This window comes from Notamacropus eugenii, chromosome 3 (genome assembly GCF_028372415.1).
Source record: "Notamacropus eugenii isolate mMacEug1 chromosome 3, mMacEug1.pri_v2, whole genome shotgun sequence".
NCBI classification, from domain to species: Eukaryota; Metazoa; Chordata; class Mammalia; order Diprotodontia; family Macropodidae; genus Notamacropus; species Notamacropus eugenii.
In genome coordinates, this window is record NC_092874.1 from 220,310,120 (window position 1) to 220,382,208 (window position 72,089).

The 72,089-nt window shown below is 38.2% G+C and overlaps 2 protein-coding genes and 1 long non-coding RNA gene across 3 annotated transcripts; 2 read left to right on the plus strand and 1 right to left on the minus strand.

The window, feature by feature from the left end:
• Window positions 1-9,614: 9,614 nt before the first annotated feature.
• Window positions 9,615-33,457, minus strand: LOC140531371 (uncharacterized). The gene is made up of 4 exons (XR_011976334.1): window positions 33,028-33,457; window positions 30,202-30,319; window positions 28,918-28,994; window positions 9,615-9,778 (listed from the first exon to the last, which is right to left on the minus strand). It is a non-coding gene; the product is annotated as an uncharacterized lncRNA (long non-coding RNA).
• On the plus strand, window positions 33,455-34,045 carry LOC140531968 (olfactory receptor 5BS1-like). The gene has a single exon (XM_072650571.1). The coding sequence runs from the start codon at window positions 33,455-33,457 to the stop codon at window positions 34,043-34,045; it is 591 nt and encodes a 196-aa protein (XP_072506672.1).
• Window positions 34,046-53,863: 19,818 nt separating this feature from the next.
• LOC140531969 (olfactory receptor 5BS1-like) lies at window positions 53,864-54,799 on the plus strand. The gene has a single exon (XM_072650572.1). The coding sequence runs from the start codon at window positions 53,864-53,866 to the stop codon at window positions 54,797-54,799; it is 936 nt and encodes a 311-aa protein (XP_072506673.1).
• The last annotated feature ends 17,290 nt before the right edge of the window (window positions 54,800-72,089 follow it).

Consider the following 72,089-nt stretch of genomic DNA (forward strand, 5'->3'; position numbering starts at 1 on the left):
TCATGTTTTCTTATGCTTGAATTATCTCTGCCATCCTGAAGATCAGCTCAGCTTCAGGCAGGAGCAAAGCCTTCTCTACCTGCTCCTCCCATGTGATTGTAGTGACCTTGTTCTTCCTGACAGGAGTGGGCTGATATCTAAGCCCTGCTACAGGCTCTATCCTGGAGCAAGTCATCTCCATGCAGTACAGCATTGTGACCCCACTGCTGAACCCCATCATCTACATTCTGAAGAATGTGGAAGTCAAAGTAGCCATAAAGAAAGTGTGGGAAAACAAAAGTGTCCTCTCTGGAACCTTCTGATTAAGAACTCCATCAGCAATGATGCTTATGAGCAGAATCTGGGAAGTCCATCAGAGTTGGGACTTTTGTGAAAGATTCCAGGAATACCTTTAACTGTCTAATAGCCTCAGAAATGGAAAAGTTCAAAGAGATCATGGTAATGATAATATAAACCACCTGACCTTAGACTTGGATCTATTCTTGATATTCCATTAACAAATTTATGACTAAAAATCCCTAAAAGATAAGGCCAGTATTTGAGTTTTTATTTTATCCTCATCATTATACTATTCTTGCCATTTTATAGATTCTGAAACTGAGACATGAAGAGATAAAGTGGTTTATCCCAATTCACACAACTAGTAAGGGGTAAAGTTGGGATTGTAATCCAGGTCTTCCTACTCAGAATCCAGTTTTCTTTTCACTACACAAGGAAGGTCAGCATTCCTTGCACCCTGGAATACTCTGATGATGTTACCATACATAAGCTATTTGTCTGTCTGTTCAGTGGGCATTTATGTTTCGATTCTGTGAAAGGCACAGATTGATTTTGTAAACCCATGTATTTGTCTTTTATTTTTGTTTGTTCCTTTTTTCCTACTAAACTTTGTGTGGAAAAATTCCAAATTGATATTTTTGTGGGAACTTCCAAGAGGAAGGATGAACAGAGTCTTAACTTTCAATACATGTATATGTGGAGGTTCTCTGACTCTATCACTGAAAAAATCTCCTATCCTACTCTCTTCCTGCCTGCCAATCCCAGGGTACTCAGATTTATAAATCTTAAAAAGATAAATTTGATTTGCTCTTGCTAGCATCACTGTCACTGCTATCATTCCACGTTTCAATTCTGGATACCAACATAATAAGACCAACAGTCCTGGGTTCTATCATGTTTCTACAGCTCCTCCAACTGACCTAAAATCCTTATGAATCTTCTAAGGACTCTTACTACTAAGAACCATAGGAGAACAGATGGGATACAGGACAACGGAGCAAATCCAAAGATTTGAAGACACACTTTCTAATGTTACCAGGTATAATTGTAAATAAAACCATTCCCTCCTCCAATACAAAGGAAATCTACCTATAGCTTAATAAATTGGACCTGGACTAAAGGTAGGGGAAGAAGGTAACTAAGGTTGATTGAAATTATAATTTTTCAGGGTATAGGCTACACAGAGTCAGAGGTAAGTTTTGAACCCAGATTCTTCTAACTATATACCTAGCAGTCTATCCATTTCCTAAGCTGAATCTATATGTTCCTCAACATCATCCTCAAAAGGGAAACAAAACTAACTGAAAGCATTAATGGAAAAATGTGGTATTTTTAAAGGGAATAGAAATCCCTCAAACAAATAAATACAGAGCTATAGACAGAAATGATGGAAGAAAAATATTCCAGAATTATACCATCAAAAGAAATCAAGCTCTTGGGACATCACAAAATAGTCAACTCAAAAAAGGAATTGATAGAGAAAATGAAATTGGCAAAAATATCAAGAAAAGAAATCAACAAAAACTAAGAAAGTTCAGGTCAAGATGATGGTCAAATTCAAAAGTTAGGAAACATTCGTGGAAAATGTGGTCTGTTTCTCTAATAGATAGGCAGGCCAACCTGAGTCACCATTATAAAGAGAAAGGACAGAGAGGATCACAACGAACACTTCTCTCACAAAAGGAGCTATACTCCAAGGCCAGCAAGGACAAAGATGTTATCCTTCAAGAAATGGAACATGGTGATCATGTGGAACTGGTATGTGGAGTGTACTACATGGTGCTAGCTGCCTGGTCCAGGTAATGCAGAGACCTGTCTCAGATGTTAAGTTGAAAACAATTGAGAATAATTGTGCATGTACCTGGGGGTGAAACAGAGTGATCCAAAGCATAACTGAAGAAAATAATTGTCAGTATTTCATACATCATAATATTACATTATATCCATTTGCCCAAATGTGTTTAACCATTACTCAATCAATAGATACATTTAACAAACCTGAAGGCATTATACAAAATGCAAAACCAATAAGATCCCAGAGGACAAGATGCATCATCTCTACATGAGGAACAAAATTATAAGATCCTTATATCTAGTGATTAACGCACTAATGCGTTTCTCAAGGCTATTAACCTGGAGATCGGAGATAAATATTAATAAGTAATAAACAGTGTTGGCTTAATTGAATGACGCAAATGAACTGAGGAAGGAAAGAAAAGAATAAAATGATTATGATATCCAATGATCAAGAATAAGAGAAAAAAAGAACAAGACAAAGAGGAAAGAATGAGGAGAGAAGGACCTCCCAGAGTAATACTCCTATCTCAAAGGCCTAGAAGGGCAGAGAAGTCAATTTTTTCTGAATTCAGTAAAATACATGAATTTTCTTTAGTGTTAGTGTTGTGTGTATGGGGGGAGTGGGTAAGAAGAGGTGCAGGGAGAAGAAGAAGAGGGAGAAGGAGAGAGCATTAAAAATGACACAGGAAAAAGACTAGTAAAATAAAGATTATATTCCACCCAGACAAAATAAATAATTCAACAATGCATGGTTGTTGAATAAAATATTTCTAAACTAGAATATAAATGTAGTATGAATTATTGAATATGAATTATTTTTTAAAACACCCATCAAAAATTATGAAGAACCAATACCAATTTATAAGAATAAAAGCTATTCCCCAATATAGAAGTGACCAAGGGATATCAACTTCCTGTTCTCAATGTTGTATCATATGTTCTTCACAACATGTCCATGAAGCATGTTCTGCTAAGATCTATTTTGTGTATGAAGAAACTGAGATCAGGTGTCATGGTAGGAATCTAATGTAGGATTTGGCCAGAAGTCCTATCTGTACGTTGTCAATACAAACTAGAAAAATCATTCATTCTATTGTAATTTGACCTACTCCTTTACAGCCATTAAAACAGCAAAGGTAATTGAGGTTTGAAATATGGAGGTCTGAATAAAAATCTCAGTGGAGTCAACATGTAGCATATGCAGTTCATGCATACAACTCCAGAAGAAATTACAACATAGGTTTTATAACGTGACAGTGTTTAGGCAAGAGTCAAAACCATCTATTGACTTGGGCTTTGGTCTCAGACAATGAAGAGGATGCAATTACTGACAACTAGTGCAGTTCTCAGCTGAGAAGTTGAAAAAAGCTTACCATCTGACTGTGACTTCAGGTCAGAAGAGTTTTGACAGAAATAAATATGGTGTCCAAATACATTAGCAAGGATTACAGCAAAGGGACATAGTTTGCTGAAATCTCCTCCAAATCAAATTGTTGAGAGACAACAGAATTTGCCAGTTTACAGAAAAACTCTAAAGGATGTCAGAAGTTCAATAAAGACAATTCATTAAAATCACCTATTTCTCCCTGAGGAGAAGGAAGAAATTGAATGAGAAGAGTCAGATGAAAAATGCCTGTTTACCACTTTTAACAAGACTTCCTGAGTCAAAGAAGATTTCAGAAATTGTCCCAAGTGGGGAGCCAAGATGGCAGAGTAGAAAGACACATATGTGCTAGCTCTCTCCCCACAGCCCACAAAATACCTATAAAGAAAGACTCTCAACAAATTCTAGAGCAGCAGAAGTGGAGAACAACAGAGTGGAGGAGATTTCCAGCCCCATGTGACCTGAAAGGGAGATGGGAAATGTCTGTTGCACGAGACATGGAGTGGAGCCCAGCCCAGACTTGGCCATGCTGCGTGGCTCTGGGAGAAGGGCAAAGCAGGCCTTGGGGCTGAATCTTCAGTCGTGGAATCCCTAGTGTCAGTAGCAGCGATTTGCAGATTCCTCAACCACAAGTGCCAAAGGTAAGTGACAGGATTTTTTCAGCTGGCCAGGAAGGGAGAAGAGCCTTCCCATAGCTCCAGCCTCAGGCAGCAGCCCCAGAGGCCACATCAGGCAGGTGGCAGTGGTTCCCACAGCAGCCCCTACTGCAGCCTGCATCCATTGTTTCATCGTAAAACCTCTAGGGACACTGAGCAGCTGACTCTTACCTCAGCCCTGTTTAGAGGCCCTGCCCCCACCTAATTCCTGAGGGATTTGAGCAGCTGATCTTTATCTCACACTGAATGGTGGCCCTGGCCCTGCAGTTTATCTGAATCTCAGCCCCCAGTGCTGGTTTAGTGGGACTGGAGGCAAGGTGGTTGTGAAGAGAAATCTCTGCTAAGATTCTGGGCACAAAAATCTCTTCCTGCTCCCAGACCAGTATACACGCTTGATTGTGCCACCTTGAAGGAACTGAGATCTTACAAATCCCCAGAGTATACCCTACTCTTGACAAAGGACCCAAAAGTCAAGTAACTGCTTGGCAAAATGCTGAAAAAGGGAAAAAAAATAAGACTATAGAAGGTCACTTGCTTGGTGAACAAATATCTTCTCCCATCCTTTCAGATGAGAAAGAACAATGCTGATCATCAGGGAAAAACATAAAAGTCAAGGCTTCTGTATCCCAAACATCCAAAATAAATATTCAGTGGTCTCATGCCATGGAAGAGCTCAAAAAGGATATTGAAAATCAAGTAAGAGAGGTGGAGGAAAAACTGGGAAGAGAAATGAGAGAGATGCAAGAAAATCATGAAAAGCAGGTCAACACCTTGCTAAAGGAGACCCCAAAAAATGCTGATGAAAATAACACCTTGAAAAATAGGCTAACTCAATTGGCAACAGAGATTCAAAAAGTCAATGAGGAGAAGAATGCTTTAAAAAGCAGAATTAGCCAAATGGAAAAGGAGATTCAAAAGCTCACTGAAGAAAATAGTTATTTAAAAATTAGAATGGAACAGATGGAGGCTAATGACTTTATGAGAAACCAAGAAATCACAAAACAAAACCAAAAGAATGAAAAAATGGAAGATAATGTGAAATATCTCATTGGAAAAACAGCTGACCTGGAAAATAGATCCAGGAGAGACAGTTTAACAATTATGGGACTATCTGAAAGCCATGATCAAAAAAAGAGCCTAGACATCATTTTTCATGAAATTATCAAGGAAAACTGCCCTGATATTCTAGAACCAGAGGGCAAAATAAATATTGAAAGAATTCACTGATGACCTCCTGAAAAAAATCTGAAAAGAAAAGCTCCTATGAATATTTTAGTCAAATTCCAGAGTTCCCAGGTCAAGTAGAAAATATTGCAGTCAACCAGAAAGAAACAATTTGAGAACTGTGGAAATAAAATCAGTATAACACAGGATCTGGAAGCTTCTACATTAAGGGATCGAAGGGCTTAGAATATGATATTCCAGAAGTCAAAGGAACTGGGATTAAAACCAAGAACCATCTACCCAGCAAAACTGAGTATAATTCTTCAAGAGAAAAAATGGTTATTCAATGAAATAGAGGACTTTCAAGCATTCTTGATGAAAAGACCAGAGCTGAAAAGAAAATTTGACTTTCAAACAGAAGAATCAAGAGAAGCATGAAAAGATAAACTGCAAAGAGAAATCATAAGGGACTTACTAAAGTTGAACTCTTTACATTCCTACATGGAATGATAATATTTGAAACTCTTGAACCTTTTCTCAGTATTTGTGTAGTTGGAGGGATTACACACACACACACACACACACACACACATGCACACACACACGCACACACACACATGCACATGTGCACACACATGCATAGAAACACACACATATAGACAGAAGGCACAGAGTAGGAAGGAATGATATGCAAAAAATAAAATTAAGGGGTGAGAGAGCAGTATATTGGGAGGAGAAAGGGAGAAATGGAATGGGACAAATTATCTCTCATAAAAGAGACAAGAAAAAGCTTTTTCAATGGAGGGGAGAAAGGGGGGGTGAGATGGAAAAAGTGAGGCTTGCTCTCATCACATTTGGCTTAAGGAGGGAATATCATGCACACTCAATTTGGTATGAAAATCTATCCAACACTACAGGAAAGTAGAGGAGAAGGGGATATGTGGGGTGTGGCAGAATGATAGAAGGGAAGGCAAATGAGAGGAGGTGGGTAATTAGAAGTAAACATTTTTGGGGAGGGACAAGGTCAAAAGAGAGAATAGAATAAATGAGGGGGCAGAATAGGATGGAGGGAAATACAGTTAGTCTTCATAACATGATTATTCTGGAAGTCTTTAGCAAAACTATACATGTGTAGCCTACATTGAATTGCTTGCTTTCTCAGTGGGGATGAGTGGGGAGGGAGGAAGGGAGAGAAGTTGGAACTCAAAGTTTTAGGAACAAATATTGAGAATTGTTTTTGCATGTAACTGGGAAATAAGAAATACAGGTAATGGGGTACAGAAATCTATTTTGCCCTACAAGAAAAGAGAGAAGATGGGGATAAGGGAAGGGAAGGGTGTGATAGAAGGGAGGGTAGATTGGGGGAAGGGGTAATCACAATGCAAGGTGTTGAGGGAAAGGGGAGGGGAGAGATGGGGAGAAAATTTGAAACTCAAAACCTTGTGGAAATGAATGTTGAAAACTAAAAATAAATAAATAAATTAAAAAAAGGAAAAATATCTATATGTACAGAAACTCTTATAGAAACTCTATTTGTGTTGAGAAAGAATTGAAAATTGAGAGGATGACCATCAATTGGGGAATGGCTGAACAAGTTGTAGTATATGATTGTGATGGATTACTATTGTGTTATAGGAAATGAGAAACAGGGTGCTTCTGGAAAAACCTGGAAAAACTTCTACAAACTGCTGCAAAGTAAAGTAAGAAGAATCAGGAGACCCTAACACACAGCAAGAACAATATTATATGATGATCAACTGTGAATGACTTATCTATTCTCAACAAATGCCATCCACCTTTAGAGAAAGGCTGATGGAATTTAAATACAAATAAAAGCATAATATTTTTTTTTTGGTTTCTTCATTTTTCATTTTTCTTTCTTGATGAGGGAATGGTCTGTGTTTTCTTTTGCACCATGGCTAATATGCAAATATGTTTGCATCATTACACATGTATAGCCTATATCAAATTGCTTACTTTCTCAGAGAAAGGAGAAGAAAGTAAGGGAGGGTCACAATTTGGAACTCAAAATTTTTTGAGTTCCAAATTCTCTCCCCATCTTCCTCCCCATGCATGTCTATAGTACACCAAGAAAGAGAATGTACACCCTTCCCAGAGGACTGCTTCTTGCCATAAAACTGAAATAATATTTACCATAACAGAAGTTTTAACGTGTTAAAAAAAGATTCTACAGGGACAAGATCCCCAAAGTAAGAGTCTAGAATAAAAAACAATATTCTGGGATTGAATCCAATCCCGTATGTTAATATACTCTCTAGAATGATAATGATGAAACCTGCTCCCAGGGGCAGCTGGGCAGGCAAAGAGTCTGACATTCAGACTACCAGCTCATCTAGTTGAAGAAGCCTGGGACTACTTAAAGGACACACATATGGAGAAGTATGTTTTGGTTGCTCTAAGTGCTTGGGACTTTCAGATGAATGGGCAGGTTATTGTATAGGAAGAGGAAGAAAAGAAAGAGGACTCAGACTGACCATGGTCTGCCTACAGTAGGTGCTCAATCAATGCTTGTGGGTAGTCATGATGGTGGACACTGCCAATGTTATGGCTCAGAGTCAAGGTAAGTTGATGTTTTCTTTCCTAAATCCATCTAAATTCCCTGTAAAAACCACCTGAGGAAAAGCTGGAAAGAGTCACCGCTGTAAATAAGGAAAACCTGAGGGTGGAAGGAAGCTCAGTCTCTCAGAGCATCATAGAATGGAAAGGTGGAAGGGACTTTCAAGATCATTTCCTCCAGCTCCCTCATTTGATGGATGAGCAACCTGAGACCCATTGAAGGAAATTTTAAAAAACACTTGTCCAAGGTCCTGAAACCAGATTCTAGCAGAGCTGGGACATCAGATCCTTTAACCCCTTTGTCATTGAAGATAACAACTAAAGGGAAAATAAAACCACTGAATTTGACTATTCAGTGATGACCTGTAAGAGAGAAGTTTCAGTAGGGGAGGGAAGCCAGGACTCAGGCTTCAAGGGATTGAGAAGAATAGGTGAAAAGAAAATAGAGGAATTCATGCCAAGCCCAGGCTGCTCTGGGCCTTCCTGCCTGCCCACAGATGCTCCACAAGCCTGGAATTTTTATCTAGACTTGTGCTGGAGCCACCTCTAGCAACTGGTAAGAGAAAATTGTTCAGTTTTCAATATGAGCACTTACACTTCTGAAAAGGTGGCTACAAAATCAAGGCTTGATTCATTGTTTTGTTGATTCTCTAAACTTAAGAAAGGTTAAGAAATACAAATTAAACTTAAAAGTGTCTGAGCACACATTTTTCCCCCAGGGAGCCTGGTTGTTAAATATTTACCAGCACATCTCTGTATTACTCTATAAATGTTCCTTGAGTTAAGCAGGAGCACAGTAGAAGGTTCAGAGAATAAAGTCATCACCCTCACCTTGTGACTGTAGGCTAAACATAAGAATAATAACTTGTATTTATGCAATGGTTTTATGTTTTGAAAAGTGCTTTACATCCATTATCTCACTTGAACCTAAGATCTTTACTTTTATCAGAATGTAAGCTTCTCTTTTACCCCAGAAACTGTTCCTTGTCTCATTTTCCTGACCCCTAGTGCTCAGGAATGGGGCCTTTTCAACTGCCCAGACAACTGGACTACCATTCACAATTGACTCCTTCTACCCACTGCCACTAGTTCTGAACTCTGGGATCAATCATGTTTAATCCTTCCAGCACATCATAGTCCTTCAAATATCTGAAGATAACTGTCATATCCATCCCAAATCTTTTCTCATATGGGCTAAATATCCCCATTTCTTTCAATTGACACTTGGTTGGCATTCTCTCATATCCCAGACCTAAATATTATCATCTGGCTGTATCGAGGGACTATCATCAACCTTGTACTGTACTCAAGGCTTCCATCAATGCAGCCTAAAATTTAGTTAGTATTTTTGCCTGCCATGTCACAGAGTGACATCATGTTGGGCTTACAATCCTCTGAAACGCCCCTCCCTCATCTTTTTTTCAAAGGAACTATTGTCTGACCATACTCTATTTTTCTCACGAAGTTTAGAATTTGTCACTATTAAATGTCAACTTTATACATTTCCTTCATCATTCTAACCTGACAGGAACTTTTTGGACCCCAGTTCTTTCATCCAATATATTAACTGTCATGCTGTTTTGATAATCTACCAGTGAGTGAATTTGCCAAACAAACCTTCATCAGACAGTGATAAAAAGTGCGATTAAAACAAAGATCTGGGTAACATCACTAGAAATCTCCCTCCAGATATTAATCTGGATATTAATAGATAGTAATTAGTTCATTAATAGATATTAATCTATTCTTTACTCCTCTTTGAAGTCAGTCAACCAGACCTAAATGTCCTATTGTCACTCTCTTCTAATCTATATCTTTCCATCTTATCTATAAGGACAAGATGAAGCTTTGTTGAATGTCCTGCTGAAATTCTGATATGTCATTATCTGTGGTTGTCTTCTGATCTTCTAGTCTAGTGGTCCTGAGGAAAAAAAAGGAAATAACTTTTCTCTAATATGGCGAGGTAATCCTGATGAACTTATACTGGTTCTTATTGATGGTCTGTCTTTCTACTAAACTTCCTATTTTGTCTCTCAAAATCTTTAGCCTATAATTTGAATAACCCACTTCCCTTTCTTTGAAAATTCAATCAGCATTTACCTATCTCCATTTATCTATCCCCACTCCTATGAAATTTCCTGTGTTTTATAAAATTTTTCAAAGATCATAAATTACCACTTCTATTAGATGGTGTTAAAACAGTCAGGGAACCAAGAGAGTTGAGAATTGGGAGCAAGAATGCAGCAGCTGTTTTCCTTAAGCCTTTATGAGAAAATTAGCTTTTCTCTGACAGAGGTTTCCAGACAACTAGAGATAAAAGAAGGGAAATCTAGCACCTCTGTGCTGCTCTTCCTAAATTGACCCTTATGTTGTATCTGCAGAGATGGTTCTGCATCCAACAGATGCAATTAACTTTAAGCCAAAGAACTAGTTAAGATCCATTCAGTTCAGGGCAATGTGAATCCAGGGGATTGATGTTGCCTGAGTGACCTTCCCTGGGGTCTTATATGTGTGTTCCTATGTATTATATTTGTCCCTAATGAAGTCTTAGGCACTAAGAACTCCAAGAAGCTGACAAATCTTGTCATGGCACCATCAGCTTCTACTTTCTGTAAGGCCTAATGGTTGGTGTCCAGAGGACCACCATCATAGTTCATTTCTCCCTAAGCAGTAATTCTCTCTTTCTGATCTTAAAGTTACTCTCTCAGTAAGACAGTTCAACTCTATGCTTGGTTCAACCCTCCAATCCCTTGCTACTCTATCTTATAATCACTGACACCTTGCCAAACCCTAAATGTGGATTAGCCCTCACCCACACTATCTGTCGTCTCTGATCCTATTCAGGTGTTGTTGAACAGAACTGTATGATGGATGAAAGATGGAATGATGGAGGAAAACAAAGGGCCAATATACTGAGCATATCCATTTATTAAGCAGTACAATCCAATTATTCAACAAAGCTGGACCATACCTCCTCAGTTTAGTCCTGCATCCTGAATGCAAGCTGAGAAAGATTGTACATGAAAAACAATCAAAAAAGATCAATTAATTAAAAGGAAACTATACATTAGGTAATCTGATTTCTAGTTCAAGAGTCTTCAAGCCAGAGAATCCACTCTTAGAAGGAGAAAGGGAGTGAATTACTCCTGGAGAGGTGAGAGAAAGCAAAAAGGACTTGTTTTCTACCATGCCATTTTGAAGGGTAGCTATTAGACCAATAAACCTCATTACATCAAACAAGGAGCAGAGACATAGACTCCAAACATGGATACAGAGAGACAGTTGAGGAAACAACTTCTAAGAAGGATCTGTGGTAACAGAGAAGGGATGTAGATATAAACTCAAAGGAGAGGTAACCCTACCAATCAAGAGTTGAATATGGAGAAAAAAAACCCAGAAGAACAACTTAAAGGGATACTACATCAAAGGGACAACTAGATGAAGTCTCTACAGAAACAAGACATTGAGACCAATCAGTACCAGACTTGAGAGTGCCTTGATCACATATGTTGCCTACATGTGTACTTCCCTACCTTGGTACTTAGGTTTCTACCAACTCTTTCCAGACAGACTGTTAATTTTAGGGAGAGTGTGCTGTAGGTTTATAGGGATAATGTTTTGTAGTTATTGTTATTACTACGTCATGCTATTAAATACCTTTGCTAAAAGTTAATTGTGTCTGTTGGATGGTTTCTGTTGGGGGTTTCTAAGCTATAGTATTAGGAATACAACTCACAGTTATCCCTAGTTATTCCTATTAGCAGCCATCTTCTAGGAAATAAACCCACAAGTGTGAATGGTATATGAGAGAGTAATCAAGAGGAGGTGCCATGTAATATTCAAATTCTTTTACTTCTCTAAATTTTAGGGAATCCAACTTAATTGCTTATTAATATTGTTATCATTCAGTTGTTTAGATAATTCCATAATTTTTGAAACTTTGATTCTAGTACCTCTACGTTGTGCATGTTTTTGTTTTCTACTGTAGCTTTTTGTTTGTTGGATCTATGGATTTTGTAAAATGTTCCACTATAGACCTGGATATTGGCAATACTCTTCATTGTTTCTCCTAATTTTTTTAAAGCTCTTTTCATTATAGCTTCAGTTCCTCCTATGGTCCTTTACTTTCTGCAGAAATCATTTTAAATATGATCATGTGATTTTCTTATCATTTTCCCAAGTAATATTCTCTAATTATGCCATTTATCCATCTGAAGACACCTCTTAAGACATCTTGCATTGTTTCCTTTTTTAATGTGCTTAGCCTCTGATACTTTAGTATTTTTTTTTCTTTTCTGGCATTCTATTTCTTCATTATACAAATATTTTCTTTACTTTGCTCATTTTCTACTTTGACTTGTTTTATTTGTAACCATTTTTCTTCTTTGAGTTGTTTCTATTTGATATTTTTCAATAGTGATGGGAAGAAAGTTAGCTTTCTTCAAACTCATTACTTCGTCATCTTGACTAAAAAGCCTCATCCTTAATTTTTAAAAATAATATTTACGTAGTATTATGACTAAGGAATATATGTATTCAAACATTTCTTTACATTTAATTTTTATTTAATTTTTCTCAATTATATGTAAACAAAATTTTTAACATTCATTTAAAAATTGTTTCTATCACAGAAATCCACCTTTTTAAAGTACGTTGTTTATTTTTATTTTTATCAATTACATGTAAATGAAAATGTTAATGCTCATTTTTTTAAGATTTTGAATTACAAATTCTTTCCTCTTCCTCCATTTATCCCTCACTGAGAAGGCAAAAAATTTAACATAGATTATATGTGTGCAGTCATACAAAACATTTCCATATCAGCCATGATGCAGACACAAAAGCCAAGAATAATTAAGAAAGTTAAAAAACACATTTCAGTCTATTTGGACAGCATCAGTTCATTCTTGGAAGTAGGTAGCTTTTTTCATCATAATTCCTTCAGAACTGTCTTAGATCATTATGTTGTTGAGAATAGCTGTCATTCACAGTGCATTATCATATAATATTACTATTACTCTGTACTATGTTTTCCTGATTTTCCTCCTTTCATTTTGCATCAGTTTATGTAAGTCTTTCCAGGTTTTTCTGAAAGCATCCTACATGTCATTTCTTATAGCATAATACTGTTCTATCACAATCACATATCACAACTTGTTCAGGCATTCCCCAATTGATGAGCAACTCCTCAATTTCCAGTTCTTTGCCAACATAACTAGAGATGCTACAAATATTTTTGTACATAGAGATCCTTTCTCTTTCCTTTTCCTGTGTACAGTTTTATAACCCTTTGGTCACAGTTCCAAATTCCTCTTCAGAATGATTGGATTAGTTCACAAGTCCAACAATAGTGCTTACTTTTCCACATCCCCTCCAATATTTGTCATTTTCTTTTTCTGTCACATTAGACAATCTGATAGGTATGAAGTAGTACCCCAAAATGATTTAATTTGCATTTCTTTAATCAATAGTGATTAGAAAATACATTCAGACTCTTACTGATGAAGGTAGCTCAAGTATGACCAATAATTCAGCTACTGCCAGTGGTCCTTCAATGTTTATTGAACATGTATGTACAAGATACTGTACCAGATACTTTGGAGATACAAAAATGAAAAATGTGAGCAAGACGTGGTCATTCTCCTCAAGGAGATTGTGCTTTAGTAGTAGATTAGTCAGATTAACAAATAATGATAATAAAATTGTTCTGAGTATTATAGCAAATTATGAGCAAAATACAGTGCAAGATGAGGAGAGAGACCATTTGTTCTTCAAGGAATGGAAGAACATGACATGGAGGACTTGACTGTTTAGGATTTGGACAGGGTGAGATGAAGAAGGAAAAAGCAATTCTAGGAGAAGAGAACAATGGGAACAAAGGGAACATGGCAGGGGAAAAATTCTGGATTAGAAGTCACTTTTGGGGGAAAGATAATAAATTTTATTGTTTGTTAACTTGTCCCTTTTTTTTAACCAGGTAGACCAATACAGAACTCATGCTGAGGAACTTCCTCTACCAATGCAGAATGGGAATACAGCTCAGGATTCTATTTATATTCATAGCTGAAAGGGAGAGATATAATAATGATAATTCCATGTTGCAGCACTGAATTGAAGTCATCTCACTTCTTGCATGTAAATAGTCCATGACCATTCCAGCCATCATGGTTCTCTATTCATTTGCACTCCTCTAGTGCACAGAGATATGAACGCAAAACTTACAACTTAATTTCCATTTTGTATTCCTTTTTGTTCCATAAGCTTTTCCTGGGTGTGCATCTTACCTCCTCACAAAGATTATGCCGACAAGATGTCAGGAAACATATCTTTGAGTTGTTCGACTTTACTCCATAATGTTTGGCAGAATGTTGAACATCTACTAGTTGGTCAATAAAGACTTGTTAGGTGGTGAGTTGATGTCCCTATTACTCATTCGAGGAATTTTCTGAACAAATGATGCCAGATAATGAGACGACAGACACAGAATTCATTCTTCTACCATTTTCCAGCAGCCTCCATGTACATTATGTCCTGGTCTTCATCTTCTTATTGATTTATGTCCTCACCTTGACTGAGAACCTTTTGATAATGGCAATCATCAAGATGGATTCTCACCTGCACACACCCATGTACTTCTTCCTAGGGAACTTATCCTTTCTGGATATTTTTTATTCCTCAGTTATGATACCAAAATTGATTCAGCTACTCCTGGCAAAGAACAAAACCATCTCCTTCAGTGGGTGCCTGGTCCAGATTGAACTAGCATATTTTATTGGTACAACTGAATTATTAGTCCTCTCCGCCACGGCCTATGACCGCTACTCAGCCATCTGCAACCCTCTGGTTTATGTGATGGTCATGAGCAAACAATTCTGTATCTTTCTGACCTGTGGCTCCTGTCTACTTGGAGTTACCACCTCCCTGTTCAACACCCTGCCTTTGCTGAGGCTGCACTTCTGCGGCCCCCGCCTCATTCACCACTATAGCTGTGAGATGCCTGAGATCTTACCTCTCTCCTGCACTGACATCTTCCTTAACAAGATGATCTTGTTCACTACCTTGGTCATATTTGGCGTTGGAAGCTTCTTCCCCATCATGTTTTCTTATACTCATATTATCTCTGCCATCCTGAAAATTAGCTCAGCTTCAGGCAGGAGCAAAGCCTTCTCTACCTGCTCCTCCCATGTGATTGTAGTGACCTTGTTCTTGCTGACAGGTGTGGGCAGATATCTAAGTCCTGCTACAGGCTCCATCCTGCAGCAAGTCATCTCCATGCAGTACAGCATTGTGACACCACTACTGAACCCTGTCATCTACAGTCTGAAGAATGTGGAAATCAAACTAGCCATAAAGAAAATGTGGAAAAACAAAAGTATCCTCTCTGGCACCTAGTGATTAAGAACTCCATCAGTAATGATGCTTATGAGCAGAATCTGAGAAGTCCATCAGAGTTGGGATTTTTCTAAAGTTTCTAGGAACACTTTTAACTTTCTAACAGCCACAGAAAAGGAAAAGTCCAAAGAGATCATAGTAATGATAATATAAGAACCCTACCCTTAGGCCTAGATCTATTCTTAACATTCCATTAGCTCATTTATACCTAACAATCCTTGAAAGATAAGGCCAGTACTCGGATTTTATTTTATCCTCATCATTATGTTATTGTTGCCATTTTAGAGATTCAAAAACTGAGGCACCAAGATATTAAGTGATTTAGACAAATTCACACAACTAATTTGAGGGGAAATTTGGGATTGCACAATGGGTCTTCCTACTCATAATCCAGTTTTCTTTTCACTACATGAGAAAGATCAGCACGCATTGCTCCCTGGATTATTCTGATGACCTTGACATACATGAGTTATTTGTCTATTCTTTTAGTGGACACTGATTGCAAGGCATAGATTGATTTTGTAAACCCATGCTTTTGTCATTTGTTTTTATTTGTGCCTTTTTTTATAGTAAAATTTGTTTGGAAAAATTCCAACTTTATATTTTCATAGGAAATTCTAAGAGGAAAGATGAAGAGGTACCAAGAGATTCCAGTCCTTCAATGTATGTATGTGAAGCCTTTGTGAGTCCATCACTGTAAAATGTCCTAAACTACTCTTTTCCTGATTGCCAATCCCAGCATACTCAGATTTATAAATCTGAAATAGATAAATTTGAGTTGCTGCTGCTAGCATCACTAGAGTTATTATTATTCCTCCTTTCAATTATGGAAACCAACATAGTTGGTACCAACAGTCCCGGGTTCTACTATGTTTCTATAGCTCCTCACACTGGATCAAAGTCCTTTTACATTTTCCAAGAACTCTTACTACTAACCACGAGAGGAGAACAGATGGGTCACAGGACAAGGGACCAAATACAAAGATATGAAGCCACACTTCTGAATCTTACCAGGTTCAATTGTAATTATAATCATTCCCTCACCCAGCACAAATAAAAACTACCTATAGCTTTAAAATTTGGGCCTAGGCTAAAGGTAGAGAAAGGGGGTACCTGAGTTTAATTGAAATTATAATTGTTCAGGGTGCATGGAGGCAGAGGCAAAATTTGAACCCAGATCTTTCAAACTATGCACCTAGTAGTATATTCACTTTCTAAAATGCCTCTACATATTCCTCAATATAATCCTCAAAAAGGAAATAAAACTAACAGAAAGCCTTAATGGAAAAATGTGGTGGGTTTCTTTTTTTTGAGGGGGGGAAGGGTAATCACCGAAACAAACAAAGAATTACATGGAAAAAAATATCATGGCTCAAGATGTATCTGAGACAGATATGGCAGATGAAAAATATTCTCAAACACCAGCAAAAGAAATAAAACTAGAAACTCTTGGGACATCACAAAATGGTCAACTCACAAAAGGAATAAATACAAGAAATGATATTGGCAAAAACATCAAGAGAAGAAATCAATAACAACTTATAAGGCTCAGGTCAAGATAGTGATCACATTCAAAAGTTAGGAAACATTCATTGAAAATGTGGTGCTTTGGGGCAGAGACAGGTTGGCAGAGTACAAAGATACACATACTCTAGCTCTTTCCCCACAGCCCATAAAATACCTGTAAAGAATGACTCTCAACAAATTCTAGAGCAGAAGATGACAGAGTGAAGATTTCCAGCCCAGGGTGACCTGAAAGGCCAACAGGAAAGGACTGTCACACCAGACATGGAGCAGAGCATAGGCCAGTCTGGGCCACATGGCACTGGGAGGAGCAGAACTGGAGCAGGCTTCGGGGGGCAGAATCCCCAGCAGCAGTGGAGGCTCACAGGTGCCTCAACCCACATGTGCCAAAGACACTTCAAAGGCCAGTGAGAGAGCTTTCTCACTTCTGTGTCAAGGGAACAGGGCCTTCCCTAGCCCTGGCCCCAGACAGTGGCAGAGGCAGCAGCAACAGCAGGTAGCAGGCAGCAGCAAGCATCCATTGTTGGAACCTCAGCTTAAAGCCCCTGGGGGAATTGAGCAGCTGATTTGAATCTCAGCCAGGAGCCAGGCCTGGGAGTAAATTCCTCTCCCTTGATTGTGCCACCTTGGAGGAAAGGTCCCCAGAGTATACCCTACCCTTGACAAAGGACCCAAAAGTCAAGTAACTAGTTGGGAAAATACCCAAAAAAGGGGGGAAAAATAAGACTATAGAAGGTGACTTTCTTACTAAACAGGTATTTTCTCGCATTCTTTTGGATGAGGAAGAATAATGCTTACCATCAGGGGAAGACATAAAAGTCAAGGCTTCTGCAACCAAAACCTCCAAAATAAATATGCAATGGTCTCAGGCCATGGAAGAGCTCAAAAAGGATTTTGAAAATCAAGTAAGGGAGATGGAGGAAAAATTGGAAAGAGAAATGAGAGAGGTGCAAGAAAATCATGAAAAGTGAGTCAACAGCTTACTAAAGGAGACCCAAAAAAATGCTGAAGAAAATAACAGCTTTAAAAATAGGATAACTCAATTGGCAAAAGAGGTCCAAAAAGTCAGTGAGGAGAAGAATGCTTTAAAAAGTAGAATTAGCCAAATGGAAAAAGAGGTTCAAAAGCTCATTGAACAAAATAGTTCTTTAAAAATTAGAATGGAACAGATGGAAGCTAATGACTTTATGAGAAACCAAGAAATTACAAAACAAAACCAAAAGAATGAAAAAGTGGAAGATAATGTGAAATATCTCATTGGAAAAACAACTGACCTGGAAAATAGATCCAGGAGAGACAATTTAAAAATTATGGGACTACCTGAAAGCCATGATCAAAAAAAGAGCCTAGACATCATCTTTCAGGAAATTATCAAGGAAAACTGCCCTGAGATTCTAGAACCAGAGGGCAAAATAAATATTGAAAGAATCCACTGATCACCTCCTGAAAGAGATCCAATAAGAGAAACTCCTAAGAATATTGTACCAAAATTCCAGGGTTCACAGGTCAAGGAGAAAATATTGCAAGTAGCTAGAAAGAAACAATTCAAGTATTGTGGAAATACAATCAGGATAACACAAGATCTAACAGCTTCTACATTAAGGGATCGAAGGGTGTGGAATATGATATTCCAGAAGTCAAAGGAACTAGGATTAAAACCAAGAATCACCTACCCAGCAAAACTGAATATAATACTTCTGGGGGGAAAATGGTCATTCAGTGAAATAGAGGACTTTCAAGCATTCTTGATGAAAAGACCAGAGTTGAAAAGAATATTTGACTTTCCAACACAATAATCAAAAGAAGCATGAAAAACATATTCCTAGTCCCTCAATATCACTGTAATGCAGAGAAAAAGAACACTGTATTTGAGTCAAAGGGTGTCTCTGCCCTGCTAATTATGTGACCTTGGATAAGTCACTTAGTTTCTGTGGGCTTCAGTATCCTTATCTCTAAGATGAGGGGGTTGGACCAGGTGACCTCAAAGAACTCTTCCAGCTTTATCATCCTATGATACAAGATATTTTATGTTAAAGTATTAAAAATGAACCATACACAGCTACCCTGTTCTGTCCCCAGCAAACCCCTAAATATTAGGTTTGTATTATGCCATTAACTCACTTTTGATTCTCTAAAGTTTTTTTCTTTCTGATTCTGTGATTAGCCAAAGTACTTAACACATTAGCAGAAATAAAAAAAATTGCATAACTGCTAAATGGTAGTGGGGAGGGGTGGCTAAAAAGTTCTCTTTTGTCAATGAAGAACGATGAAGGCTGGTGACATGTTTACCACATCTTAGAATACTAGAATTAAGAGACAACCCTTCAACCTTGGGAAAGGTAAATTTAGAACAAGTACATGAAAATAATACAGTATGAAATGAATTTATGAAATCTATCCCCAAAAGTTATATAGATAGAAGAAACACCTTCCAAAAAAGTTGACAAAAATCATATATGATAGATCCTTAGTGCGATAATTAAAGTATTTGGGGACAAAGTTGTAACTTTTGAGGTCGATGTTAAGAAGGATAATCATTCCCTCTCACTAACTGTGCCTTACCACTGTTAAAGACAGAATTTTAGACTCAATGAAATGGAAATCTGACCCTGTGTGGGAATCACATTCTTCCATTACCTAGTTAATATATGAACAGCTAATTTCAAAAGGAATGGCACTGCTACTATGCTACTACAAATCTAAATTTCATTTGTTTAATTCTAGATCACTTACCTTCTCATTCTGCTCTTTCATTTGTTCAATCAGCATTTATCAAATGCCTCTGTGGACAAGGCACCTAGCTGCAATCTGACTTCTTACCTGCAGTATATATATGAGCCTGTCTTTTACGGTCTGAAGCTAAGTGACATCATATCAGTTAGCAGCATAATTAACTTTGACTTCTCATTGACTTACTGGAGCTGTCTATCATGACAGACTTGGAATAGATTGAAGTGATAGTGTATGACACATGTTTGTGCAAGATGAAATAGAGATAATCAGCAGAGGTAAGGCACTAGCTGCATTAGTAGAGATCTGGAACATCTTCTGGCATAGAGTGGGATTTTAGCTGGAATCTGAAGGAAGTCAGGGTGGCTTATTTGCATGTTGTCTCTCCCATTAAACTATGGACTCCTCAAGAACAGACACTTATTCAATGATTTCTGTGTTGAAAGAGACTGGAAACAAGAAGGCAAGTGAGTAGACTTTTGCTATAATCTAGGCATGAGATGATAAGGGCCTGGCTGAGGGTAATAACAGGGCAGCTAGGTGGCACAGTGAATACAGTGCTGAGTCAGGGAGACTCTTTTTCCTAAGCTCAAATCTGGCTTCAGACACTTACTAAGTATGTGAGCCTGGGCAAGGCACTTAACCCTGTTTGACTCAGTTTCCTCATCTATAAAAAGAGCTGGAAAAGGAAATGGCAAACCACTCCTGTATCTTTGCTAAGAAAACCCCAAAAATGGAGTCAAAAAGAGTTGGGCGTGACTGAACAAGAACAGGATGATAACAATAGAAATGGAAGGGAAGGCATAGAACAAAATGACCTTGTAAAGAAGGCTACATAGTACTTGATGGTTAGAAATAAGACCTGAATTGAGTAGACACAGTGGTGAGAAAGGGAGAAATTAAAGATGACAAAGGATCAAACCTGGATGACTTGGGAAATTCAATTCAATTCAGCACTGACCACTTGGTCTCTCCAAGATAGTTGGGGTTGATGATAGGGGTGGGGAGGACAGTTTGGAGGGAGGGAATTCATCAGCAACTCCTGGAAAGTTGCCAGAGAAACTTGCTGGAAGCTCCAGGGACTGCTGGGCCTTTCTGCAGAGGGGCTGTATGATCACTGAATGCCCCTTGACCTCCACCCCAAGACAGATGTGTGTATTTTCTCAGATTGGAAATAGGACAAGATGCTTCAGTTCAGATTATCACTGCCATTTCCTGTCCCCTTCTCCCTTGTTTTGAAGGGAAAAACTCATGTACTTCTCCAACTCAAGCATTTTGTCCTTCACAAAAATTTCTTACTTAGCTTCCTACATTATAAATAGCCTTATCATCATAGATTCAGCCTTTGCATTTACAGATAATGATGAACATTTTATCACTAGACAACCTCTTATCACTGGGAAGAAACCAATTACAGCATGCAAAAGAGCTGGAAGAAAGACAAACATCATTTTACTTCCAGTCACTCCCATTTTTCTGCTTTGGACTATTCAATACATATAAAACAAACCAATAATGGGGGAAACCCAGACAACGTTGTGATGCCTTTCTGACTTCTCCCCTCTCTTCTTACCTGGGTCTGATTTTCATTTGGCAAATAACCAAATATTCTTAAAGGCTAGGAAGTGGCAGCCAATTTAATTTATGCATTTATCCCTTCCTGATTTTTTCTCCTCAGATTATCTGAATGCATCCACACATTTTTGGGGACTTCTCTAAGTTCAGCACTAGCAATAGGATAGTATCATGTTGTGGGGGCCTCTGAATGGAAGACAGATTATGAACATTATTCAGGAGGCAATAGGAAGCCATGGAAAGTTTTTGAACAAAAGCGATGTGATCAGGCCTTTAAGTGGGTGAAGAGTTTTGTAGCAGGGTGGAAGATGGAGGAGGGAGAGGGTAGAAGCAAGAAGACTTGTTAGAAGGCTGCTACGGTAATCCAGGAATTCAGCACAATAAACTTGTGTGATGGTACAAGTATCAGTGGTACCCACTAAATGATCCTAAAGTTGTTGTGGAATTGGACTTAATAGGGCTTGATTGGATTTAAGAGGTGAAGAAGAAAGAAAGTCAAAGATAGCACCAATTGTGTAGCATAGGATACTGGGTGAATGGTGGTGTGGTTAAGAGAAATAGTAAAGTCAAAAGGGAATACGATCTAGAGTGCAGGTAGAGGAATTAGTCTCACTGATGGGTAGGGAATACCACTTCACCATTGACTGTCAGGAAGGAGGAGAGACTGAGTGAGTATGCTCTTAAATTTGGAAGACTAGAGGAGAAAAACTGAGGAAGTTCCCATCAAATGAAGTTTTCAGTAATAGGGAAGTCAAGTCATCAGCTGTATGGAATTTAGGGACTATAGGAGAGAAGAAAAAATTTGGAGCGTTTGTTGTAGAGAATGAGCTAGGAATGGAAGCAGCATTCAAAAAATTTGTCAAGTCATATGGAAGAGTTGTTTTGGGGGGAAAGGCTGCTGCTGCTGTTGAAATATTGAAGTTAAAGTGAATTTAAGGTGACCATGGACAATCCAAGTGGGAATATCTAAAAGGTCATTTGAGATTCTACAATTTAGATCTCAGAGGAACCAAAGAGATTGTCTAGTGAAACACTTCCATTCTGAAAAACTTAAATGAATGGATGCAAAATGAAGTGAATAGAACCAGGAGAACATTGTACACAATAACAGCAACATTATGAGATGATCAACTACGATTGACAGCTCTTGTCAGCAATACAAGAATCCAAGAAAATTCCCAAGTATTTATGAAAAATGCTGTTCATCTCCAGAGAAAGAATGTATTGGAGTGTTGTGATGGCAAGGAAAATAGGATCTTTTGCTGTTTTTGTTTTAATATGATGAAGTGCCTCTGATTGAATCTTGCCTTTATCAACCAAGAGTCTTTACTGGAAGTAAAGTACAGAAACAAGAGTTTCTTTAACTAGAAACAGTACATGTATTTGTATTGTTAATGTGATTAAAGATCTTCCCCACCCATTAACGGGCCTGCCTATTAAAGGGAGTTTGATTGGGGAAGGTTTGTAGAAAGGCACACATCTTTTGTTAAGAAGGCACAGGTTTTCAAGAGTTAGAATGTCCTCTGGCTCTAAAAACGATATAAATACTCTAAGGGTGAGATTTTACTTAGGGGCTTAGTTTTTGGAGGAAGCTTTCCTTGCCAGAGGAGACTCTGAGACTCTGGGAAGCCACTAATGAGCCCCCTTGACTTTGAAAACACAGATATCAGTGCTTCCCTTTCTGTTAACTACGGTCAGACAGTTGGACCTGTCTGTTGAATTCAGGCATTTGCGTTGATCTTTGATTTCTCTGTACTTTCTTTGAAGTACTTTCTTTGGGTGCTGACTCTCCTAAACTAAATGAATGATAAATGTACTTGGTTAAAGGAAAGATACATGTGCTTGATTAAAGTGATTGTTAATCTCTCAAAAAAAAAAAAAAAGAAAAGAAAATGTGCTGTGTTTCACCGATAGCCAGGAAGGCCCACCCGAGTCACCATTATTAAGGCAAAGGACAGAGGAGATCACAAGGAACCCTTCTCTCATGCAAGGAGCTCATACTCCAAGGTAAGCAAGGACAATATGTTCTCCTTCAAGAAATGGAACATGGTTACCATGAGAAACTGGGATGTGGAGTGTACTACATGGTATCAGCTGCCTGGTCCAGGTCAGGCAGAGGTCATTCTCGGATGTAAAGCTGAAAACAACTAAGAATAATTATTCATATACCTGGGGGTTTAACAGAGTGATCCAAAGGATAATTAATGAAACAATATTCATCATTTCATACATCATTATACTATTCCATTATATTTGTCTGCCAAAACTTTTTTAACCACTTTTCAATCAATGGACACATTTAACAAACCTGAAGGTATTTTCCAAAATAAGTCTGTATGCAAAGAGATTTAAAGAAGATAAAAAGGAAAAGGATCTATATGTGCAAAAATAGTCATAGCAATGCTCTGTGTGGTGGCAAAGAATTGGAAATTGAAGCAATGCCCATCAATTGTGGAGTGATTGAAAAAGTTGTAGTATAAGAAATGACAAACAGGATGCTTTCTGAAAACCTGGAAAGACTTACACAAATTGATGCAAAAGAAAGTATGCAGAACCAGGAGAACTTGGCACACAGGAATAGCAACATTATACAATAATCAACTGTGAATGACTTAGCTATTCTCAGCAAATGCTATCCATCTCCAGAGAAAGACTGATGAAATCTAAAGGCAAATAAAAGTATAATTTTTTTTTGCTTTTTTTCTTTTTCTCTTTTCTTTATTGGAGGGGGCAGGGGTCTGTGGTTTCCTTTGTACCATGACTAATATGGCAATATGTTTGCATCATTGCACAAGTATAACCTTTACCAAATTGCTGCCTTTTCAGTGAGGGGAGAAGGAATCAAAGGAAGGACTGAATTTGGAACTCAAAAGAAAATTTTAATTTGATATTTTATTTTTTTCTCAATTACAAACAAAAAAATTTTTAATGTTCATTTTTTAGTGTCATTTCTAAATAGAGAACTGAGTTGAATTGATAAGAATACAAGTCACTCCCCAGTGGATACATGGTCAAAGGATATGAACAGGCATTTTCAGGGGAAGAAATTAAAGCTATCTATAGTCATATAAAAAATGCTCTAAATCACTACTGACTAGAAAATGCAAATCAAAATAACTCTGAGGTACCATGTCACACCTATCAGATTGGCTAAAATGAAAAAACAGGAAAATGATAAGTGTTCAAGAAGATGTGGGAAAATTGGAACACTAATGCATTATTGGTGGAGTTTGAACTGATCCAGCCATTCTGGAGAGCAATTTGGAACTATGCCCAAAGGGCTCTAAAAATGGGCATACCACCTGACCCAGCAATACTACTTCTAGGTCTGTATCACAAAAAGATCATTAAAAGGGAAAAGGACACACGTATATAAAAAATACTTATAGCAGCTCTTTTTGTGGTGGCCAAGAACTGGAAATTGAGGGGATACCCATCAATGGGGGAATGGCTGAACAAGTTGTTGTATATAAATGTAATGGAATATTACTGTGCTATATGAAATGATGAACAACAGACTTTAGAAAAACCTGGAAAGACATATGTGAACTGATTCTGAATGAAGGAAGCAGAACCAGGAGAACATTATACACAGTAAGAACCACACTGTGTGAGGACTGTTTTTGATAGACATAACCCTTCACTGCAATGGAAAGACCTAAAACATTTCAAAAGGACTCACCAGGCAAAATGCCATCCACATCCAGAGAAATAACTATGGAGTTGGAATGCAGAATGAAGCAGACTATTTTCTCTTTTGTTGTGTTTCATTTGTTTTGTTTTTCTTACGATTTCTCCCATTCATTTTAATTATTTTATGCAATACAACTTATGTGAAAATGTGTCTAATAAGAATATATGTAGACAGCCCATATAAGATTGCATGCCATTACTTAGGGAGGGTGGGAGAGAACACTTAAAACTTATGGAAGTACTGTTGAAAACTGAAAGCAAATAAATTAATAAATGGGGGGGAGGAAGAAATGATGAGCAGCCAGACTTCAGAAAAACCTGGAAAGAGTTATATTCACTGATGCTGAGTGAAATGAGCAGAACCAGGAGAACATAGTACACAGTGATAGCCACATTGTGGGATGACTAACTTTCATAGACTTAGCTCTTCTCAGCAATGTGAGGATCTAAGAAAACTCTGAAAGACTCATGATGGAAAATGCATCCACATTCAAACAAAGAACACTGGAGTCAGAATATAAATGGAATCATACTATTTGCTCTCCTTTTCTTCTATTCTATTGTTTTGTTTCTTCTTTCTTGTGGTTCCTCCCATTAATTCTAATTCTTCTTTACATCATGATTAATGGGAAAATATGTTTAATATAAATGTATAAATAGAGCCTATATCAGATTCCATACCATCTTGGGGAGGGAAGAGGAAAGAGAGGGGGAAACAACTTCAAATTTAAAATCTTATGGAAGTGAATGTTGAAAATTAAAAGTAAATTAATTAAATATTTTTTTAAAATTTTGAGTTCCACATTCCTGAAATACAACCTAGACTTGTATTTCAGCAATGTAAGCAGTCTTATATCTGTGGGCTATCAGCTCCAGAAGCCACTGATGTTGATTCAGTCACCTCCAAGAGCTGCCACTGACTTGGTGGAGCATGGCCTGCCCTGGACTGAGCTCCACCCTCAATCTGGGCTTCATAGAACTTTTCTACCAAATTGCAAAGTTGTCATGGACTGGAAAAATTGCTTCACCCTGTCCTTTTGTTGGTTCTGCCAAACAAGAATTCATTTTGAGGGGTTGTTTTAAAGCTTTTTGGAAGGGGATTTGGATGAGCTCAGGCAAGTCCCTGCCTTTGCTCCATCATCTTGGCTCTGCCCACAGAACTCAACATTTCTTAAATGAATGCAAAAAAGACTTTAGATGTAAATGGGGAAATAATAAAATATTTTGCAAAAAGGAAATATGGTCTCAAAAGCATTATCAACCCTTGACAGAATATAGAATTTTAACTAGCTATCTTTGTCCCTGCAGTAAGGGGCATAAAATTTAGGAGATGTGGAACAGGCCACAGGTGCTTTTACTCCCTATCCCACAGGATAGGGAGTAAAAAGTGGGGGAGAGCCAGGGAGGAGCTCACCTGGAGTGTGGCCACTTCAAGTACAGGGAACTTTGAATTAGAAATCTTTATTCTTGTTCACCAAGTACTAAATTCTATTGTTTGCAGGAGGGAGGGGCTGAACTTCTTCTCAGTGTCCCCTAAAATTACGTGCCTTAAGTCAAAGGTCAGGCTCCCAAAACTAGTTACATCTTTGATAGAATGGGACACATGACATGGAAAGCAAGATGTGTATTTAGAGGTGTAGATATGGCAGAAAGGGTGACAAAATGGTACCCTACATCTTAGGGGCATACAGCTGTTTGGAAATTCATAAACCTGTGACAGAAATATGTTATAAACGATTTAGGCGCCATTAGGGAAGAGAGGAACAAGGTTGTGGCAGTATACTAGGCTTCTCATACTGAAAGCAATTGTGTGAATAGTAGATCAGCAAGGTTTCAAAGCCACCAATGACCTCAAATGAGTCAAAGTTCATAGTACATGAAGGAAGAGAGTTAAATAAGATGACCCCTTCCCCAGAGGACTGCTGCTTGCCATAAAACTGAAATAATATTTACCATAAGAGAAGTTTTAACTTGTTAAGAAAAAGACTCTATGGGGACAAGATCCCCAAAGTAAGAGTCTAGAATAAAAACAATATTCTGGGATTGAATCCAGTCTCATATGTTAATATATTCACTAGAATGATAATGATGAAACCTGCTCCCAGGGGCAGCTGGGCACTCAAAGAGTCTGACATTCAGAGGAACAGCTCTTCCAGTTGAAAAAGCCAGGGACTATTTAAGGGCTACAGATATGCAGAAGAATGTTTTGGTTGCTGTAAGTGGGTGGGACTTTCAGATGAATGAGCAGATTATTCTTTCAGAGGAGGAAAAAAAGAAAGAGAACTCAGGTTGACCAAGGTCTACCTACAGTAGGAGCTCAATCAATGCTTGTGGGCAGTCATGATGGTGCACACTGCCCATGTTATGGCCCAGAGTCAAGGTAAGCTGATGTTTTCTTTCCTAAGTCCATCTAACATTCCTGGAAAAAACAACTGAGCAAAAACTGGAAAGAGTTGCCTCTGTTAGTTAGGAAAAACCTGAGGGTGAGAGGAAGCTCAGTCTCTCAGAGCATCACAGGATATAAAGGTATAAGGGACATTCAAAATCATTTCCTCCAACCCCCTCGTTTCATGGATGAGCAACCGAGGCCCACTGAACCAAATTTTAAAAACACTTGACCAAGGTCCTGAGACTAGATTCCAGCAGAAGTGGGACTCCACATCCTTAAACCTCTTTGTCACTGAAGGTAAAAACTAAAGGGCTATTCAGAGATGACCTGTGAGAGAGAAGTTTCAATAGAGCAGGGAAGCTAGGAGTCTGCCTTCAAGGGATTGAGAAGAATAGGTGAAAAGAAAATAGAGGGATTCATGCTGAGCCCAGGCTGCCCTGGGCCTTCCTGCCTGCTCAAAGATGCTCCAAAAGCCTGGAGTTTTTATCCAGAATTGTGTTGGAGCCACCTCGAGCAACTGGTAAGAGACAGTTGCTAAATTTTCACTGTGAGCATTTACACTTCTGAAATCAAGGTTTGATTTATTGTTTTGTTGATTATCTAGGTGTAAGAATGTTAGAAGTGAAAATTATATTTAAAAGTGTGAGTGCACACGTCTTTGCCCCCAAGGAGCCTCCTGGTAAACATTTACCAGCACATCCCTGTATTGCTCCACAAACATTCCTTGAGTCCAGCCAGAGTACAGTAGAAGGCTCAGACAACAAAGTCATCGCCACCACCTGGTGACTGTAGGCTAACAATAAGAATAACAATTGGTATTTATATAATGAGTTTGTGTTTCATAAAGAACTTTATAACCATTATCTCTTTTGAGCCTAATTGCACTTTTACTTTTATCAGCATGAAGGCTTCTCCTTTTTCTCAGAAACTGCTGCTTGTCTCTTATATAAGGCCAAAGCTCCTGAACCCTGGTGCTCAGCAATGGGGCCCTTTCAACTGCCCAGACAGCTGGGCTACCATTCACAATTGGCTCCTTCTACCCTCTGCCTCTAGTTCTGACCTCTGGGATCAATCATGTTTAATCCCTCCTGCACATCACATTCCTTCAAATAGTTGAAGACAATTGTCACATCCATCCCAAATCTTTCCTTCTCTGGGCTAAATATCCCCATTTCATTTAAATAACTCTTGTTTGGCTTCCTCTCACATCCTGTCTCCACCTAACACCCTCTTTAGGACATGCACTAGCTTTATCAGCGTTCTTCCCAAAACTCAGTTCCCAAACCTTGCATAGATACAATACTCCAGCTGTATTTGTAGGACTAGCACCAACCATGCACTTCCATCAACACAGCCAAAATTGTGTTAGTGTTTTGCCTGCCATGTCACAGGGTGGCATCATGCTGGGCTTACCTTCTTGTTGGACCCCCTTTCCTCATTTTTCAAAGGAACTACTGTCTGGCCATAGTGTACTTTTCTCACCAAGTTCAAGAATTAGAGCCATTAAATGTAAATTTAATACATTTTGATCATCATTCTAACCTGGCAATAACTATTTGGACCCTAATTCTTTCATCTAATGTATTAACTGTCATGCTCAGCTTTGAGAATCCACCAGTTAGCGAATTGACTAATTCCAACAGTCATCAATAAAACTTGTGATTAGAACAAAGATTTGGATTACATCTCTGGAAATCTTCCACCAAGTTGATACCAATCTATTTTACTCTACTCCAATACATGCCTTTACATCTTACCTGCAATGACATTTTAAGCCTTGCTGAAATCCAGATATTCCACATCTAGGGTATTCTAATCTTCCAGTCTAGCGATCCTGAAAAAAAAAAAGAAAGTAACTTTGTTTGTTATGACTCAATAATCTTGATGAATCCATTCTGATTTTTATCAATGGTCTTTCTTTTTCTAAGGACTCATGAACTACCCTATATTTTCTGTCAAAATCATTAGCCTATAATTCTGAATAATCTACCCTCTCTTTGAAAATTAGATCATCATTTAACTATCTCCATTTCTGCAAAACTTCTCACACCTACCACAATTTTTCTAAGATTATGAATCATCACTCATCATTATTTATTTTCCTGGTATTAACACAGGGAGCCAAGACAGTTGAGAATTGGGAGCAAGGACACAGTTGTTTTTCTTAAGCACTTTTGAGAATGTCAGCCTTTGTGTGACTTTGAGGTTGCTAGAGAATTAGAGACAAAAGAAGAGAAATGTAAGGCCACTGCGCTACATTATAAATTGACTCATGTTGTGTTTGAAGAGTTGGTTTACTTGGTGGGGGTCAAGTCAAAGAGCCATTTTAGCATCCTTTCAGTGCTAAGCATCATGTCTCCAGGGGACTGCTGTTACTGAGGTACCTTCTTGTCCCTATGGAAGTCTGGGCTCAAATGTAGATTAAAATCTTAGCCACTGAGAAGACAAAAAAATAAACAATTAGGATGCTGTATTACAGTGTCAGCTTCTACTTTATTTAAGGCCTGGAATTCAGAAGACCACCATCGTGGTTGATTTGTCCCCAAGTAGTAGTCCTCTCATTTTGACCTCACTGTTGCTCCATTAGTGAATCAGTCCAACTGAACATTATCTTCCACCTTTGAATTCCTTGCTACTTTGTCCTATCAGCACTCACTCCTTGCAATGCCCTAAGTCTGCATTATTCCCAGCCCCTACTATCTACCTTGTCTGTTCACTTCTGTGCTGCTGAACAGAGCTGGAAGAAGTCACACAGCCACACTGACTGGATCTACAAATATGTGTTATATAATTTCTACTGGCTCCTCATGTTAGCAATATAATCTTTTTACTCTTCCTTGATTCTTTCTCTGTGCTCTTCACCACATCAGCTTTCCAAACCACCTCCTCTTGCTTCCGACAGTATCCCTGTCTTCCATTCTCCTTTGATACTTTACCTAGAAAGCTGAGTCCTTTCACCACTTTTCTCCATCACCTAGTCTTTTTACATAATCTCCATTACCTCCTTCATACCAGTCTCTGATGGGGACTCTTCTACTCACCAAAGTCACCCCCTTGTCACAAAACCTTGAACTTCTCTCTCTCTCCATCTTCTTCAGTCTCTCCCCATCTACTGGGTCCCCCTCTGCTGCTGAAAAGCATTCCCAAAGCCTCTCCATCCTTAAAAAAAAAAAAAAAAAAAACTAGAATCACCTTCAAACATTTAAATGATCATCATGTAAATGAGATATTAAACTTTTTATGTTTGGCCCCAGAGGGCACAAACAAAAACAATGGGTAGAACCTGAAAAGAATTAGACACCACTGAAGAAAACCTCTATAAATATAGTATATTTGATTTCTTAGGGACATGGAGGATTCCTTGAAAGTCTTCAGTCAGAGGCTAAACGAGGACTTGTTAAGTATGTTCCATACTTGAGGACTCCAATCCAGGAGAGATTAGACCAGAGTGCTGATGATGTTCCTTCATTTGTCAAATTTTGAGATTCTCCAGTACCATGGTTCTGTGAGAGACCAAGACATGGTCCAAGGACCATGAATTATACCTATAGTGATTCCTCTCCCAGCAATGTCATGGGAGTCTGTAAAACATTTTCCCCTTAGTATACAGGATGTTTTTCTGCTGCTATTCTAAGACAGCTGGGTGGTACAATGGAAAGAGTGCCAGGACTGGAGTCAGGAAGACTTGAGTTCAAATCTGGCTTCAAACACTTACTAGTTATATGACCCTAAGCAAGTCACTTAACCTGTGCTTGCTTCACTGTCTTCAGCTATAAAAAGTGGATGATAATAGCACCTACCTCTCAGAGTTGTGAGGATCAAATGAGATAATAATTCTAAATCACATAGTGTGTTACCCAGTACAAAGAAAGAGCTATGACAATATTAGTTATTATTATTACTAAATATTTGGGGGATGATTTAAAAGGTTGGAGAGACATAGTTTCTGGGGAATTTAATCATTTTATTAATAAGATTTCAGGTTATTAATAAAAGGATGGTCATTTGACTGGTTCTCTTAGATCAAAGACAATCATGGCAAGAGGCTCACAATTTACATACCCTTCAAAGAGTAAATATTCAATGAGGGGCTATAATGGACTCTCATTGGAAAACACAATGGAAGGTGAGCTATATTAAAATGGAGGTCTAAGAGTAACATGTCATCCTTGGACAGAGAAACTATCTCCATACCAGACCACTCCCAGCCTTGGGCTATCAAGACAAAAGGATCTGTCTCCATTCAATCTTGAATAGAACTCAGTGGACTTCCTCACATTAGATTAAATCCCTTGAAAGGATGGGTTCTGACCAAGATGAGGAGAGCTAATTGAGTGTCATTATGAGTAATGTCCTTCAAGAGAATGAACTTTTTAAAATAAGGAATTTGGAAGAAGGAGGGAGCTCTGCATCTCCCCAAGATATTGGCTATTAATAATCATTTCTCTCATTTTGTTATTGAGTCCAAATTATATTTTTGTTACTTAGAGTTCCTACTCCACTCGCAGAGAATGCTTTGCATGGTCTCAACTCATAGTTATGTAACTATAATTATCCACAAACACTCCATTCTGAAAGTGGAGAGTAGTGGGCTCACCCTATATAGAGCAGATAATTGAGAATTCCTGGTCCATACTTATTAATTTTTACACATAATATTCTACTTACTGCTAATGGTTGCTACCTTCCTAGAAAAATCTGGTGAGATCCTTATATTTATTAAGTAAATGATTTCTGATTACCATCTAGAAGATGAAGGTACTTTGTCCTTATTGCAGTATTAGGAATTGCCTATGATGGCACACTGGAACTTGAGTCCCTATAACTGACCTGTGAGTTTTCAGTTTGTATTTTGAGCCACAATTGCTCATTCTTGGAAGCTTTTTTTGATGATTTCTAGAAATATAATTTTAAGAGAGGCAATATCGAGTGTCTTTCTGACCAGGTTGATTATATTATAGAGAGTAAAGAACAGTTAACATAAATAGTAAGGTGTTAATATGTTTTCAAAGCTGATGATGCAGTTAAAAAGACACCCTATGTTGTTCAAATGAAGTATATACATATTTTGGTGACAGAAGTAAAGGGAACAGCCAAATAGTTTTTATTTTATTGTTTTCAATTAAGAAGAATAGAATCTCTCCCCTTCCCATGTTGCCTCTCAGTGCTTCATAGAGAGGCTGACATGGAGGACTTGGATGAGTAGGATTTGATAGGAAGAGATGAAAAAGAAAGATCAGCAGTTCTGAGAGAAGGCAACAATGGAAGCAATGGTACCATGGCAGAAAATATATGTTGGGATAAGAAGTCAATTTTGAGAGAAAAATAATTCATTTCTTCATTTCTGTTTGTTTTTGCCAGGCAAACTAGTACAAAGCTCCCACTGAGGAACTTCCTCTACCAGTACAGATTAGAGCTTTCTCTGAAAGTTATACTCAGTAGAAAATGGGCACAGTCCAGGAGTGTACATTCATAGCTGAAATGGAGAATTACAAAAATGGAGATACCATGCCCCAGAACTGAAATCAAATCCTCCCACTTGCTCCATGATGCCAATTGTTCCTGACCATTCCAATCATCACTGTTCTCTATTTCTTTCCACTTTTTCAGTACACAGAATCTTAACAGCACAACTTAATACCTAATTATTAAATAATTACAATTAATAAAATTAATTTTAAAAAATTAAAATAAAATTAATTAATTAATTAATTAAAATACTACTATTTTGCCTGTTTTTCCTTCATACATTTTTCCTTGGTCTCCATTTTGTCTCCACAAAGATTACACCCACAAGATGGCCAAAAAATACATCTTCAGGGTTTTTATTTTACTTTATAGTGTTGGGCATAGTGGTGAACACTTACCAATTGGTTAATAAAAACTTATTAGTTCCTTGGTTGATGTCTTTTCTATTTCCCAGGGAGAGATTTTTCTGAACAAATGATGCCAGATAATCAGACCACAGACACAGTATTCATTCTTCTACCATTTTCCAGCAGCCTCCATGTCCATTACATTCTGGTCTTCGTCTTCTTATTGACTTATCTCCTCACCTTGGCTGGGAACCTTTTGATAATGGCAATCATCAAGATGGATTCTCACCTGCACACACCCATGTACTTCTTCCTGGTGAATTTATCCTTTCTTGATATTTTTTATTCCTCAGTCATGGTACCAAAGTTGGTTCAAATACTTCTCTCTAAGAACAAAACCATCTCCTTCAATGGGTGCCTCGCACAGATTGGACTGACATTTTTCATTGCTTCATCTGAAGCCTTAGTCCTCTCTGCCATGGCCTATGACCGCTACTCAGCCATCTGTAACCCTCTGGTTTATGTGATGGTCATGAGCAAACAATTCTGTATCTTTCTGACCTGTGGCTCCTGTCTACTAGGCATCATTAACTCCCTGCTTAACACCCTGCCTTTGTTGAGATTGCACTTTTGTGGTCCCTACCTCATCTACCACTATAGCTGTGAGATACCTGAGCTCTTACCTCTCTCCTGCACTGACATCTTCCCTAACAAGATGATCTTCTTCATTACTTTGGTCATCTATGGCATTGGTTGCTTCTTCCCCATCATGTTTTCTTATACTCGAATTATCTCTGCCATCCTGCAGATCAGCTCAGCTTCAGGCAGGAGCAAAGCCTTCTCTACCTGCTCCTCCCATGTGATTGTAGTGACCTTGTTCTTCCTGACAGGTGTGGACCGATATCTAAGCCCTGCTACAGGCTCAATCTTGGAGCAAGTCATCTCCATGCAGTACAGCATTGTGACACCACTGCTGAACCCCATCATCTACAGTCTGAAGAATGTGGAAGTCAAAGTAGCCATAAAGAAAGTGTGGGAAAACAAAAGGATCCTCTCTGGCACTTACTGATTAAGAACTCCATCAGCAAAGATGTTTATGAGCAGAATCTGAGAAATCCTTCAGAGATGTGATTTTTGGTAAGGATTTTAAGAATACCTTGAACTTTCTAACAGCCTCAGAAAATGAAAAAGTCCTAAGAGATCACAGTATGCCTAAAAATCCCTGACAGATAAGGTCAGTGTTAGGATTTTTATTTTATGCTCATCATTATATTATTATTGTTGCCATTTTATAGATTCTGAAACTGAGGCATCAAGAAATTAAGTTGTTTATCCCAATTCACACAACTAGTCAGGGGGAAATTTGGGATTTCACTCTAGGCCATCCTACTCAGAATTCAGTTTTCTTTTCAGTACATAAGGAAGATCAGCATTCCTTTCTCCCTGGAACATTCTGATGATTCCACCATACATGACCTATTTGTCTATTCATTTAGTGGATATTTTTGCTTCTACTTTGTGCAAGGCATAGATAGATTTTATAAAGCCATGCTTTTGTCCTTTATTTTTGTTTGTTCTGTACTTCCTAGTAAGCTTTGTTTGGAAATATTCCAACTTTATATTTTTGTGGAAACTTCCAAGAGGAAAGATGAAGAGATCCCAAGAGAGTTTTAACCTTCAGTACATGAATATGTGGAGGCTCTGTGAGTCTATCACTGCAAAGATGTCCTACTCTCTTCCTGCTGGCCAGTACCAGAGTATTCAGATTTATAAATTTTAAATAGATAAATTTGAGTTGCTCTTGCTAGTGTCAATGTCATTATTATTATTTCCCCTTTCACTTCTGGATACCAACATAGTCCTGGGTTCTACCATGTTTCTACAACTCCTCAAATTGGACTAATGTCCTTATAAGTTTTCTAAGGACTCTTACTACTAAGAACCATCGGAGAACAGATGGGCCACACAGCAACGGACAAAATCCAACGATATGAAACCATACACCAAAAGAAGGAGTCAAGACTGAAAACAACGACCACATAAATTTGAAATTGGTTCATTGGTGCAATTTAAGATTAAGAGGCACACACCACTTAGTAAACTAATGAAAGTCTATTGTGAATGACAGGGTTTGTCAATGTGGTAGATCAGATTCTGATTTGATGGGTGAATGAATGTAACAGACACACCTGCACAGTGGGAAATGGAGGATGAAGATACAATTGATATATTCCAGCAGCAGACAGGAGACACTTACTAAAAAGAGAATCTACAACTTGACTCCAGAACTGTGCTCTCAAGGAAAACAATACATTCACAATTAGAAAACCAAGATTTGGTTCATCTACATCCTGACTACTGCAATTTAGTTTTCTCTCTTCTTTGATTCCCTTCCCCCATTGCTTTATTGTACATAAAGTAACTTGAGCATGTGCATAGGCATAATGTGTATTTTTCTAATTAAATGTCCTATGATATGTTTTGATCAATATCAAATGAAGATGGGTAGGGGGGTAAAAACTGGTTTTGTGGAAATATCACTTTTCTCCATTACAGGCATGCTCAGTCAACTTCTGTATTTATATTCCAGTAAGTTATTGTGCTCTCATCAAAAAACCCACAAAAAAATTCTTGTTTACCTTGTTTAATTGGATAATTTCAATGTTTTTCTTTTATCATTCTAAAACCAAGGACGATTTTATAACTATTTTATAGGTAGCTGTTATATACAGGGCAAACTCTGTCTCTCAGTAGGGATAAATTACCATAAGGAAATTGATCCTAGATAGTTTTCCCTTCAAATCAAGCATCTTGTTGTTTAAATAAACTTCTTGCTTAAAATTTTTTAAAAAATTTTAAAGATGTATCAGAGACAGAAATGATAGAAGAAAAGTATTCTCAAATAACACCATCAAAGGAAATCAAACTCTTGGGACATCACAAAATATTCAAGTCAAAAAGGAATTGATGGAGGAAATGAAATTGGCAAAAATATCAAAAGAAGAAATCAATAAAAACTAAAAAAGCTCAGGTCAAGATGATGAACAAATTCAAAAGTTAAAAAACATTGATGGAAATTGTATTCTGTTTCACTGATGCCCAGGAAGGTCCCCCTGAGTCAGTGTTACAAAGACAAAGAACAGAGAGGATCACAAGGAACCCTTCTCTCATGCAAGGAGCTCATACTTCAAGATCAGCAAGGAAAAGATGTTCTCCTTCAAGAAATGGAACATGGTGCCCATGTGAAACAAGGATGTGGAGGGTGTTACATGGTGTCAGCTGCCAGGTCCAGAAAATGCAGAGGTCTTTATCAGATGTTGAGCTGAAAACAACTAATAATTGTGCATATAACTGCGGGTGAAACAGTGATCCAAAGCATAACTACTTGAAACAATGGTCAGCATTTCATAAATCATAATAATATTCCATTACATTCATTGCCCAAAAATCTGTTTAACTCAATAAATGAATGCATTTAACCAACCTGAAGGCATTTTCCAAAATGCAAAACCAATAAGATTCCAGAGGCCAAGATGCATCATCTCTAGATGAATAGCAAAATCATAGGATTTCTTATGTCTAGGGATTAACTAATACGTTTCTCAATTCTATTAATCAGGAGATCAACAATAAATAGTAATAAGGAAGAAACAATGTTGGCTTAATTGAATGACAAAAGGAACTGAGGAAGGAAAGAAAAGAATAAGATAATTATGAGATATAGTGAAGAAGAATGAGAGAAAAAAGAACAGGGAAAAGAGGAAAGAGTGAGGAGAGAAGGACTTCTCAGAGTAAGACTCCTATCTCAAAGTTTCAGAAGGACAAAGAAGTCGCATTTTTGTGAATACAATAAAATTTTAAGAACTTTGTTTAGTGTTAGTGTTATGTGTAGGGAAGCAAGAAAAGGGGGATGGAGAAGGAGAGGAATATGGAGGAGAGAGCATTCAAAATGAGACAGGAATAATACTAGTAAAATAAAAAACATATTCCCTCCCAACAAAATGAATAATTTAACAATATATGGCTGCTGAATAAAATATTTATAAACTAGAATATAAATATAATATAAATTATTGAATTATTATTTTTAAAAATTAAAAAGATATTATTTAAACACACCAATACCAATTTATAAAAATAAAAGCTATTCCCCAATATAGAAGGGACCAAAAGATAACAACATACTATTCTCAATGTAAAATCATTTGTTCCTCACAACATGCCCAGGAAGTATTTATTACTAAGATCTATTTTGTAGATAAAAAAACTGAGATCAGATGTCATGGTAAGAATCTCAGATAGGATTTGAATAGAGGTCCTATGTGTACATTATCAATACAAACTTGAAAAATCATTCACTGTCATAATTTGATCAAAGGTAATTGATGTTAGAAATATGGATGTGTGAATAAAAATCTCAGTGGAGTCAACACGTAGGATACGTAGTTCATGCAAACAAACCCAGAAGAAGTTACACCACAGGTTTTATAAGACTCTTGACAATGTTTAGGCAAGAGCCAAAACTATCTTTTGACTTGGGCTTTGGACTCTCAGACAATGAAGAGGATGCAGTTGCTGACAACTAGTACAGTACACAGCTGAAAACTTTAAGAAAGTTGAACAACTGTCTGTAACTTCGGTTCAGAAGGGTTCTGACAGAAATAAATATAGTGTCCAAATGCATTAGCAAGGATTACGGCAAAGGGACACTATTTGCTGAGAAATCTGGGAGTTCAGAGGTTTGTGCTGATAGAAATCTACTCCATATCAAATGGCTGAGAGACAACACAATTTGCCAGTTTACAGAAAAACTCTAGAGGATGCCAGAGACTCTATAAAGAGAATTCATGAAAATCACCTATTTCTCCCTGAAGAGAAGGAAGAAATTCCCTAAGGAGAATCAGATTAAAAAAAAAACCTGTTTACCTGTTTTAACAAGACTGCCTGAGCCAGAGAAGAGTTCAGAAAGTGTCCCAAGTGAAGAAGACCCTGTATGTCATAATCCAATAACCTCCCCTAGGACTATGAAGTACTCCATCCATGGATGGTGACTGAACCAAGAAGCAGGTCCTTTTCTTCCTAGCATTTCAACTCTAAAGATTCTGAGGTATAAAAACAATTCATCAGCTCAAGGAATGCTGATAATCAGTCTTTCATGGGGCTTGAAGCATGGCCAAATTGCCTAATATGGAGTCACCTTGCATCCCAAATCCTCTTACCACGTGTGTGAGAGTAGCCTCCAATTGGCTACATAGTTAGAACAGACACCCTTTTTAAAAACTGATGTATACAAGGGGTTAAGATCACATGCAGTTCACCCACATATGGGCATGAGCTGAGAGAGAAGGGATACCTGCTTTCTCTCTTTCTACCCTCTGACTGAGGCTCAGAGAAATGGACCTGGGGTGTTTGTTTCTATTGTGTTCTGTTTAGACTTCTCAGTTTCTGGGCGGAAGTAGTACAATCCCCATCAGATGCAGGAGTTTAAGCCATAACAACACTGGAACCAGGATTCCAGGTGGGATGTTGCAGGCAACCAGCCCAGTTGAGAAGCCAAGAAAAGCTAGGGTGCCTAGGACTTAAGCCCATGACAAGTTTATAATTAGAACTATATTTGCAGAAATGCAAATGTAAAAGGCTCTTAAGTACCACATCACCCCTATCAGATGGTTAACAGGAAAATGATAAATGTTGGACAACATGTGGGAAAGTTGGAACACTAATGCATTGTTGATGGAGTTATGAACAGATCCAACCATTCTGGAGAGCAATTTGGAGCTATACCCAAAGGGCTATAAAACTGTGCATACCTCTTGACCCAGCAATACCACTTCTAGGTCTGTATCACAAAGAGATCATAAAAAAGGGAAAAGGACCCACATGTGCAAAAATATTTACAGCACTCTTTTTGAGGTGGCCAAGAATTGGAAATTGAGGGGATGCCCATCAATTGGGAAATTGTTGAACAAGTTGTGGTATATCAATGGAATACAATTGTGCTATAAGAAATGATGAGCACTCAGACTTCAGAAAAACCTAGAAAGACTTATATGAACTGATGCTAAGGGAAGTGAGCAGAATCAAAAGAACACTGTACACAGTAACAGCCACGTTGTGCAGTGACTGACTTTGATACACTTAGCTCTACTCAGCAAAGCAAGGATCTAAGACAACTCTATAAGACTCATGATGGAAAATGCTATCCATATCGAGAGAAAGAGCTTTGGAGTCTGAACATAGATGGATGCATATTCTCCTTTTTTGTTCATTTGTTGTATTTCTTCTCTCTTGTGGTTACTCCAATTAGTTCTAATTCTTCTTTACATCATGATTAATGGGCAAAATATAATTGTACAAGTAGAACTTTATCAGTTTGTACACCATCTAGGGGAAGGTAAGAGGAAAGGGAATGGGATAAAATTTTAAATTCAAAATTTTATGGAACTCAATGCTGAAAACTAAAATTAAACTAAGTATTATTTTTGAAATTTGAGTTCCAAACACCTACACTGCAACCCAGGTTCATATTTGGGCAATGGAAACAAGTCCTCTACTCAGTGCCACCAAAGGCAACCCTGGCATCTCATTCTGACTTCCTTACCATCTGTAGGCTACCAGCTCCCAAAAGCACTGCTACTGATTCAATTGGCCCCAAAGGCTGCCACTAGCTTGTTGCAGCATGGTCTGCCTTTGACTGACCAAGCTCTCAATCTGAGTTTGAGAGTACTTTCCTGCCAAATTCCTAAGTTGTCTTCAACTGGAAAATTGCTTCACCCTGTCTATTTCTTGGTTCTGCCACAAAAGAATTCATTTTGAGGGGTTATTTTAAAGTTGTTTGGTGAGGGATTTGGATGAACTCAGGTAAGTCCTTGCCTTTTCTCCATGATCTTGGCTCTGCCCCTCAGAACTGAACATTTTTGAAATGAAGGCTAAAAAAATTTTAGATGTAAATGGGGAAAAAATAAAATATTTTTTAAAAAGGATGTATGACCTCAAAAGAAATACTTGATAGAAGATAGAACTTTAACTAGCCATCTTTGTCCCTGCAGTAAGTGGCACAAAATTCAGGAGGAGATGTGGAACAGTCCACAGGTATCCAAACATCAAGAGATTATTATCAGGGAGGATAGTGAGTAAAAAGTGGGGCAGAGAAAGGGAGGGGCTCACCTGGAGTGTGGCCACTTGAGGGGTTTGCAACTTCATATTGGAAGTCATTATTCTTGTTCACCAAGTACTGACTTTTGTTGTTTGCAGGAGTGAGGTGCTGAACTTTTTGTCAGTGTCCCCTAAAATTAAGTGTGTTAGGTCAAAGCTCAGGCTCCCAAAACTAGTGACATCTTTGGTAGAATGGGACACATGACAAGCTAAGGAAGAATATGTTTTAAGACGAAGGGACATGGTAGAAGGGGTGACAAAAATGTTTGGAAATTCATAAACCTCTGACAAAAATAGGATAGAAACCATTTGGGCACCATTAAGGAAGAGAGGAACAGAGGTAATAACGTTGTGGGAGTCCAGTAGGATTCTCATACTGAAAGCAATTGTGTGAATGGCTAAGCATCAAGGTTGAAAAACCACCAATGGCCTCAAATGGGTTAAAGTCTATAGGACACCAAGGAAGAGAATGAACTAAGATGACCCCCTCATCAGAGGACTGCTGTTTACCATAAAACTGAAACAATATTTGCCATAAGAGAAATTTTAACTTATTAAGCAAAAGACTCTATGGGGACAAGATCCCCAAAGTAAGAGTCCAGAATAAAAAACAACATTCTGGGATTGAATCCAATCCCATGTGTTAATATACTCTCTAGAATGAAAATGATGAAACCTGCTCCCAGGGGCAGCTAGGCCATCAAAGAGTCTAACATTCAGACCAGCAGCTCATCTAGTTAAAGAAGCCTGTGCCTATTTAAGGGACACACATGTGGAGAAGAATGTTTTGGTTGCTGTAAGTGCTTGGGACTTTCAGATGAATGGGTAGGTTCTTGTATAGGAGGAGGAAGAAGAGAAAGAGGACACAGGCTGATCAAGGTCTAGCTACAGTAGGTGCTCCATCAGTGCTTGTGGGGTAGTCATGATGGTGGACACTGCCCATGTAATGGCCCAGAGTCAAGGTAAGTTGATGTTTTCTTTCCTAAGTCCATCTACCTTCCTTGGAAAAACAAATCAAGGAAAAGCTGGAAAGAGTTGCCTCTGTAAGTCATAAAAAACCTGAGGATGGGAGGAAGCTCAGCCTCTCAGAGGGTCAGAGGATATAAAGGAACTTTCAAAATTACTTACTCCAACTCCCTCCTTTCATGGATGACCAATCTGAGGCCGATTGAAGGAAATTTTTTAAGCACTTGCCCTAGAACATAAGGTCACATTCTAGCAGAACTTGGCCTCCACATCCTTTAACCCCTTTGTCATTAAAGGTAAAAACTAAGGGGAAAATACAACCACTGAATTTGGCTATACAGTGATGACCTGTGAAAGAGTAGTTTCAGTAGAGGAGGGAGACCAGGAGTCAGGCTTCAAGGGTTTGAGAAGAATAGATGAAAAGAAAATAGAAGGATTCATGCTGAGCCCAGGCTGCTCTGGATCTTCCTGCCTGCAGTTTTTGTCCAGACTCATGTTAGCACCACCTGTAACAACTGGTAAGAGACAATTGTTAAATTTTCACTATGGGCATTTACACTTCCGAAATCGTAGCAACAAATCAAGGCTCTATTTATTATTTTGTTGATTGTTCATACTTAAGAGTGTTAAAAATGCAAATTAAATTTAAAAGTGTGAGTGCACACGTTTTTGCCACCAAGGAACCTGGTTGTTAAACATTTACCAGCATATCCCTGTATTGCTCTATAAACATCCCTTGAGTCCAGCCGGAGTACAGTAGAAGGCTCAGACAATAAAGTCATCACCATCACCTGGTGACTGTAGGCTAAAAATAAGAATAATAATTGGTATTTATATAACAACTTCATGTTTTAAAAAGTGTTTTTTATCTATTATCACATTTGAGGCTAATAACACTTTTACTTTTATCAGCATGAAAGCCTCTCTTTTTCCCCAGAAACTGCTTCTTGTCTCATATGTAAGGCCAAAGCTCCAGACCCCTGGTGCTCAGCAATGTGGACTTTTCAACTGCCTAGACAGCTGGCCTGCCACTCACAAGTAGCTCTTTCTACCCACTTCCTCTAGTTCTGAATTTTGGGATCAATCATGTTTAATCCCTCCTACATACCTGTCACATCCATCCCAAGTCTTTTCTCCTCTGGGCAAAATATCCCCATTTCCTTCAAATGACTCTTGCTTGGCATTCTCTCACATCCTCTCTCCACCTAACACCCTCTTCAGCATATGCACTAGCTTTACCAATGTCCTTCCCAACACTCAGTTCACCAACCATGCATAGGTACAGTACTCCAGCTGTCATCTGAGTGTATCAATAGAATTAGCACCAACCATGTGCTTCCATCAACACAGTCAAAATTGTGTGAGTGTTTTTGCCTGCCCTGTCACAGGGTGGCATCATGCTGGGCTTACAATCCTCTTAGACCCTCCTCCCTCATCTTTATTCAAAGGAACTATTGTCTGGCCATACCCAAATTTTCTCCCTAAGTTTAACAATTATCTCTATTAAATATCAACTTGATAGATTTCCTTTATCATTCAAAACTGGCAGGAAAGTTTTCAACCCTAATTCCTTCATCTAATGTATTTACTATCATGCTCAGCTTTGATAAGCATGGAGAATTTGCCAACGAACCTGCATTAAAATCACTTACGTTGTTATTAGAACAAAGATTTGGATTATATCACCATAAATTTCCCTCCAACTTGATATCAATTCATTCTACTCTACTCCATTCTACATCTTCCCATCTTATCTCCAAGGACATTTTAAGGCTTTGTTGAACGTCTTGCTGAAACCCAGATATACCATACATAGGGTATTCTTTTAATCTTCCAGTCTAGTGATCCAGACAAAAAAGAAAATAGCTTTTGTTTGTCATGATCCAAACATCTTGATGAACCCATTCTGACTTTTATACATTGTCTTCCTTTTTCTATGGCTCATGAACCATCCTATTTAGTCTGTCATCTTTGGCCTATAATTTGGATAATTCACCTTCTCCTATTGAAAACTAGATCAGTGTTTAATTCCTGCAAAAATTCTGGCATTTTGCACAATTTTTCAAAGAACATGAATTACCACTCATAATTTAACTTTTATAGTCCCCTGGTATTAAAACGGTCAGGGAGCAAAGAGAGTTGAGAATTGGGATCAAGAAGGCAGCAGCCGTTTTCCTTAAGCCCTTATGAGAATATCAGCCTTTCTCTGACTCTGAGGTTGCCAGAGAATTAGAGATAAAAGAAGGGAAATATAGGGTCTCTGTGTTACTTTACAAAATGACCCTTATGTTGCATCTAAAGAGTTGATTTTCTTGGTGGAGGTCAATCCAAAAAACCAGTTAAGATCTTTTCAAAGCCTAGCAGTTCCCTGGTCCCCAGGTGATTGATGCTATGGGGGACTTTCTTGTCCCTAATGAAGTCTATGCTCAAAAGCAGATTGAAATCTAAGGCACTAAGAACACAAAAAAGATAAACAATGAGGATGCTGTATTACGCATCAGCTTCTCCTTAATTTAAGGCCTGGAGGTCACAGGACCACCATCATGATCTATTTGTCCCCAAATAGTAGTCCTCTCATTTGGAACTTACTGTTGCTCCATTAGTGAACCAGTTCAGCTGAGCATTATCTTCCACCCTTGAATTCCTTGCTACTTTGTCCGATCACCACTCACACCTTGCAATGCCCTAAGTCTGCATTATCTCCAGTCCCCACTATCTACCTTGTCTGTTCATGTCTGTGCTGCGGAACAGAGCTGGAGGGAGTCACACAGCCATGCTGACTGGAACTACAAATATTTCTTGTATAATTTCCACTGACCCCTCACTGAAGCAAGATTATCCTTTTATTTTCCTTCATTCTTTCTCCATGCTATTCACCACATCAGCTTTCCAAACCATCTCTTCTTCCTTCCCACAGTATCCCTATCTTCCACTCTCCCCACTGTGCACCTCCTTTGATACTTTACCAAGAAAGTTGAGTCCAATCACCACTTTTCTCCATCACTCAGCCTTTTCACATTACTCTCCATTTTGTCCTTCATATCAGTCTCTGATGGGGGCTCTTCTGCTCAGCAAAGCCACCCCCTTGTCATAAAAGCTTGAGCTTCTCCCTTTCCATCTTCTTCAATCTCTCCCCATCTATTGGTTCCCCTTCTGCTGCTGAAAAGCACTCCCAAAGTCTCCCCATCCATGTGACCTTGAGTGACCTTCAAGCATTTGAATGACCATCATGTAAAAGATGAATTAATCTTGTTCTATTTGGAACGAGAAATGACGAACAGAAGCAATGGCTAGAAACTGGAAGGAATTACACCTTGTTTCAGAAAAACTGTAATAATTAGAGTGGATCATACTTCTTAGAGAGATGGAAGACCCCTTGAAAGTCTTCAATCAGAGCCTAACTGAAGATGACTTAAGTATCTTCCACACTGAGGGGCTCCCATTCATAAGAGATTGAACCAGAGAGCTTATGATTTCCCTTCAATTGTCACAATTTGTAATTCTCCAATACCAGAATTCCGTAAGAGATCAAGACAGGCTCCAAGAGCCATGAAATATACCAAGAGAACTTCCTCTCCTGCCAGTGGCATAGAAGTCTGTGGAACATTTTCTCCTTGGTGTATTGGAGCTTTTACTCTTGCTATTTCTAAGATATCTGGGGTAGGGGGGGGGTGCAGTGGAAAGAGTGCCAGGTCTGGAGTCCAGAAGACTTGAGTTCAAATCTGATTTCAAATACGTACTAGCTATATGACTCTGGACAAGTCACTTAACCTTGGCTTGCCTCACTGACCTGAGATGTAATAGCACCTACCTCCCAGACTTGTGAGGATCAAGTGAGATAATAATTCTAATACATTCAACGAGGTGCCCAGTCCATAAAAAGTGATATGACAATATAATTGTTATTACTACTTGTTTGTGATAATCAGAAACGTTGGAGAGACCTAGTTTATGGTCAATTTAATCATTTTATTAATAAGATAAGCAGGTTATTAATAAAATGATGGTCATTTGAATGGTTCTTCTTACACAAAGACAGTCATGTCAAGAGACTCACAGTTTATATACCCTTCAAAGAGTAGACATTCAGTGAAGGGCTGCCATGGACTCTGATTAAACATCACAATGGAAGATAAGCTATATTAAAATGAAGGTCTAAGGGTGGCATGTCACCTTGGGACAGAGAAACTATCTCCATAAGAGACCATTTCTAGCCTTGGGCTATCTAGATAAAAGGATCTGTCTCCACCTAAGCTTGAGAAGAACTCAGTAGCCTTCCCCATCTTAGATTAAATCCATTGTAAGGTTGGGTGGGATCTGACCAAGAAGAGGGGAGCTAATTCAATCTCATTATCAGGAATGTCCTTCAAGAGACTGAACTTTTTAAAATCAAGAATTTGGAAGAAGGGGAGAGTTCTGCATCTCCCCCAAGATGTTGACTATTAATAAGCATTTCTCTCACTGTTATTTGGTCTGAATTAAAATCCTTGCAACTTAATTTATAGTTCCTACTCAACTCACAGACTCTGGATAGAGTCTCAAGTCATATTCATATAAATGTGACTGTCCAAAAACACTCCACTCTGAAAATGAAGGGTAGTGGACTATGCTATGTAGAGTGGATAACTGGGAATTTCTGGCCCATACTTTTAATTTTTACACAAAATATTGTACTTTCTCCCAATGGTCACAACCTTCCTGGAAAAGTCTGGTGAGATCTTTATATTTATTTAGTAAATGATTTCTAATTACCTTCTAGAAGCTGAAAGTATGTTGTCCTTCTTGCAGTCTTAGAAATTGCCTGTGATAGCACACTGAAACTTCAGTCCTTGTAACAGACTTGTGAGTTCTTTCCAATTTGTATTTTGAGCTACAATTGCTCATTCTTGGAAGTTTTCTTTGATGATTTCTAGAAATATAATTTTAAGAGGGGTAGGATTCAGTGTCTTCCTGCCCAGATTGATTATATCATATAAAGTAAGGACAGTTGACAGAAATGGCAAAGTGTTAATGTGTTTTCAGAGCTAATGATGCTGTTACAAAGGCATCCTATGTTGATTGTATGAAGTGTGTACAATTTTCTGCGACAAAATTAAATGGAACAGCCTCATTGGTTTAAATGTTATTTTATTTTTGCAGTTAACAAGAATATAATCTCTCCCCTTCCCATGTTTCTACATTTGAAAAAAACCCCTTCGTTACAAAAATGTTTACCCAAGCAAAACAAATTCTCTCACTGCAACTATTCAAAAAATATATCTCATCATGCACCCTGAGATCATCACCTTTCTGTTGGAAGGTGGACCACATCCTTTATCATCTCTCCTCTGGAGTCATGGTTGATCATTGTGTTGATCCATGCTCTTAAGTCATTCAAAATCTCCATTTTTACTCCTTTGATTTTATACATCAATATTGACACTGATGTCAGTATACTGATACATATAGATATAGATACAAACAGACTGTTCTGGTTCTGCTCACTACGCTTTGCAACCCTTCATACAAACCTTGTAAGGTTCCTCTGAAATCACCCTTTTCATCATTTCTTATGGCACAGTAGGATTCAATTATCTTCATATAACATAATTTGTTGAGCCATGCCTCAATCAACAGGTACCATCTTAGTTTCCAGTTCTTTGCCACTATAAAGAGAGCTAATATAAATATTTGTAAACATGTGGTTCCTTTTTCCTTTGCTTTTATTCCTTTGGGGTACAGGCCTCCTAGTGGTATCACTGGGTCCTAGAATGTGCACAAGTTAGTAATTTTGTGTATGGTAATTCCAAATTGGAGCGACCACATTGGACAAGTAAAAATTAGATACACTTTTGCAAGGCTTTAAATAACTTTAATAGTTCAAAGGTATCCAAGCCAGGAAGTCTCTTCCTAGAAGGAGAAATGAAGAGGTAAATCCAGCCCCTGAGAGTGAATTACTCTTGGAGATTAAGGGGAAAGAAAAATGGACTTCCTCACCATCATACTTCACCATCTAGCATGTCCTTCTGAAGGACAGCTATTGGACAAGTAAAGCATTACATCAAAAAAGAAGAGAAGCAGACTCCAACCATGGAAACAGAGACAGATAGTTGAAGAAAAAGCTTCTAAGAAGGACCCCCAGGAAGCAGAGAAGGGAATTGGTTATAACTGCAAGGGAGAGCTAGCCCTGGCAATCAAGAGTTGAACAATGAAGAGATGATAACCCCAACTGAACATCTAGATGGCATACTGCATTCAGGGGGGATGATGTCTCAATAAAGAAAGAAAAAACTTTGAGAGCAGTCAGCACCACAGTTGGCAGCTCTTTTCCCACATGTATTGTTCACATATGTATTTCCTATTGACTACATTCTAAGTTTCTACTCAATCTTCCTGCAGACACTGTGTATATTTGGAGAGAAGTGGAGAGAACTGGGCTGCACTTCTTGGAAAGACTGCTTTGTAGCTACTATTATTACTGTATAATAAATGCCTTTGTTAAAAGTTAGTTGTATCTATCGGATGATTGTTAATGGGAACTACACTGTTGGGGACCTGGAAGCAATCTAGTGTTACAGTGTAAACCCACAGGATTATCATCCTTAAAGGCCCTAGTAGCACCCACCTGCTGGTGAAGAGACTCGCAAATGTGAGTGGAATATGAAGTACTTGAGAGAGTGTGTTATATAATATTTACATGCTTTTGCTCTTCTAAATTTTCTGGAAAATAACTTGCTTGTTTATTAATATGGCTATTGTCCTTTGTTCTCAAAAAGGACCCAAATGACATCATTATGTTGAGGTCAGGGTACAATATATCTAACTGTGGCTGAGTATACTATCCAGATTTCATAGGCATACAATAGTGACATCAACACAATGGCTCTGATGAGCTTCAATTTGGTAGACAATCTAATATCTCTTCTTCTAATAGCACTGTTCATAGCATCCCAACCTCTGAGCTAGCTCTGGAAATGAATGCATCAACCTTATCACCTGTGCACACTTCCCTAAAGAGTGTGCTACCAAAGTAAATGAACTTATCCACAGTATTCAGAATTTCTCCATTTGTTGTAACTGATAGCTCCACATATGGATGATGCTACCTGGGGAAGAACGTGTTTTTTTGGTGTTAATTGTTAGACCAAACTTAACACAAGCATCAGAGAACTGACTGATAATCTGTTGCATCTCAGCCTCAGAGTTTGCGTTGTATTCACAATCATAAGTGATCAAAGATCATGCACCAATATTCCATCCACTTTAACCTTGGCTTGTAACTTTTTGAAGTTTAATAATTTACCATCAGTGTGATAGCTGACACTGATGCCATTTTTGCCCTCACTGAAAGCATCTAAAACACTGCTGAAAACATGATGCTAAAAAACATGAGATCAACCACACAACCTTGTTTCACTCCATTGTTGAATTGAAAAGCATAAGAGCACCTGCCAGAAATCATGTAACCATGCTGTCATGAAACCGACATACAATACTGATAAACTGTCCAGACTGTGATATAATTTTTCACAAGCCCTCATGACTGATAGTTATCAAAGACCTTGGTTAGATCACTAAATTCAGTGTACAGACCTCTGTTCTGCTCTTGCCATGTCTCCTGGCACTGGTGGGCAGCAAGCACCACATTGACCACTCCTTGGCCTTTTCTGAAGCCACATTGGCTCTCAAGTTGATGACCATCTTCCAGGTGAAGGATAACCCTATGAAGGAAGACTCTGGCAAGAATCTTGCCTGCAATGACTGAAAGAGAGAACCCCCTGTGATTGTCACAGGACAACCTGTTCCCTTTTCGTTTATAGAGATGGACAATGGAGGCATGTATCCTTGAACTACTGGGGGATAACCTCCTTTTACCATATAACCCAGAAGATTTCAGTTAGCTTCTCTATGAGCAATGGACTCCCTACCTTATAGATCTCTGCTGGGATGAAATCAATACCAGGTGCTTTGCCACATGAGAGGAGCCTAATGGCATTCAAAATCTCTTCTTCAGTTGGAAATTTGTCCAGAATAGGACTGATGTCAACCTGAATAAAAGGATATAACTTCATTACTTTGAGGATATGATTTCTTTACTTTGTTTTCTTCATTATCTAACAAAATGCAGGGCCATCTCCAGGTATCTTAATGAATATCTGATTGGACCCAGGTGGTTCTGGAAGAGAAAATGAGACTGGTGACCTTGCACAACTTTCCCTTACTCAAATCAAAGTCAACTGCAAGTCATGTCATCATTTCCCTGAAGTCATCATCCTCTTTGAAAATGAAGGACAAACACAACCACATTGGCAACATTTTTTACTGTTTCTCCTGATCTTTTATAGATCTTTTAATCTGAGTTTCATTTCTTCCTGGTTTTTGCTTTAATTTTCTATTTCATCTTGCAATTTTCTTACCTTTTTTTTCCACCATCTTCTTGGCTTGCTTCTCTTGTTATGTCATGTTTCCATTGGAAGACAATTCTGAAGATACCTTGCAATGTTTCTTTTTTCACCTACTTCTCATATTTTAGTTTTTTCTTTTATTTTCAGGTGTACCATCATATATATTTGTATATGTACATGTATACATGTATATATGTGTGTATGTGTGTATGCATGTATATAATCTTCATTGCATAAAAGTTTTCTCGATATTGTTCATTTTCTATTTTGACTTGTTTTCTTTTGTAACCATTTTTCTTATTTGTGTTGTTTCTATTTGAGAATTCTTAGCAAAGATGGGAAGATGTGGGCTTCCTTGAAACTTATATCTTGGTTATCTTGACTGAAAATTCTCATCCTTAATTTTAAAAAAAATTTTTTATATATCACTTTGAATATAGAGAGCATATAGTCAGATACTTCCTGATAACAGCTAAAGCAACATGTAACTAGAACTAGTGACTCAGTTACTGCCCACTAGTCAATTCAACATTTATTAAACATCTACACTGTACAAAACTGTTGCAAAAATGAAAACCTCAGCAAGACATAGACCTTGTCCTTGAGAAGATTGTGGTCTAGTTTCAGATTGGATATAAAAACAAATAATTATAATACCAAGTAGAATTTCCTGCCCTTTATGCCATATTATGAGCAAAATACAGTCAAAGTTGAGGAGTAATCATTCCCACTTCAATGCTTCATAGAGAAGGTGACGAGGAAGACTTGAATGAGTAGGATTTCATAGGCTGAGGATGAAAAAGAAAGGTCAACAGTTTCAAGAGATCAGTGAATGAGCCAAGATGGCAGAGTAAAAAGACACACATACACAGGGTCTCCTCCCACAGCCCATAAAATACCTGTAGAGAGGGACTCTCAACAAATTTTGGAGCAGTAGAAGTGGAGAACAACAGAGTGGAGGAGATTTCCAGCCCAGGGTGACCTGAAAGGCCCATGGGAAACTTCTGTTGCACCAGAGGTGGAGTGGAGTGTGGAGCCCAGCCCAGCCTTGGCTGCACAGTGCACAGCTTGTGAACAGCCATTGGGGGCAGTATCTCCAGTCACAGAATCCCCAGTCCCAGCAGCAGTGGGTTCAAAGATCCCTCAACCCATAGGCGCCAAAGGTCAGTGACAGGGTTTTTCCAGCTGGCCAGGAAGGGAGAAGGGCCTTCCCATAGCTCTGGCAACAGGCAGCCACCTCAGAGGCTACATGGCAGGCACAGCAGCCACGTACATTTTTGGAGCATAAAAACCCTGGGGACATTAAAGAGTTGATTCTTGCCTCCGCCCTGTGTGGAGGCCCTGGGTGAGCTGGTCTTTGTCTCACACTGAATGGTGCCCTGCCCATCCAGCTTATCTGAAAGTCAGCCCCCAGTGCTGACTTAGTGGAACTGGAGGCCAGGTGGCTGTGGAGAGGAAACTTTGCTAAGATTCTGGGCACAAAAATCCCTCTCTGCATCCAGACCAGTACATGCTTGATTGTGCCACCTTGGAGGAACTGAGATCTTACAGATTCCCAGAGTATACCCTACTCTTGACAAAGGACCCAAAAGTCAAGTAACTGGTTGGGAAAAATGCCCAAAAAATGGGAAAAAATAAGACTATAGAAGTTTACTTTCTTGGTGAACAGATATCTTCTCCCATCCTTTCAGATGAGAAAGAACAATGCTTACCATCAGGGAAAGACATAAAAGTCAAGGCTTCTATATCAAAAACATCCAAAATAAATATTCAATGGGCTCAGGCCATGGAAGAGCTCAAAAAGGATTTTGAAAATCAAGTAAGAGAGGTGAAGGAAAAATTGGGAAGAGAAATGACAGAGATGCAAGAAAAGCATGAAAACCAGGTCAACACCTTGCTAAAGGAGACCCAAAAAAAATGCTGAAGAAAATTACACCTTGAAAAATAGGCTAACTCAATTGGCAAAAGAGGTTCAAAAAGCCAATGAGGAGAAGAATGCTTTAAAAAGTAGAATTAGCCAAATGGAAAAGGAGGTTCAAAAGCTCATTGAAGAAAATAGTTCTTTAAAAATTAGAATGGAATAGATGGAGGCTAATGACTTTATGAGAAACCAAGAAATCACAAAACAAAACCAAAAGAATGAAAAAATGGAAGATAATGTAAAATATCTCATGGGAAAAACAACTGACCTGGAAAATAGATCCAGGAGAGACAATTTAAAAATTATGGGACTACCTGAAAGCCAGGATCAAAAAAAGAGCCTAGACATCATCTTTCATGAAATTATCAAGGAAAACTGCCCTAATATTCTAGAACCAGAGGGCAAAATAAATATTGAAAAAATTCACCAATTACCTCCTAAAAGAGATCCAAAAGGAGAAACTCCTAGGAACATTGTGGCCAAATTCCAGAGTTCCCAGGTCAAGGAGAAAATATTGCAAGCAGCTAGAAAGAAACAATTCAAGTACTGTGGAAATACAATCAGGATAACACAAGATCTACCAGCTTCTACATTAAGGGACTGAAGGGCATGGAATATGATATTCCAGAAGTCAAAGGAACTAGGACTAAAACCAAGAATCACCTACCCAGAAAAACTGAGCATAGTACTTCAGGGGAAAAATTGGTCATTCAATGAAATAGAGGACTTTCAAGCATTCTTGATGAAAAGATCAGAGCTGAAAAGAAAATTTGACTTTCAAACACAGGAATGAAGAGAAGCATGAAAAGGTAAACAGCAAAGAGAAGTCATAAGGGACTTACTAAAGTTGAACTGTTTGCATTCCTATATGGAAAGACAATATTTGTAACTCTTGAAACTTTTTTCAGAATCTGGGTAGTTGGTGGGATTACAGACACACACACACACACACACACACACACACACACACACACGTGCAGGGAGACAGAGAGCACAGGGTGAATTAAATAGGATGGGATCATATCTTAAAATAATGAAATTAAGCAGTGAGAGAGAAATATATTGGGAGGAGAAAGGGAGAAATGGAATGGGGCAAATTATCTCTCATAAAAGAGGCAAATAAAAGACTTTTCAGTGGAGGGAAAAAGGGGGGAGGTGAGAGAAAAAACATGAAGCTTACTCTCATCACATTTAACTAAAGGAAGGAATAAAATGCACACTCATTTTGGTATGAAAACCTATCTTACAATACAGGAAAGTGGGGGATAAGGGGATAAGCAGGGTGGGGGGGAGGATGGAAAGGAGGGCAGTGGCAGGAGGGAGCAATCTTGGGGAGGGATAAGATCAAAAAGAGAGAATAGAAGCAATGGGGAGCAGGATAGGATGGAAGGAAATATAGTTAGTCTTACACAACATGACTATTATGGAAGTCATTTGCAAAACTACACAGAAATGGCCTATATTGAATTGTTTGCCTTCCCAAAGGGAATAGGTGGGGAGGGAGGGATGAAGAGAAGCTGGAACTCAAAGTTTTAGGAACAACTGTTGAGTATTGTTCTTGCATACAACTAGGAAATAAGAAATACAGGTAATGGGGTACAGAAATTTATCTTGCCCTTCAGGACAAAAGAGAAGATGGGGATAAGGGAAGGGAGGGATGTTAGAAGGGAGGACAGATTGGTGATAGGGGTAATTAGAATGCTCGGTGTTTTGGGGTGGGGGGAGAGGAGAAATGGGGAGAAAATTTGGAACCCAAAATTTTGTGGAAATGAATGTTGAAAACTTAAATAAATAAATTTAAATACAAAAAAAAAGGGATCAGTGAAAGCAAAGGGAGGAAAGAAATGTTGGCATAAGAAGTCAGTTTTGAGAGACAAATAATTCATTTCTTTACTCATTTTTGTTTGCTTTTATCAGGCAAACCAGTGCAGAGCTCCCAAAGAACAACTTCCTCTGCCAGTACAAATTCAACCTCTATTTGAAAGCTATACTCAGTAGAAAATGGGTACAACCCAGGACTCTACATTCATAGCTAAAATGTAGAACTATTTTAATGACATTCATAGCTAAAATGTAGAACTATGATAATGACAATACCATGTCCCTGAACTGAATTCAAATCATCCCACCTCTTCCATAATGCCAATGGTTTCTGACCATTTCAATCATCACTGCTCTCTATTCCTTCCTACTCCTCCAGGGCACAGAATCTTGACAACACAACTTAATAATTAACTTTGATTTTGCATGTTTTTCTTTCATACTTTTTCCTATATCTCCATCTTGTCTTCTCACAAAGACTACACCCACAAGATGGCAAAAAATATATCTTCAAGGTCTTTTATTTTACTCTATAGTATTAGGTATAGTATTGAACACATAGCTTGGTCAATAAAAACCTATAAGCTGGTTGGTTTATGTGCTTTTCTATTTCCCAGGGAGAGATTTTTCTCAACGATTGATGCCAGATAATCAGACCACAGACACAGAATTCATTCTTCTACCATTTCCCAGCATCCTCCATGTCCATTATGTCCTGGTCTTCATCTTCTTATTGATTTATCTCCTCACCTTGGCTGGGAACCTATTGATTATGGCAATCATCAAGATGCATTCTCACCTGCACACACCCATGTACTTCTTCCTGGTGAACTTATCCTTTCTTGATATTTTTTATTCCTCAGTCATGGTACCAAAGTTGGTTCAATTACTCTTGGTCAAGAATAAAGCAATCTCCTTCAGTGGATGTCTGGCACAGATTGGACTGACACTTTTCATTGGTTCATCTGAAGCCTTTGTCCTCTCTGCCATGGCCTATGACCACTACTCAGCCATCTGTAACCCTCTGGTTTATGTGATGGTCATGAACAAACAATTCTGTGTCTTTCTGGCCTGTGGGTCTTGTCTATTTGGCATCACCAACTCCCTGCTAAACACCCTACCTTTGCTGAGGTTGCAGTTCTGTGGCCCCCACCTCATCCACCACTATAGCTGTGAAATGCCTGAGCTCTTACCTCTCTCCTGCACTGACCTCTTCCCTAATAAGATGATCTTGTTCACTACCTTTGTCATCCTGGTCTTTGGCAGCTTCTTCCCCATCATGTTTTCTTATGCTCGAATTATCTCTGCCATCCTGAAGATCAGCTCAGCTTCAGGCAGGAGCAAAGCCTTCTCTACCTGCTCCTCCCATGTGATTGTAGTGACCTTATTCTTCCTGACAGGAGTGGGCCGATATCTAAGCCCTGCTACAGGCTCTGTCCTGCAGCAAGTCACCTCCCTGCAGTACAGCATTGTGACCCCACTGCTGAACCCCATCATCTACAGTCTGAAGAATGTGGAAGTCAAAGTAGCCATAAAGAAAATGTGGGAAAGGAAGAGTATCTTCTCTGACACCTAATGATTCAGAAATCTATAAGCATTAATGATTATAAGAAGAACCTGGGAAGCTGTGACTTTCAATATAGAGTCTAGAAAGGCCTTCAACTTTCTGATAGCCTCAAAATTGGGATGGGCCAAGGAGATCACAATAATGATAATCTAAACTATCCTACCCTTGTGCCTTGACATATTCTTTCCAAAGTAATTTAACATTCCATTAGCTTATTTGAGCCAAACAATTCCTGTAAGGTAAGTCCAGTATTAGGAATTTTATTTCATCTTTATTATCATATTACTATTATCATAATAGATTTTGAAATAGAAGCATCAAGAGATCAAATGGTTTACACAACTAATTAGGGGTAGAGTTGGGATTGCATTCCACATTTTCCTTCTCAGAATCCAGCTTTCTTTTCACTACACAAAGTTCTCATTCCTTGCTCTCTGAAATACTCAGCTGATAATATACAAGGTATTTTTCCATTTATTCGTTCAGTGAGCATTTGTGTTGCTGCTCTGTCCTAGACATTGTACTTGATTCTGTAAACCCTGATTTTATGTTTTATTTTGGTTTTCCCTTTTCTTTCCAGTCAAGTTTCTTTGGAAAAATTCAAACTTTATACTTCATGGGGAACTTCCAGGAAGATAGGTGAGAAAGATAACACCACAAAGCCCTTCAATATGTGTTTCTGTGAAGGCTCTGTGAGTCTTCAGTGTAGAAATACCCTAACCTACTCTCTCCTGCCTACTAAGGTACTCAGTTTTGCAAACAGGCAAATTTAAGTTACTGTTGCTAACCTCACTGTTATTATTATTTCTTCTTTCAACTACGGATGCCAATATCGTTGGTAACCAAGAGTCCTGCCCTATCCCTTTTTTACTGCTTCTGAAACAGGCCCAAAGTTCTTGTCAGTTTTCCAAGGACTCTTACCACTTGCAGCCACAAGAGAAGAGATAGTCACAGAGCAGTGGGCCAAGTTCAAAGATGTTAAATCACACTTCCCAATCTTATGAGGTACAATTGTAAGTAAGGTCATTCTTTTTTCCAAGACAAACAAACCCCACATATGACTCAGGGTGGGTCAAGGGAATGGGGTAGATAGAGATTGTCATTTTTCTAAGGCACACAGTCAGAGGCAAGAATTGAACCCAGATTTTTCTAGCCTAGCACTCTATCTACTTCCCAAGCTGACTCTTAATGTTCCTCAATATCATCCCCTTAAATGGCAACCAAAACACTGAAAAGAAACAAAACTACCGAAAATTCTCAATGAAAAGTGTGGGGGAAGGGTTTTTTTCAGAGGGAATCACTCAAACAAATAAAAAAAGACTTACAAGTGAAAAAATATTATGGTTCAAGAGAAGTAACAATAGAAATGATAAATGATAAATGATACTCAAAGACCACTAACAAAAGAATACAACTAGAAACTCCTCAGGACATCATAAAATTACTATCCCACAGAAGGAACTGATGGAGGAAATAAAATGATTTTTAAAAATCAAGAGAAGAAATAAATAAAAAACTACAAAAGCTCAGACCAAGATGGTGATCAAATTCAAAAGGTAGGTAACGTTCATGGGGAAAATGATCTGTTTCATTGATAGCCAGACAGGACTTTCTGAATTGCCATTACTAAGACACAGGACAGAGAGGATAACAATGAACCCTTCTTTCACTCACGGAGCACAGACTCTAAAGGCAGAAAGAACAAGACATTCTGCCCCAAGAAATGGGACACGGTGACAATGTGGAGCTCAGATGTGAAGTGTGAATGCATGGTGCCCTCTGCCTGTTCCACTGTCTCAAATGTAAAGCTAAAAACAAATGAGATCATGTTATGCTTCACTGATAATGTAATCCTACCTTTTGTAATTGTGCATATCCCTGTGAGAAGAACAAAAGCATAGGCAAATGATATGATGTACACTTTTTCTTACATTATAATAATATTCCACTACATTCATTTACCAAATTTTGTTTAACCATTCCCCAATCAATGAATACCTACTTTATAATTACAGAAAGCTTTGCTGCAAATATTTTGATATACATGCAGCCTTTCTTTTAATCAACATCCTTTATTGACAATTTTGGAAGCATTAGATGTCTCATACCCTGCATCCTTCTCACAACTAAGCTAGGAAACTCCAAACATTGAAGAATTCATTTGACTTGCAGCTTAGTAAAAGATAATGTGTTGGATGGATTCATCTGAGCATTGGTTGAAATTATGGGATGGCATTTCATCAACTTTGTTTTCTAAATTTCTCTGCTAGTAAAAACAGGATATTCCCAATGTTTATATTTTCTTCATCTTTAAAAAATAAATTCTTATTGTTGTCTTTTTTTATACCCTTTAAATTTGTCTCTCTGTCTCTCCTCCTCTCACTGAGTTCTATGCTTTATAACAAAGAATTTTTAAGATAACATTTAGTGACATAAAAGAATGTTTTAAAGGAAAATTAAAAAGAACAGGAAACAAAACCAGCCAATACATTGAAAAAATCTGAGAATTTCTGCAATATTTTACACCCAAGTATCCTCTCCTCTGCCTGCAAGGCAGTGGGAACAAGTGCCTTCTCATAGCTTCTCTTTGGAGCCTTGCTGATTCTTTGTAATTTAACAGCATTCATTTTTTATTCTTTTGCAGTTTTTATTTCCATTTACATTGTTATAGTTATGGTGAATATTGCTTTCTTGGCTTTGGTACTTCATTTTGTGTAAGTCCACATCAGGCTTTCCACTCTTCTCTTATTCATCACATCAGGAGGACCTGAGTTCAAATATCACCTCAGACACTTGACACTCACTAGCTGTGTGACCTTGGGCAAGTCACTTAACCTCATTTGCCTCATCCTGGGTCATCTCCAGTCATCCTGATGAATATCTGGTCACTGGATTCAGATGGCTCTGGAGGAGAAGTGAGGCTGGTGACCTGCACAGACCTCTTTCACTCAAAACAAAGTCATGTCATTATTTCTCTGATAGCATGGTCTTCTTTGACAACAAAGGACAAACACACACACACACACACACATATTCATCACATTCATTATTTTTCACAGCAAAGTAATATCCCATTACATTCATTTACCACAATTTGTTTAGCCAATCAGCAGATATACTTTGCTACAAGAAAAAAATGTTGCTATAAATATGTTATTGTAGATGGAACCTTTCTTTTCATCAGTGAACTCTTTGTGGTATATGCCTAGCAGTGGATAAAGATATTTTAGCCACTTTATTTGCACATCCACCCATTGCTTTTTAGAATGGTTATACTAATTCTCAGTTCAACCAACAATACCTTAGTGTGGCTACCTTTCAACAATCCCTCCATAGTTGATTATTCCCTGTTTGGGCTCTTTCCCTTTTATCCTAGCTGCCTTAATTTCATTTGGGCAAACGTTTTTCAATTTCATGGAAACAAAATTATCTATTTTTCATTTGTTATTGCCTTTCTCCCTCTTTGGTTAAGACTTTTTCTCCTGTCAATACATGGGAAAGACACATGACCTGCTTCTCTTCACATTTCTTATGGTATGATTTTTAATATTAAGTTTATAGATTAAGTTAACATAATTAAGTTAACTAAGTTATATTCATCTTTAATTTATTGAGGAATATGGTGTAAGACACTGATCCAAGTTAATTTCTACCAAACTGCTTTCCATTTCTTTCAGCAGTTCTTACCAAATAGGGAATTTTTTCCTCTATAATTTATGTTTTAGGTTCCTCAAATCCTCAAATCACTTGCATTATTCATGGTGTTCTCTGATCTACTCAGTTCCATGGATCTATTTTTCTGTTTTTTAATATTATTTTTTCCCACAATTGCATATCAAGAAAATGTTTAGCATTAATTTTTACAGGATTTTGAGTTTCAAGATTTTCTCCCTCCCTTCCTCCCTTTCCCACTTCTGAAAATGGTAGGCAATTTGATATAGTTTATACAGATGCTATCATATAAAACATATTTCCATATTCATCACAGTTGTGGAAGAAATAAATCAAAAGGGGAAAAAACATGAGAAATAATAAAGTAAGTGAAAAATATGCTTTGATCTGCATTCAGAGTCCATTAATTCTTTATCTGGATATGGATAGCATTTTCCTTCATGAATCCTTTGTACTTGGATCATTGTGTGGCTGAGAAAAGCTGAGTCATTCATAGCTGATCATCACACAAGGTTGTTGATACATATATACAGTGTTTTCCTGGTTCTACTCATTTCACTTTATCAGTTGCACATGTCTTTCCAGGTTTTCCTGAAATGTGTCTGTTCATTGTTTCTTATTTCACAATAGTATTCCATTATATGTATATAGCACAGCTTGTTCAGACATTCCTCAATTGTTGGGCACACTCTCATTTCAATATTTTGCACCACAATTAGGGCTGCTATAAATATTTTTGCACATGTAGATTCTTTATTTTTCTATTTTTTAATAAGTACCAAGATTGAAAAAGGAGTACAACAAGTATTGTTCCCTTATTTAATTTACATGCAAAGTACATCATGTGAAATGCCAGGCTGGATGACTCAAAAGGAATAATTGAGGTTACCTGAAGAAATATCAATAATATCAATATGCAGATGTATTAATAATGCATTTTTGCTTATTGTTAATATAATTTTGCTTCTTAATGGCAAGATCTTTCCCATCCATGAATTTGGCATGGCAAAGTATAATGCCTCTATTTGGTGCAGGATCCATGGCCATTTAGATCCTAAGGTCAATGATCCTGGAAGGGTGGAGTGTAATGTTAAACAAAGTAGGACCTTTTGTTGTTTTTGTTTTAGTATAATCAAGTGCCTCTGATTGAATCTTGCCTTTGATTGAATTAATCAAGAGTCTTTAACTAGAACAGGTATATGTACTTGTATTGTTAATTATTTTAATGTGATTAAAGAAGATTTAATTAATGAATGGGCCTGCCCATTAAGGGAAAATTTGTAGGGAGGGCTGTACCTTTTGTTAATGAGGCACTGGTTCTCAAGGGCTGTGACACCCTCTGGCTCTGGAAAGTATATAAAGACTCTGAGGTGTGTTTTTACTTTGGGGCTTACTCATTGGAAATGTTTTTTTGGCCAGACAAGACCCTGGGAAGCTGTTAAGGAGCCCCATGACTTTGAAAATCTAGATGTTGGAGCTTCTCTCTTTGGTAACTCGGTATGTATGGTCAGATACTTATCTGTCTGTTGATCTATCAGACAGTTAGAAGCACTGTCTGTTGATTCTGATTTCTCTGTATTTTCTCTGAAATTCAGGGTACTGACTTTTTCCCTTGAACTAAGTGAATGATATATGTGCTTGATTAAAGTGATTGCTGACTCCCTGAAAAGTTGCCTTTCCTTTTAGAAAAGCAGATCAAAGAACCTGTGACAGCAGGCTCTCCTGTGTATATGTCAGGGTGCTTGCTTTTACATTATATTGTAGTTGGCAGGATATGATTTACATTGCTTAGAGGACTTTTGGTTGGATAGAAAAGAAATAAGAAAAATCTCTACTGGAATATGTATGAGAATCCCTAAGAATCATTTTGGATGGATATTACTTAAATCAGGATTAGTAGCCCAAGGAATACATGTATTGGCTGGAGTGATAGATTCTAATTATCAAGGAGAAACTATTGTAACATTCCAAAATTTACGTGATGAACTCATACAGTTTTGTAAAACTGATAGAATAGTTCAAGTGATTATTATTCCTTCTAAAACAATACCCCTTGTGAAAACTGTCTCTCCTTCTGAAATAACTAGCAGAGGAACTAAAGGTTTGGGTTCTACTGATAGAATAAAATTGGAAGCTAAACTATGGGTAAAACAGAAGCCAGATGACATTCCAAAGGCTGCAGAAATTATAGCACAGAGGAAAGATAATACCATAACTGTTGTTTATTCAGAAGAAGATCATTATCAGATTGTACCCATAACTCATATATTCTACCACGAACGTGGCTATGATAGTGGGTTCATTGACTCCAGAAGCACAGCTGACCGTACATCTACCCTGCTTCTGGTTATTGTCTCCTTGTTTCTTTTTGGCTTTTTATCTGTTAAACTTATTTACTAGATTTGTTTCCTACAGGCTTAGTACCCTTTACCTGTAGATGCCTGATCCCTTAAGCTGGATGTCACCTCCTATTCATGACGGTGATGTGTCATCTCTGGACCTGGGATCAACCAAGCTCCAGATGCCAGTTAAAGAACTGATCTCTCAAATGGAACCTCTTGGAGCAGAGACAGCTGTATGTGTAATTTCAGCAGGAAGGAGCTAGGGAAGAAGAGACCTTCTCCTCTTATCCCAAGATTTTCAGCCCCATTTGTTGGAGGGAGAATGATAGGGTGCTTGTGCTCAAGTCCCACCCTATGATATTGTTTTATGTGTTCATTTTATGTGATCCCTGTTATATTGTTGTAAAGTTCTCTTGACACCAGTTATCTACAATATTGTTTTATATGCTTATTTTCTGTTATCCTTGTTACAATTCTGTTGATACCTATTGCCCCACCAACCTATGCAATGAATACAAAATATCTTGGGGCCAAATGGAATAGCAATTTAAATGGAAAGATCTTTCCCATTCATTAATAGGCCCATGTGACCTGCTTAAATCACTTGAAAGCCTAAGTCACATGTGGTGGGAGGAAGTTACTGAATGGGTGGAACAGGAAGGGTGGAGCACAACTGGGAGGAAATTAGTGAGAGTGTTTGGGGCAGAAGAGAGAGGATGCAGATCAGCAGGCACAGCAAGGATCATGAGTGTTTGCTTGTGAGAAGGCCCCAGCAGGTGGGGGGAGCCTTGGGAATGCCTTTGTCCCCAGCAGTGCTAACATGTATTGACTTCTTGGATACTATGACAGATTTAACTTTATGGTGTTGGGATTTGGCTTTATGGTGTCTGAATAAATTTTTTTCTTCTGTCTTCTATTCAGAACTATGCCAGCATATTCATAGCCATCATCAGTGCTGTGAATATTGCCTTGGTGATACAGCAGATGAGATCACTCTGATGACAGAAAGTGAAGTTGAATTAAGAAGCCTCTTGAAGGTGAAAGAGGAGAGAGTAAAAGCTGACTTGAAGCTTAACATCAAAAAAAACCAAAATCTTGACAACATCCTCTACACTAGTTGGACTAAACTCTCTCTTCTCTTCTCAAGCATTTTATGGCATTTCCTACATTCACCCTCTCTGCTGATGAATTCACCTGCATTGAAAAAATTGAGACTATTCACAAAAGGCTCCCTTTTCTTCCATTCTTTTCTAGCTCACATCATTCAGACATCTTCCATTATCTCTTTTTCTTCTATTTTGGATGAAAAGGCAGACCCTTCTTGCCAAGGCCAATCATTCTATAATGCTCCCTTGATCCTCTGTCTTCTCCAGAAGATTTTGCCCTCTATCATCTCCACTCTGTTTCCAATCTTCAATCTCTCCCTATGTAATTTCGTTTTTGCAAATACCTCTATATCACTCACATCTTTAAAATGATCCCATTAATTTGACTACTCCCACAACTGTCACCTAGCTTTTCATCCTTTTCTCAAATCCATCTATGCTCATTACCTAGACTTCCTCTCCTTTTAATCTCTTCTTAACCCCCTGCAACCTAGCTACCAACCTCATTATTCAATTGAAACTGCCCCTCCAAAGTTACCAGTCATCTCTTAAAGGCCAAATTAAAGGACTGTCCCTCAACCTTCTTGATCTCTTTTAGACACTGCCATAACCCTCTCCTCCTGGTTACTCTCTCCTTTCTAGATTTTTCACTACACTGCTCTTTCCTAGTTCTTCTCCTATCTATCTGATCATTTCTCAGTCTCCTTTGCTGTGTCTACCTCCATGTCACACTCTTACTTTGGGTGTCCCTCAAAGTTCTATCCTGGGCTCTCTTCTCTTTTCTCCTATCCTATCTCATAGCAGCCCCAGTGGTTTCAATTAGCATCTCTGTGCAGATGATTGGCAGCTCTATAGATACTACCTTAGTCTTTCTCCTGAGATATCTCAAACTGTATATATCCCATAGGCATTGCAACTTGTTCAAAACAGAACTCATTATCTTTCCCCCAAAACCCTTCTTTCTTCCAAATTTATTATTATTATTATTGACACAACGACTGGCCTCCCAATTTCCAAGGCCCACAATCTCAGCATAAATCCTCAATTTCTACTCTCATTTACTTACCTCACTCTCACTGAAATCTAATCTATTGCCAAATCTTATTTTATCTACTTTAATAACATATCTTATGTAGAGTCTAGTTTCTCCAACCACACAGCAACCATCCTAGTTCAGGCCCTTGTCACTTATCACATCTCACCTGGACTATTCCAGTAGCCTTCTAGTTGGTCTCCCTGCCTTGTGTCTCTCCCTCTCCTCCACTCAGATACCAAAGTGATTTTCCAAAAGCATAGGTCTGATCATGTCACTCTCTTCTCAATAAATTCTAAAGACTCCATATCACCTCCTGTATCAAATGTAAAGCCCTCTATTTGGCATTTAAAGTTCTTCACAATCTGGCCCTTCCTTCCTTTCCTTTCCATATACATTTCAATCCAGCTACATGGCCTCCATGCTGTTACACACACACACATACACACACACACACACACACACACACACACACACACACACACACAAGACCCCATCTTTCACCTTTATGCCTTTTGCATTGCACTGTTTCCCATGCCTGAAATGCTTTCCCTCCTCATTTCCAAAATGTCATTTCGCTAGATTCTTTCCAGAGTTAGTCTGAATCCAAGATTTTGCAAAAAGTCTTTCCTAGTCCCAAACCCACCTCACTCTCAATTGCTAATTCTTTGCAATGTAACATTAACTTCCATCTACTCTGTGTGTATCTTGAATGGACCCAGTTACACTCATGTTTGTCTCTACTTTTAGAATTTCTGCTCCTTCAAGGCAAAGACTCAAGTCCAAGGTAAGGTTTGTACTTAGAATTTGAGACTGTGCTCTATGGGAACTGAGTTAAGCAATGAACCTAATCCTCTTGTCTTTCCCAGAGTCTGAGATGGTATAGGAGAAAGATTAGGCCACCCATATGCTTTGGAATAAGTTTCTATATTTTTAATTATACATTGAAATTATTCTTTGTAAAATTATTTTTTGTAAAATTATTCTTTGTAAAAGCCAATCCAACTATTAGTAACTAAAGGAAACTGGGGTGCAGGAGACCCATTCTTACAACTGAGGGAACACCATCTATGAGAGCTAAAGTCATTGCAGATAATCTAGACACCCCTGCTAATCTCATAAAGGATGCCAAAGAACTCTGGGGGAGAACTGAAATTAAACGTACCTGGCCTGCAAGCAGTGAGAATCAGGATAACATCAACCAATACATAGGCAGAAAGGTCAGTAGTTCACAAAAGACTAGATCCATAAGTAACTAGGTTAACAAGATATTCCAGGAGAAGCAGTATTGTTTATACATGTAGTCAGGCAAAACTGCTAATATTTGCACAAGAAATGTTTACCTTGTGTGTAATTGTGTACCTGATGTATCTCAAATGATTTTTCAGGGACTGAAACTTTTTGCTCCAGAGAGTAATATAGCCCAAAGATGCTAAGACCCAGGATCGCCAAGGTTTTGGATACTAATGCTAAATCTCTAATGTGATCACAGAGACTTGAGGGAAACTATCCTGGAAGATAGAGAATCCCTAGAGAAAACTTTAAACATACATTGTGAGGAGAGATGTTTGCTCAGGAGAGTTCTGTTTGGTGGTCCCAGTTGCCTTAATAAAAGGTCTTTCTCCCAAGTTTGGGAGCATCATGTAAGGAGAAGGAAAGGTGAAAACATTGTACCGGTGGAATAAAAAACTCTAAAATGCTGGAAAGGCTCAAAGAGTGGTCCTTGGGACAGATAAGCCTGTCAGCTGTCTATTAGTGATAAATTTTACCCCAAGTATGTAAAGACTTCCCCTGATGGAATGGGTGGATGAAAGCAATTTGTTACAATGGACCATGAAGGCAGTGGAAGCAAGCACTGTGGAGGACTTAGAGCTTGGTCAGACAACAAAGATGCTAAGGTTATCCATTGCATCCTGGGTCGTTGTCAATCATCTTGATTTTGTCTAATCACTGGACTTTGATGACTGTGGAAGAGAAAGTGAGGCTGACAAATTTGTACAATACAGCCTCATTAAAACCAATTCACACACAAGTCAAGACATTACTCATTGTCCATTGTCCACTATCTTAATTATTTTACTATTGTACTATCTTACTATTTTATCTATCTTGAAGTCCTGTGGCAATGGGATTATGTGGCAACTAACAAAGCAGCAAGTATAATTACACTTAACTGTAGTCTTCACATAATCTTCACATAGGTGGCCTAGGCATAGGGTCTTCTCATTGAATTAAAAAAAAGTAGTGAGATTAAGCATCCCACTGGGTATCCAAGCAATTTTTTTATTGTAAACTTAAATATTGAAACTTAAATACAAAATAAGGGACAAAAAGCATTGCCTTGTCACAGTAGAACATAAGAGACAATTCAAAATACACAACAATAAATTTCCATTTCAAGAAAACTTATATACTTTGAGCACATTGTGTTCAAAGCTACCCATCTTTTCTTTGCATTCTTGTAAGTTTTCTTTTATTCTCTGCTGTGCACTTTTTATTTTGTTCTTTTCCCCCCTTCCTCTCTACTCCTGAAGAAGGCTACAATTAAGTGTGAATATACTTATATATACTTGCATGCATATATATACATATATACACATACATACATATATACATATATTCACAAAGATATATAATACATATACACACACATATATATTTAGATATCTATAAACATACTCCTATGTAGACATATATATTGATATATATCTATGTAAGGCCATACTATACTTATTTGTCCTCTGTTTCTCTGAGGATGGCTAATCTCTTCCTTCCTGAGTCCGAGTCTTTCCATAGTTTTTCAAGTCCACTAACTCATCATTTTCTATACCACAGTAATATTCCAACTTTAGACTGTCTAGTTATTTTAAATAGTGCAAACCAACATTGGTGAATATGGCTGATACATAGTATAGTTTCCCTCTTTTCCTCTTGATTAAATCTATTTTCATCTCAACTTTGTCTGAGATCATGATTACCTCCCCTGCTTCTTTTTCCCTAACAAATTCTACTCCTATCTTATGTTTGTGCATATTTCTTATTTCTTATCCCTCCTAACTCCTCTATTTTACTTTTATGCACTACCTTGCCCTCCTATTACTCCCCTCCAATGATCCCTTTCTTGTCCTACTATTCCTATTAATCTAAACACCCTTTTACAACCCCCCTTATTCTATTCCCTCACCCTCCCCTCTAAAAATTCCTCCCTTATCCTCTCCCTACCCTATCCCCTTAGCCTTTTATTTCTTTCTGAATTTAGAAGACTTTTATACCCTCCTAGATATATATGTATTATTATTCCCTCTTAAGCCCATTCCTGATTATAGTAGGGTTTCAGAACTACCAGCCTACATCCCCCATCTAATTTCTTTGTGTCAGTTCTTCCTTTTGCTCCTCATTTAAATAATTACTCTTTTTACCTGTTCCTAAATGGTTTTACTTTTTAAAATCATATCTTACTCAGGTCTACCCCAATTTTTCTTACAGACTACCCAATTACTAATAACAACCTTAGACATACGTTTTACATTTCCTCATATAAAGAGTAAACAGTCTGTCCTCATTGAGCTTCTTGTAACTAGTCTTTGGTATATACCTCATATTTCTCTTGGCTCTTGTATGTCAAATCTTCTACTACGTTCAAGGTTTTGTTTTGTTTTGATCTGACTTTAAACAAAATCCTGAAAGTCTGACAATTCATTAAATGTCCATTTTTTTCATCCAGGATTATGCTTAAATTTTGTTGGATATGATATTTTTGGTCATAACCCAGTTCTTTTGCTCTTCCATATATAGTGTTTTCCAAGACTGTGGACTTTTAGTGTCACCACTGCTAGGTTTTATGTTATTGTAATTGTGGCACCGCCATATTTAAAAATTTTTTTCTTGTTGTTCACGATATTTTATCCTTAAATTGGGGGTTTCAGAATTTGATTATGATATTCCTATACATTTTCCTCCTAGGATTTTTTTCAAGTGGTGTTTGGTGAATTTTGTCCATTTCTACTTTCTTACTGTCTTCATGCTTCAGGACAATTTTCTTTAATTATTTCTTGGATAATTGTGTCAAGGTTCTTTTTTGATCATAGTTTTCAGGTAGTCCAATTATTCTTGTTTTCTCTTTTTGATCTGTTCTCCAGATTAGTTGTTTTTCTTATGAGATGTTTCACATTCCCTTCAATTTATTCATTCTTTATATTTTATTATTCCTTAGTCTCTTATAACTTCACTGACTTCCTCTTGCCCAATTCTCATTTTCAAGGAGTCATTTTCTTCCTTAAGATTCTGGATCTCCTTTTCTAATTGGTTGAGTTTATTTTTATAATCTTCCTGTTTTTCTTGGACTATTATTTTTTTATTTTTCCTCAATCTCTTTCATTTGATTTTTAAAGTCCTTTTTAAGTTCTTCTATAAATTCTTTTTTTGGGCAGGTGACCATTTGACATTAGTCATTGGAGTAGGAGAGGCTCTCTTTGCTTCAGTATCCTTCTCTGAAAATGAAAGCCAGTCTTTTCTATTTCCATAGTAACTTTCTGTGGTTGGATTCATTCTCCTTTTCCTACTCTTTTTTTTATTTCTAGCAGTTTATTTTTTGTAATCACCTCTAGTCCTGGGGGATGGGGGATGGTGTCTCTGGTCTCTCATCCTCCTTCAGTTCTTTTCTCTGGCCTGGAACCAAAACCAAGAACTGTACCCTCCTATAAATGCCAGCAGCCAGCTGTGTCCCTATCCCACTGTTTTAGCACTGTATGTGCTGGTTTCTTTTCACGCAGGGTAGCATCTCCACAATACAGCTGGATCTGATATTTCTTATCAGCCAAGGTTCTTTCAATCTTCCTCAGCTCAAACATCAAATTCCCCTCACTGTCTGGGAGGTGAAAGTTCCTGTGGCTGGGGTGCAGGCCACCTCCCTACTCAGCTAGCCCCAGGCTTGCCAATTGCTAGTTCTAAGGAACTAACGTAAAGGTGTTTACTCTTGACAGTCCCAAGAGGACTACCATTCTGCCCCAACTCTTGTTTATTTTTAATGGCTGTATGTTCACCCTGAGGCACTATTTTATCTCATTTGGGGGGAAAATCTGGAAAGCCTGGAATTTTCCAACCTACTCCCAAAATCCTCTCCTGAGCAGCTTTTTTTTAAGGACCACACTGCTCAACTCTTGACATGAGGAAGGGGGCTAGAAAAGATGCCCTAAAAATAGTCTGCCTTACTCAACCCTGGCCTGCTTACTACAGGCCACTCTGCATTCAAACACGTGCAAAAAAAATGTACAAAAACTCTTGCAAAGATGATTTCACTCACCATTCATATATGGAATGTGTGCACAGTCATGGACAACACAAAATCCAGTGGACCTGAAAAGAACAGCTTTTGTTGCAAAATAATTCAGCAGGTACCAGATCAAAATAGCAGATCTGAGTGAAACAAGACCAGCAAATGAAGGTCAGCTTACTGAAGTCAGAAGTGAATGCATGTTTTTCTGGAGTGACCACTGTGATGAGGAGCACTGGGAAGCTAGCATAGGTTTTACCATCAGATCTAACCAAGTCAGCAAGCTTGTATGCCTCCCAAAAGGAGTAAATGACAGTTTCATGACAATGTGAAAGCCACTTGTGGGAGTGCCACACCACAATCTTCAGTGCCTATGCTCCCGCCGTGATGAACCCTGATGAAGTCAAAGTAAAAGTTTATGAAGACCTGGAGACCCTCATCACTGATGTGCTACAAGGTGACAAGCTTATAATTCTGGTTAATTCATAGACTATCAAACATGGCAGGGAGCCCAATTTGTGCATCTCATGAGCTTCTCATCACCAACACTAATTTCCATTTACCTAAATACAAGAAAGCATGATGGATGCACCTTCACTGCAAGTAGTGGCATTTAATAGACTACATTATTATAAGGAGAAGAGACAAGCAGGATGTAAGGCAGAATGCTGGACTGATCATAGATGCTAAGCTAAATATTCACATTCAACAAAAATGGCAGCCCCACTCTCAGGAGACTCAACACCAACAGATTAGAGCACTTTTCCCAGAGTGAGCAGTTTATTATTGACCTAAAGGGAAAGCTGAGTCAGCACACAGTTAGCAATAATGGAAGAGACAATGAGTGGGGAGCTTTCAGAGACTTGGTATAGTGCACTACATTTGGTCATCCGGGCCAAACACTTGCAAACTACAGGATTGATTTGGCAAAAATGATAGGGAAATTCAGAAGCTGGTAAACAAAAAATGAGAACTTCATAGAGTTTACCAGCAGGACAATTCATCAGTCTCTAGGAAGGCAGTGTTTAACACCATGAAAAGTAAAGTGCAAATAAAATTTGGAGAGATCCAGAGTTCTTGGCTCAACAAGAAAGAAGATAAAATTCAGTTTTAACAACAGTATATAGCGACAATCCAAAGCACTTCTACAATGACCTGAAGACTATTTATAGGACAAAGATCTCTGGTGCATCTCAACTACACATTCCTAATGAAGCCACACTAATAAGTGATAAGGATGTGATCCTGGTTAGATGGGGTTAACACTTCCATAGTGTTCTCAACAGACCACCACCAGCCAATGCTAAGGCCATTGACTGTCTGCCTCAGGTTGAAATCAATCCCTCTTTAACTGAACTTCCAATTGAAAAAGAGGTTTTGAATGCCATTAGTTTCCTCTCATGTGGCAAAGCATCTGGTGCTGATTCTATCCCAGCAGAGATCTACAAGGCAGGGAGTCCACTGCTCATATAGAAGCTAATAGAAATCTTCTGGGTTATATGGAAAGAAGTTATCCCCCAGTTATCAGTGAACTGGGGGATAACCTCCTCTTGCCATATAACCCAGAAGATTTTTGATACTGTTAGTCATGATGGGTTATGGAAAATCATGTCAAAATTTGGTGCCCGGATAAATTCATCAGCATTGTATGTCAATTTCATGACAGCATGCTGGCCCAGGTTCTAGATAGTGCTTTTGTGCCTTCCCAGTCACCAATGGAGTGAAACAGAGCTGTGTGCTTGCTTCCATGCTTTTTAGCATGGTATTTTCAACCATATTGTCAAATGCTTTCAATGAGGATGAACATGGCATCAAGGTCAGCTACCACACTGATGGTAAATTCTTCAGCTTGAAAAGGCTACAAGCCAAGACCAAAGTGGAGGGAGTATTAGAACATTTTCTGTTTGCAGATGATTATGCACTCAATGCAGCCTCTGAAGCTGAGATAACAAAATATGGATCAATTCTCTCCTGCTTGTGTTCATTTTGGTCTAACAATTAACACCAAGAAAATACAGGTGCTCCATCAGTCACCACCACACCATCCATACATGGAACCATTGATTACAACAAATGGAGATGTTCTGAATGCTGTGGATAAGTTCACTTACCTTAGTAGTGTACTTTCCAGGGATGTACACATTGATAATGAGGTTTGACACATGCAATGCCAGAGTTATGGAGGCTCTGAAGGAAAGTATGGGAGAGAAGAGGTATTAGACTGACCACCAGACTGAAGGTCTACAGAGCTGTTGTGCTGATCTGCTGTATGCCTGTGAAACATGGACAGTCTACCAGTATCATACCAGGAAACTGAATCGCTTCCATTTGAACTGTCTTAAGAAGAGTCTGAAGATCAGCTGACAGGATAAGGTACCAGATACTGAGGTCCTTACATGAACTAAAATGCCAAGCATTCTCACTCTGCTTGAGAGAGCACAACTCTGATGGGCTGGCCATGTTGTTCAAATGCAAAATGTATACTTGCCAAAAAGACTGTTTTATGGAGAACATAGCTCAAAGGAAACACAGGGTATACAAATTTAGAAAATCCACCCCAAATGTTCACAAAAACTATTTGTGCTGGACCTGTGGTAGAGCATTCCGAGCTTGTATTGGTCTGATCACTCACAGTTGGACACATTGAAACTTGACTCTAGCACAAGTGATGTCATTTTGATCCTCTTTGAGAATTATGGACAACAACCATCCCCCAGTTGATTAAAGATGCCTTCTTTGTCTAGGAAAAGGAAATAGATTGTCCTGTAACAGTCATGAGTGGGGGGGGGAGGGTCTCTCAGTCATTGCTGGAAAGCTTCTTGCCAGAGTCTTCCTTAATAGTTCATTCTTCGCCTGGAAGATGGTCATCTGCCTGAGAACCAGTGTGACTTCAGAAAGGACTAAGGAATGGTCAATATAGTGTTTGCTACCCATTCCAGGAAAAATGCCAGGAGAAAAACAAGTCTGAACACAGCTTTCATTGACTTGACTAAGGCTTTTGAAAGTCAGTTGTGAGAGCTTGTGAAAGATCATGGCAAAATTTGGTTGCCCAAAGAAGTTCATCAGTATTGTACACCAGTTTCATGGCAAGCTTGCACAGGTTCTGAATAAAGGACAGTATTCTCATGCTTTCGCAGTCACCAATGGAGTGAAACAGGATTGTGTGCTTGCTCCCACTTTTTTTAAGAAAAAATGTTTTTTTTTTCTAATTGCATGTAAAAACTATTTTTAATCTTTGTTTTTTACAGTTTTAGGATCCAAATTCTCTCCCACTCTCCCCAGTTCTTTCATTGAGAATGCAAACAGTTGTTTTATAAAGATTATACATGGTCAGTCATGCAAACCATATTAGTCATGTTGTGAAAGAAAATAGAAACAAGAAAAATAAAGTAAAAAAAACAGTAAGCTTCTATCTGCATTCATATTTCATCAATTCTTTCTCTGGAAGTAGATAGCATTTTTCTTCGTAAGTCTTTTGGAACTATCTTGGATCTTTGTATTGCTGAGTAGAAGTAATTCACAGTTGACCACTGTACACTAATATTGTTACTGTGTACAACAATCTCCTGACTCTGCTCACTTCACTTTGCATAAGTTCATATAAACCTTTCCAGGTTTTTCTGAAAGCTTCCTTCTTGTCATTTCTTATAAGATGATATTATTCCATCCCAATTTGTTCAGCCATTCACCAATTGATGGACATCCCCTCAATTTCCAGTTCTTGGCCACCACAAAAAGAACTGCTATAAATATTTTTGTACATGTGAGCCTTTTCCCCATTTTTATGATCTCTTTGGAATACAGTCCTAGAAATGGTATTGTTGGGTCAAAGAGCATGCACAGTTTGAATGGGCATAGTTCCTAATTGTTCTCC

Excerpts from the sequence above, each read along its gene's own strand:
- LOC140531968 (XM_072650571.1), top strand. The coding sequence starts at position 33,455 with ATGGCCTATGACCGCTACTCAGCCATCTGTAACCCTCTGGTTTATGTG.
- LOC140531969 (XM_072650572.1), top strand. The coding sequence starts at position 53,864 with ATGCCAGATAATCAGACCACAGACACAGAATTCATTCTTCTACCATTT.